Source organism: Mytilus californianus, unplaced genomic scaffold (genome assembly GCF_021869535.1).
Source record: "Mytilus californianus isolate M0D057914Y unplaced genomic scaffold, xbMytCali1.0.p SCAF_4, whole genome shotgun sequence".
Taxonomy (NCBI): Eukaryota; Metazoa; Mollusca; class Bivalvia; order Mytilida; family Mytilidae; genus Mytilus; species Mytilus californianus.
The window spans coordinates 96,010,193-96,068,546 of record NW_026262690.1 but is presented as its reverse complement, the minus strand read 5'-3'; the positions used below and the strand labels follow the sequence as shown (position 1 = coordinate 96,068,546).

The following is a 58,354-nucleotide window of genomic DNA, read 5'->3' as shown; positions in this document are numbered from 1 at the left end:
CTGTGCACATATTGGTGAACAACAAGTGGCGTAGATCATTAAGAGATGTACGAGTACTCAGTGGTGCAGACGTAAATAGTGATCACCATCTACTGAAAGTAAATTTCAAATAATCTTCGCTAGCCAAGGGTTACGATTCAGTCCCCTCCTCTCCAGGGGGACTGGATCGTAACCCTTGGCTAACAAAGACGCCTTCAAATCAAACCTTAGAAAGGCACCAACTGAAAATCAGAACAGAAAGAGACTAGACACAGCAAGGCTGAAGTCACCAACTGTCAAGAAAGCATGTTGCTTAGAATTGAAAAATCGGTTTAGTGTGCTAGATAACTCTAATGATGGAGAAGACAGTATTCAAGAGAAGTATAACATCAAGGATATTTATGTAAAGACTGCAGAAAAGACAGTTGATCACACGACAAAAAAAGAACAAAGATTGGCTAACACAGGAAACCTGGCAAAAAATTGAAGAAAGAAAAACTATATAACAGAAAATAGTAAATGCAAAATCCGAAAGGTTACAAGATCAACTACAGGTAACATACAGAACAAAAGACAAAGAAGTGCTAGAAAAGATAATAGACAATGTATGGAGGACCGACCAAAGAGACAGAAAAGGCATCCATTCTGGGAGAGTTAAGTACAGTTTACAATATCACCAAACAACTTTGTGGAAAATTAAATGTCCAGACAGCCCATGTAAACGACACAAATGGCAATTCATTGCGAACAGAACGGGGACAAGCAGAAAGGTGGGTCCAACATTTCAAAGAGGTATTAAACTGCCCTAAGCCTGATGACATAGCTAATCCTGAACCATCAGAAGATGATTTAAACATCAAAACAGAACCACCAACTACAGAAGAAGTAAGAAATGGCATTAAATCATTGAAAACAGACAAAGCACCAGGCATTGATTCCATCCATGCAGAGATGTTAAAGGAAGATTTAAATACATCGTCCAAGGTACTTCACAATCTTTTCCTTGTCATCTGGAAAGAAGGGGACATACCATTGTAAAATTACCAAAGAATGGTAATCTACGCAACTGTGACAACTGGAGAAGGATTACATTACTTTCTGTCTCTAGTAAAATGTTCTGCAAAATTCTTCTAAAAAGAATTGATAAAATCGTATACGAGGAAGATTAGAAAAGAACAAGCAGGCTTTAGAAGAGGGAGAGGATGCATTGATCAAATGTTCACGCTCAGGAACATAATTGAGCAATGCATAGAATGGAACACACCACTTTTCATTATTATTTTTTTTTACTTCAAAAAGGCTTTTGACGCTATACACAGAGAAACTCTTTGAAGAATTGTAAAATCATATGGAATTCCACCTAAAACTTTGATGCTAATAAAAGCCTTCTACAACAGCTTTGAATGCAGTGTCATCCTTGGTAGCTCCAACTCGGACCCATTTGAAGTTAAATCTGGTGTAAGACAGGGATGTATTATGTCATCCATCCTGTTTTAATTGGCCAATGACTGGATGCAAAGGCATAAAACATCAGACAAGAGAAAGTGTATCTAGTGGACCATGTTTAATCAGCTAGATGACATAGCCATACAATCAACAACCAGCAAACACCTCCAAGAGAAGACCAACATACTAAACAACTTTGTCAAGCAAACTGGTCTGAATGTAAATGACAAGAAAACCAAGGAAATGTCAATAAACACCAGGAATACAACACCAATTACTATCAATGATCTGCCAGTAGACAGTGTTGAAGACTTCTCTTACCTTGGAAGCATCATAAGTTAAGATAATGGGACAGGAAAGGATATAAAGGCAAGACTATCTAAGGCACGTTTGCAAGACTTCATACAATCTGGAAGTCCAACCAGTACAGTTTAAGGACCAAACAATGAATCTACAACAGCAATGTAAAATCTGTCCTACTGTATGATTCAGAAACTTGGCGTGTTTTAGTAAGTGACCTTCAAAAAGTAGATGCATTCCATACTAGCTGCCTAAGAAAGATCAATAGAATATTCTGGCCAAATAAGATCAGCAACAAGAGCCTTTTGGAAAAATGTAATTTTAAGAGCATAACAGCAGAAATTCAAAAACGAAGATTTAGATGGTTAGGTCATGTGCTGAGAATGCCACAACACCACACACCTTAAACAGCTCTATATTGGACACCACCAGGAAAAACGAAACCAAGGAGACCAAGAATCACCTGGCGAAGAACTGTTACAGCAGAATTGGAAGCAATGGCAATGGATTACACATGGGACCAAGCCCAATACATGGCAAAGGACAGAAAGAAGAAGAGGAAGTTTGTTGTGGCCTTATGTTCCACTGGGGATGAAGAGGATAAGTAATTGCCACTGGATGTCGAACAGCCATATATCTATTATGACCAATGCACAGACAGAGATAACTGGTTAAATGACACCCTTTTGGATGTTTCTTGTGAAATAGTTGTTGGTATGAAATAAATACAAATGATAAATTTTTAACTTTAATAATTTTACAATTTAATATAGAATCACTTTCACAAAATACACAACATTTGTAGAAATATACAAAATATACAAGAAAAAAAATTATATAAATATATAAGAAACTTGCTTAACTGTAAGTTCTAGGTATCTACTATACATATGTATAATATGGATGGATTTAATCTTCACTTATCTATTCATAAAGATCCTTTAATTTCAAGTACACAAATTACAGCATAAGATTGACTTTCATAGTGTAAAAATGCCCTGCTGTTAATAAATGCTGTTTTCAGCACTTTATTAATTGAAAACCAAGAAATGCTACTTATAAAGAGGCAATATTCATTTATGCATGCTCAATCATTAAGTTGAAGTTCATTATGTGATACCAATATTAGAACAAAAAAACTTTATAAAATTGATTTCAGATCAAGGCACATATCAGATCTTACAAAAAAAAAATTCAACATCAGTCTGAACAAAATATGAAAAGGTCAAAACCTTTATTGGTAAAAAAAAAAGTGAAAAAAATTACTATTTCTTCACACCAGTATCTTGCATTTTTCATCCTTATAGTACCATTATATATAGCATAAAGCATATCATATAACACACACACATAAATTTGATCTCGACAATACACTAAACTAATTATCGATGCCTCGAGGGAAACCACTGCACTGAGAATAGTTAGGTTTTATATCGTGTGTAATTGATGACCTTATGATTATTCTGTTGCCAGGCAACTAGATTATTTCTATTACTTACATGATTTTGCAAAAATAATGTATTGCACTAATTTACATTGAACATGTTTAACTAAAGAATTTGGTGAAAGTACTTTTGTAAAATGGATTTCTGTACTTGTTGCAAATAGTTACAAACTGATATGTAGATGTAATTTTCTATCAAGTTTTAGAACAAAACACCTACTATAAGTCTAATTGGTTTTAAATTTTCACTCATTATATAAGGAAAATTTTCTCTTTTAATTTTCTGTATACAGGCACAATTTCCTGGTGGTGAGTTATATTGGTGAGTATCCAGTAAATCTAAGAAAACACTTTTGGTGAGTAACAAACAAACTTATTATTATATTAAATGTGCAACTTGTAACTTACTGTCAGTAAATACAAGATAACACGATAATGTTCTGTAAATCATGTGCTCAGAATAAAATTGCCTTTTAAATGCACTACACACATATACAGCACCATACACTGTGAAATTCCCTGCATATAAGCTAATATACATGGGCTAATCCAGATATCTAAGATGGGGAGAAGTTTTGGTATTTTCTGTTTAAGAAAGGAGCTATTCTTATAATTTTTCCAGGATAATCTTATATCCCTGTCAATGCTAAATGGAAGACAAAAGCACAAAGAAGAAGTTTTTACCCATTTCTCCCTCTAGATTAGGCCCTTATATAATTTTGAACCTCTTATAAAGTGAATCAGTCGAAATCAATAGGAACCACATATTCCATCTACATACACAAGTGAAATTATAAAAAAAAACATACAGATTTAGCATAACAATCAAACTTAACAAAAAATTCAATAAACATTAATAAACGGAATGATTTTTTTCAGCACATTATAACCACAAAGACATGTCATTACAATAAGCAATAAACAATAAACATTTTTTTAAGTCACGCTTATCTTACCTCTTAGAAAGATTCTTGTTAAAAAAAAAAAGGGAGTTTAAGGAAGTTGAAACTTTTTCAATAAAGTAAAACTAATTTTTTTTTATGTTTCAAATGGCTTTTAACTTTCTTCTGCAGTGAAAAGGCCATATAATCTAATTTGAATCTTTTTTAATAACCACTTAACAAGTTCAAATGAATAAAAAAAACATTCAAAGTGGCCTTTTCTAAAAATAAATATTTAAATAATATGTGTTTTTAATGAGATATAAGTATGAACAATCTGTTCATTAATATTTAAATCAAAGAACATCAGGAATATTTAAATAAGAGTTATTTGATGCAAGTTTTACAAACCAAATATAAAGTGGCACATATATCAAGACTCAATACTAGAAAATAACTTTTTAATATTAAACCTATAAAAAATTAGATTGAAATAAATCAATGTATTTAAAGTGAGGTGTCTTGGCAAGGAATATTTGTCACAGATAAAAATGAGACATGTAATGGCAAGACATAGCACCAACATTTCAAGTTTGCTTTGTTAATAGACATGTCTTTATAACAGAATTTACTATTCTGTATGAGTGTTCAAGAATAGTATATAAAACATAGCTACAGTTGAGTTTCTATCATAATAGAAGGGATTATGTTTCCCATATGAATTAAGAGGTACCTGTAAGTTTAAATGAGTTATAGACTTCTGAGTTATTTCCCTTTTCCATATCAATATAATATAATATGTAAAAGACTCTATTAGAAAATCATGAAATCTTAGTAAACAAAAATATTTTCACATTTTTCTGGTGACATTTATGTACACAAATTTATTTGTATTGTAATTTTAGAAAATATACAACAATTGGACACCAATAAAATGAACATAATAAACAAAGTTGCTGCCTGTGTTAAAAACAGCATGCACTAACAGTACCATAAGTTACAACTGATTTCTAAGAGCCAGAAATAAGCACCTTCATACTAGTAGATACTATGCTCCCATTCACAATGATTCTAACAACCTACAACCAGTGTAAATCTTGCATTAAATATACAAGTCACAACAATTGTTAGTTGTATGAACTTTGTGAAATGGGGAAATAGAAAGTGGTAGCACTAATTCAAATATTGATACTAATTTAATAAGTCAATCAGTCAAATTTCAACTGCAACGTCATGACTACATCGTAGTATAGGAGTATAAATTGTAATATTATTTTCATAACTTTTTAGAATAGTTTTAATTACCAATATATGTAGTTAAATATAGTTAAAAATTCTGGCAGACTAGGATTTACTATTGGCACCTTTGATAAGGGGAGACAATTTAAATGCTAAAAAATGCATAATTTACTGGATTTTAATATTTGTTTTTTTCACCAATGAGAAAATTAATACAAATGAAAAATTGCATACAAAAGATTCTCATGAACTTTAAATCGGTTTACTTTCAAGTGACAATGAACAGTTAAAATTTTGTTACCAGGCATCCCTAGATAGAAAATCACTGCTAATAAAGGGTAACCTCTTTATGAAGGGCAACTCCATAGAAAGGGTAGCCCTGTATGAAGGGCACTTCCTTATAAAGGGTACATAAATTGCACCCCTGTGTTCATTTATTTTAAAACGTGATTGTTTTTTATAGTAATTAAACGTATATTTCAGAAATTTATTATGAGTAAACATTAATAAAGAAATCAGAATTTGCTAAAGTAAATAATCAAACTTTTCAGAAAGGTCAAACCCGTTTATGGAAACAAAAATAATCATTATAAAAAAAAATACTTAAAGGCTGTCTGAAGCTGCTTACTTCATGTATTTTTTTTACAATGAATAGCTGCGTAATGCTTTTATCTACAAGTATAACAATGTATCCCTACAAATGTACAGGAAATGGATTTTATAAATACAATGGAGAAAATGGCGGTGGTTAAACAAGTGAACATGGTAAATGACTATATAAATAACAATGAGGATATTGCAGTATTTAGTCAGAACTACTTGACGATGGTGTTTCTAACTCCTTTAAAATTAACAACAAATTGTCAAGTCCAAATGAATATCCGTCTTCATGATTGCCATCTACCCATGGGGTTCTATGGTTTGTGGTTATACCTGAAGGTAGGGGTTCTGTCTTGCCAAAGTCTATCATCCATACATCTGCATTGTTAGTTTTGTCATGTACAAACAACAGGGAACTTCCAATCAGCTGTAAACAAAAAGTTCAAAATTTTAAACATTTATTTTGACATTTCTGCATTGTGTGACAAGGTTCCAACACTTTAAGTGGAGTAGGAACTGCTTTATACCCTTCTGGAGCCCCTGGATTTATCCCCGTTTTTGTTTTGATATGTGTTACTTGATCATTAGTTTTCTGTGTAGTATTTTTTAAGAATGTTGTTAGTCTTTTCTTTGTTTTTTTTTTTGGCCATGGTGTTTGGGTTTTTCTTTTGACTTTTGTTTGATTGGCAGGATTTTAACTCAATGTCACCCAAGTTATATCACAGCAAACAAGAATGTGTCCATAGTACACGGATGCCCCACTCGCACTATCATTTTCTATGTTCAGTGGATTGTGAAATTGGGGTTAAAACTCTAATTTGGCATTAAAATTAGAAAGATCATATCACAGGGAACATGTGTACTAAGTTTCAAGTTGATTGGACTTCAACTTCATAAAAAACTATCTTGACCAAAAATTTTAACCTGAAGCGGGACAGACAGATGAACGGATGGACAGACGGACGGACGGACAAACAAACGGACGCACAGACCGAAAAACATAATGCCCCTCTACTATCGTAGGTGGGGCATTAAAATCTAAATGAATTTACAGTATCTTTAATATCTACTGTAAAACAATATTTTGAAATCTTACCTCATGGCTCTTGAAAAAGTCTGATGATTCTTGAGTTGCCAAAATAGCTTTTAATCTCCTGATGTAAACTCCCTGTAACAAATAAAGTACAAATCTAATTTCTTAATTCTTTAGGTGATATAAATTGGTTTAAAAAGCTTACTGGTAATCCTTATTTTGATTTTGTATTTGTATAAGATTAAAGGATACAGGAATTAAAGTCTATACACTTACATCTTTAAGTATTAGAAGGTTCATTTTTTTTAAATGTGAAGATTGTTTACATTTTATAAGAGTTAAAATTAAATATGAAAGAATCAATCAATGCTGTGCTTGAAGCATTTCTCTGGATATATGGTAAGCATAAAAGATCAGAGAAAAAAGTTTGGAAAGCCAACTTGGCAAGGATACATAGACATGTTGGTTGCTTTATAACCAAAGACTAAACAAAATAGTCAAAATTTCTATGGTATATCCAAATGAAAAAAAAAACCAAACGGTCAAAATTTTCCATTGCCAACTTTGACTGGCAAAGTTGGAACCATTATTTTTGTTTAATTATCAAATCTATCACCTGATGTTAATAACTAGGTTAGGGTCAAGACAGACAATGAAATGTCTATGTTATTAGATGGTCTAGGATCAAAAGGACTAATGTGCTTCAAAGAATAATAGTTCATTTTCCAATAACATAAATAAAAAAAAATATGTTCACCTTGCACTTTCTTTTTGAATTTATTTGTCATTATGTTTTAAGTCATTTAAATAATTTTACCCTCATGAATTATTGAAATGTGGAATGGTGCTTTAGTAGGCATTTATAGTTCCCTGACATGTTTATGGTCTCAAAATATGAACAGTTTCAAATTAAAAAGTATATCACCTTACACAGTAACTTAAATAATCACTATACAAAATTAATGAACTAAATCAATAATTTAAATAATCACCTTACAAAATTAACGAACTAAATCAATAATTTAAATACATAAATTTTAAAATGTATCTTAAATTTCACAAAACATATGTACCTTGGTACTTTCTTAACATTATTTCTCTCATTGATAACAGGAAATAATAATAAGTACTGAACGGATTAGGCAACATGTTACATTTTTAAGATTAAGAAATTAAATAAACTGTTATCCCAGAGATATGTCTCGGCTTTTTGTAACTTTGATAACGCAAATGTTGAAAATAAAATAGCAATACTTTTTAACATGTAAGTTATGCAAATATTGAAAGTTGATGAACCATGACTGAAGGTACATGGCTAAACAATCTCCATGGAAATGAGATGTGTCAATGCTAATACAACTGCATACCAAATACCATTGACTTATTATAAGTCGTTCCCTTTAAACAAACCTAAACACAAACATTGACTTGTAAACTATGTAAAAGTTTCAAAGTCAATGAACCATGATGAGGTGGTGGGGCTATTTAATCTCCATGGAAACGATACTTGCAAATGGCAATAAATTTGCATACCAAATATCATTGACTTAACATTAGCAGTTCATCTTAAACTGATCTAATCACAAACTAATACATGTAAACTAAGCAAAAGTTTCAAAGTCAATAGACCATGACTGAGGGCGATTGATTGAAAACAAATTTATATATTATGTCGAGTTTTTACTTCATTCTATCAGTAAATTCAAATAAAAATTTGTGTATTTGGTTGTGTAAATGTTGACAATGAAAAATTAAATACTACTTTGACATTTCTAAACGGTAAAATCAATTAAAAGGTTAGCTTATAAACACATATGAACAACTAAGAAAAGATAACTCTCATCTTACCAAAACAATCTGATTGTTACCAATAAACAAAGATAATGCATCTTTCACTTCATTCCGTGTTTTTGTTTTCTTAAAATTTTTACTGGATGCACCATCCATTCTCTGAAAAAATAATAATACAAAAATAAATATTATGCTTTGTGCAAAAAGTAAAACATAGAAAAAACACCTAAATACTTGGTTTATAGAAAAAAAAAGTTCATGGGGAATTTACTTGTCATGTTGCTTTTCTGTGACAGCAGAATATGTGTATTTTTTAGAGAAGAGTGTATATCACTACAGATTTGCAGTGAAACCATTGACATTAGCAAAGATTAAAGGTCAAGGTCAGATGAACCTGCAAGACAGACATGAACACCTAACAATCATTCTCAGTATAAGTTAGGAATTCATGTGGTAAATAAAATGCTCCGCTGGGGCGCAGCTTGATACCACCGCAGAGGTCGAACCCTGAACAGTTGGGGCAAGTATGGACACAACATTCAAGCTTGATACAGCACTGAATTTGGATTGTAATTAAATATTTGACACAGCATAGGTTTCTGACACAGAATGAAAGTGGTCTAAGAACTAAAAAAATTTTAATTTACCTATTCAAACCATATCATTATTATTTGCTTTTATATATAAATCAGAAATAACCAATTTAAAATGGAAAATTTTAAGAAAAAAAAGGAAAAAAAAATCCCCCCCCCCCCCCCCCAAATTTTTTGAACCCCCTTATGATTCATCACCGCCAAACTCAATCCCAGCCTTCCCTTTGTGGTATGGTACCTTGCAGTACAATTTCAGAGAGATCCATACACTTGAACACAAGTTATTGTCTGGAAACTAGAAAAATGCTTGTTTTTTGGCCCCTTTTTGGCCCCAAATTCCTAAACGTTTAGGGCAATTACCCCAAAACTCAAACCCAGCTTTCCCTTTGTGATATGGAACCTTGCAGTACAATATCATAAAGATCCATACACTTACACACAATTTATTGTCCTGAAACTAGAAAAATGCTTGTTTTTTTGCCCTTTTATGGCCCCTAATTCCTAAAATTTTGAGGGAATTACCCCCAAAATCAATCCCAGCCTTTCCTTTGTGGTATGGTACCTTGCAGTACAATTTCAGAGAGATCCATGCACTTGAACACAAGTTATTGTCTGGAAACTAGAAAAATGCTTATTTTTGGTCCCTTTTTGGCCCCTTATTCCTAAACTTTTTGGGCAATTACCCAAAACTCAATTCCAGCTTCCCCTTTGTGATATGGAACCTTGTAGTACAATTTCATAAAGATCCATACACTTATACACAAGTTATTGTCATGAAACAAGAAAATTGCTTGTTTTTTGCCCCTTTTTGGCCCCTTATTCCAAAAATTTGGAGGCAATTACCCCCAAAATCAATCCCAGCATTCCCTTTGTGATATGGAACCTTGTGATACAATGTCAGAGAGATCCATACACTTACACACAAGTTATTGTCATGAAACTAGAAAAATGCTTGTTTTTTGCCCCTTTTTGGCCCCTAATTCCTAAAATTTGGAGGCAATTACCCCCAAAATCAATCCCAGCATTCCCTTTGTGATATGGAAACTTGTGGTACAATGTCAGAGAGATCCATACACTAACACACAAATTATGTCTGGAAGTTACAAAAATGCTTATTTTTGGCCCCTTTTTGGCCCCTAATTCCTTAACTGTTGGTACCATAACCCCCAAAATCAATCCCCACCTTCCTTTTGTGGTATTGAACCTTATGGTAAAATTTCATAAAGATCCATTCACTTAAACTAAAGTTAGAGTGCGAAAACTAATGTGTCTTCGGACGACGATGACGACGACGCCAACGTCATACCAATATACGACCACAAAATTTTTTTTGCGGTCGTATAAAAATAACTATACAAAATTTTATCCAGTCACTGAATCATGATTTTTATGCTGTCGCCTGAATTGTTAGCATTCCTGTCTTTCCCATTCTGAAACTTTGTTGCAGGTGAGACAAAAACATACAAGTGTAAGTCTGAGTAGTTTAGATTGTGATTTGGATGGAACTGTGTAATCTCAGAGACAACATATAAATTGTAAAACCAATTATTTCTATCCCACACAAAAAGTACTTTTTATAAAATGCTGCCCTGTTTGAATAATATTACTATATAGAGTTCCCAAACATCACACATCTTGATCCAACTCACTATATAGACTGTCAAAATCTTGTTTTAAACATATACTATTGCATAAACTGGTATATTTCAAATCTTTCTCCTCTTACCTTAATTCCTTCAATTCTAAATCCTAGATCTACAGATGAACTCATTTCATCTCTCCATTGCATATATCTTGGTTTTATAATTGACTTCTGTTTATGTTCCTCTGGTGTTGGAGCACTAGGATCAACTTCTACCATCTTTTGGTACATATCCTGAGTAAAAAATATAATAAAAGTACATAAATATATTTGAAATTCATTAGAGTCATACCCAACTACCAATATCAAATATATTTAATATATTGTAAATGGACTAGTCAATATCTTCTACTGAAAATTTATCATAAAAAATGTAAAAATTCTATTTGTATTAGAATAACAGCTAAATGACTACTGTAGATGTCATAGTGTTGTCTGTTTTTCTGTGACCTCTATATGGCATTGGTATCTTCTGCCGTTTTTTTATATAAAAACCAAAGTAAATAAAGACTACTATTGTTTCTCACATTACATCCTTCACACTTACCTTTCTGGGTTTTGGTTTTTCTTTGGCTTTTACTAGTTCTTCCTCTAAATACGTCCTGGTTCCCATCTTAATATCCATGACAAAAGGAGTATCAAAGTCACATAGCAAATCTTGTAACTCCAAGTATTCTGATGCAAGTTAAGGAACTATTATGGTTATCTCATGGCAAATACAAAAACCCTTGCTTCAATGTAGTCATTGCATTCTTAAACTGTACCATTCACCCATAAGATGAAAATAATTCAATTGTAATTGTTTTATACTTTTTCATCATTTTTTTCGCTTATGGAATTAAATTGCTGGCATGCAGATCTTGACATGGAATACTACCTTTGGTAAATTTTCACTAATAATGAATCAAGTAAATGTAGGACCAATTATCGACCCTTGAAGCCATTTAAAGAGAATTAAATTGCAACTTTTGGTTTACAAGTTGTGTGCAGTTGTACCCCTGTTTGATATCATTTACTTCATATGTTCTGAAAAATATTGAAATCAGGATGTAATTTCTCACTTGGTTTCAATGTAAACTATAACCCTTTATTGGCAGCCATTTTGGTTTTCCAGTTGACACCAAAGCAACAAACTTGTCAAAGTTTGGTTTTATTTATATTTTGTGATTCTGTGAACAGACGAACGCCGACATCAGATGATGGAGGACAAAATCAAGTAATATGACACATATTTCCTGTTAATGTCTAAATTTCATAAATAAACATACTGTGCTATCTTTTACTATTAAAACAATTGTATTTGTTAAGTTACTAAAGGATACGGTCAGTTTTTTTTTCTACAACTCCTCTGTATTCAGGAACATAGGGTCTTAAAATGTCCTTCATTAACTTTAAAAATGCTTTCTGTTCTCTATTGTCATACTTTTTCAAAACAGATCCTTTCTCTCCTGCTTGGAAATTTCCTGCAAAAAACAAAACAACTGTCAATATAATGACAAAATATCATTAGCAACTTTCACAGCATACAGCTGACCTTTAACAAAGAAAACTAAAGAGGAGGAATGGCTATATCTATCTAATTTAATTCTCTATCTATTTAGATAAAATGACCATCAGCTTAAAGCTAATTGTTTACTCTACAACCATAAATGAATTTATTACCCCACCCTTAGCACAAACCCCACCTAATTAAATAAGGTTGCACATTTGATATCACATAGCACTCTCTTCACAATTAGGCCAGTAAGCATACAGGGTACATAAACCCTTTAATGGTATTGCCTTACAGTTCAGTGTAGTATATCATCCTTTGTTCCTAAGACATTCACCTTTCAATTTAATAGAAAATCTGAGTATAAAAAGGACATATCAAATTTTGCAAACTATAACCAAATACTTTTTGGAATCCACACCAACTGTTTATGTCAAACAATTATAAGGCGAGTTCCGGAATAGTTTTTGTTTCAATGTGGAAACTGAAAAAGTTGTATCAAGTGACATTTATCTATGCACATGCCTGGATTTTTACACAAGCGAATTCATCAAATGTAATGATTTGGACTTGAAAGTCAACCACGTTGTTCTAGTTTGACCCCCTCACCCTGATGAAAACCTACCATGAAGTGACATCGCCCATATGTTGATGTTTTCATGCAGATGATTTTTTTTTGATTCCAACAGTGCAAAGATTTCTGACGTTATCATGTTACTATAGTGTGTGTATTAAATAAAATCTGACACGGTAAAACGAACTATCTCCGAACAGAAGTATTCCCCCTTTATAAACATTACACTCTTCCTAATTGTACATAAAGGACAAGGTGATCTTAATGACAATTGTTCTTTATAATTTAGTAGAGTATACTCAGTTATACCTTGAAAAGGCTAAGCAAATCTACCAGCAAAACTTATCCAAAATCAATCAACTATTAAATGTGGATTAGTGTTTACCTACAGTTTAACAACTGTTGTATTGTGTCTATACACCATTACATTGTATGATAATTAAGAAGTTGTCCTCAATGAAAAAATTTTCTTACAATACCAAGCAAAAAGTGTAAGCCATGTTGATTCAATTGTTATAGAAGATACTAAATTATGTAAAATTAGTTAAATTCTCAGGTTATATGCCTAAATTAAAGGTGTCCCATAACTGGTTTTGGTGTCAATTTGGGGTTATTGCTCTTCAAATTTAGGTACTTTCAGATTTCCAAAATAAGGGAACAACTGACAAGATATAAATTTTCTAAATGAACATATGGTGCATCAAATTAAACTTTGGTATTTTGTGAAAAGAGCACCAACATGGTTACCTGTCTGACTATCAATCAGAAACTTCAAAAGTACAACTAACTTTTAAACAGAATTTATTTTCTGATTCATATATATGTTAATCAATTGAAATCATCACATTTATTTATGACTTTTTTAGACCAATAAATCTTTCACATATGCACAGATTGTGTACCATAATTCATGGATTAACTGTAAAAGGGATATTCCCAAAATTGCATCATTTATATATAGCCTTTAAAAGCGAAAAACAGTGCACAAATTTTTGATCTGTAGTGAAAAGTTAATTTGCTCTAAAAAGAAAAAAAAACCTATTTGATTTATCAAAGGAGTAAGAATTAAGTAATTTTAATCCTTTTCAATCCCTGAATATATTCTAAATATTTTATGACCAATTAACTTAAATTGTTTGCTACAAACAAGAAAATAAACACTTCAACTAGAGGAACTATCTCAAGATATCAAAGCAGCAGGTAAAAGGATTTAAAAATTAAAATTTCATCTTGTACTAATATAAACTTATACAAAGGGTTACTATCATGGAAGAGACCAATAAAAATCTATTGAAATTCTAATTTGAATTTTGGCCAGATCCTGACTTAAGATTTATGATCCTCTAAGAAAGCCAATTTTAATCAAACTTCTTGACATCACAAGGATACTTAAACAAACCAATAAAACATTCTGACCTAATATCATAGACAGTTGGGACTAGCCTTTATACACAAATAATAAAAGGTTGAATCTTAAAATTTTAAACACCGAAATCTGGCACATGTATATGCTCAACGCAAGATTTGAAGCTTGTCAAGGGCTGTGGCTCTCTTTGCATTTGTTCTTGGCTACTTAGAAATTCATGTTTGTGTAAAATCTTTGCTTAAATACTTTAGACTTAATAACAACAAAAGTTGGAACTATCTTTCAAAACATAATTTACAATGAAATCTTAATAAAATAAAGCACTGAGAAAAAAAACAATGTTAACGTACTTCAACATCAGATTGTGTACCTATCTTTAGTGAGAAAAGCTGTCAATATATGCAACTTTCTAATTAAATTTTTGTTTTTGCCAATTAAGAATTTTGTGTTGAAGTCCAATGAATCTATTTACAACTTTTTTGGATTCAAGGTTATATAAAGCTTGCAATGCTGTGGCAGACATCTACAATGTAGGTTTTTATTTTTTGAAGAACTGGGTTATGTCCCCTTGTTTTTTAACCTTCATTTTGTATTCAATATATATGTAATGATTAGACAATGTTTTGGTTGGTTTTTTAGTGAATGCAGTCCTTTTTTGTCAAACTAATAACATGAATTGATTGGTTACATCTAGTGGCAAATATAAGGTACATATTCAAGACCTCAAATTACACAATAAGTTAACAAGGTAGGTTCTGAAAAGTTCAAACAAAATGAGGTATGATGGTGAATGTAAGTCTGATTAACAAAAACATCCTCTTGTTGCTTTAAGGCTCAATCTTATTCTATATAAAATGTTACCTTGGTGACCAGCTAATTGTATCCATGGATATCGATGTTTCTTAAACTGTTGTATAAATGGAGACCAAATGACTATATTTTTCATCTTCTTCCAATAAACTGAACTTTGCTGTAAATAGAATAATAGCAATTATTAAAAACATTTTTATCTTCCTCAAATAAGTTGAAAAGCAGTCATTTACAAAATTTTCATCTTCTCCAAACAAATTGAACTTAGTTTGTCAGGAGAAAAAGCAATGTTAGATCGAAAACATATCTATAATTAAATGAAATATAAATATGCCATTGATAGATTGTTGCTTGCTTAACATCAAAATACGCCATTGAAACGATATCATACACTTTTAAAAAAGATCAGTACACATGGTTGTAGTCTTGCTAGGATTTATTATTGACCTGCTATTTTCCATTACAGAATAACAGAAATAGATATTCTATTGACCTTGATTTCATAGGAACAGATGTAACATCTGGCAATAACAAAAAAATTAAAATTTCATGACTTACAATAGACATTCTAATGAGTTACAAAGTAGTTGTGTTGATCTTTAATGAGATAATCAACTTTCAATGCTATTTTTTAACAGAGTGTAATGGCCTTTTCTATTTGTTCATTGTTTCAACCTCAATGAACAGTAGAAAATTTGTAATTGAGCTCCTACATGTATCAACCAATTTGTGAGGACAATTTCAGAACTTGTCAGTGAAAATTAAGTCAACCTTCCTTCTGCTTGGAGAGAGTAGATAATTCTAAGTTAAGTTTAGTGTTCTCCCCAGGACTTTATATTATCATGGTACCACAGTGCTATATTTTTTTACCATGGTGCTATCTGAATAAATTTTATGATAGAATGTATTATGATGGTGATGCCATAATTTTAAGGATACAGTGCTATTTCAAATCCCATGGCGCTATTTGAAAATGCTGGGGAGAACACTAAAGATATGTTTAAGAAGAGATTAAGAGTATACATCAATGAACCAACAACCCATACATTTATATCAGCATTGTAGGAGGGAGTTTAAATGACAACTTTAGTTTTTTGCCACAATTACATAACTGACAAAGTTATTACCATCAAATAAGGTCCTGTTTTCCTCAAACATCCTTTTACCTGTAACATTTTCATGAACTTATCCATTAGAAATCATTTATGAACATACAAGTACTTGTACAATATGTACCTAATGATACCTTTGACAATTCATATAAACCACATCTTAAACATATAGCTTCAAAACATGACAAATATAAAAAAAAATCAGTAATTATATTGATATAAAAAAACCACCATGAATTTTCTATCGTATGACACTAGACCTTTTCTAAATATTGACACATCTTTACACCTATTAGGCATACTACAAATATAAACAGTTTGTCCCCAGAATAAACACGTTTTTTGCCTAGTAAAAACACTGTCACCAATGTTGACAATTTACAGGTATATAAAAAGTAAATAATGAGGGTTTTATCGTGTTTTCATGTACAGCCCACAATCTTGGTAGATCATCAATCATTGATATTTTATATTCTGTTCCTATATCAACTTTCTTGTGGTTAGCTACAAATATGTAGGATCTATTTTTAAAACATCCCAATTGGGAAGTTCAAATTATTCAAAAAAACAAAAACATTGTTTCTCTCTCGTTTCAAGTGCAAGAAAGATATAATAAAATGGCTTTATCTGGTGACTGCTTATTATCCCAAGGCATGTACTATATATTCAGGACATCTTTATTTATTTTTTTAATCATGAAGCATGATACAAAATAATGCTGGTTGGTTCAAGAAACTTTTTAAACAAGATGCTAGTACCCTTATTTGGTTATTTCATATGAGCTTCTAATAATTTATTCTATTTGCAGCAGATTAAAAACTCTTTAATTATCAATCCTGACATTTAAAGTCACCATCAGCTACATGTATTTGCTATGACTAACGGTATATATTAAATATAGAGATATCAGAAATAGCTTAAAATGTTACACAGCTTAACATATATAACAAGTTCAAATTCATATATCATCATTTCAAGCAATTATTTCTTATATGTTTCACAATGTCAAAATAGAACAAAAATTCATCTTTAAGACTATGTTTTTCTAGTTAAGGAGTCCATCTGATAATATTTCTTTTAAATTTCATAAAACAATGCAATAACATGAATGATCTGTACCATCCATATTAAAATGTTTGTTTTTTTTTAACTCTAACAAAATTTGTGAAACTGTGCCGTATCTGACTTCTAGAAAGCAGTGCTTACTTGTAATTGTATAGATTGCCATTAGCAGCCAAGGTTCATTGAAAGTAAGTGACTTCAAAGAACCAAAGTTTGTCAAAAGTGAGATTTAATCCAAATTTATTTTGTATTTTTACAACTCTCATTGACAGGGAGGGACATAGATGGTAAATTAGACATTTACAGAAATTCTTAGACAGAATGATTCAATTTTTCTTTGATACAGTGCACAACCCAATAATGGCATGTTAAAAGGATTGAAATGGGTTTTTTTTTCTATTCTAGGTGACATACTTTTGTTTATTTATCAAATGTCAATGTACGTCATACATTCATTTCAAATTAAGGGTATGCAAATGATAACACCACACCCTTCATGTTTCTAAAATACATAATAGTAATTTACATCTATATTTGTGGTAAAATAATTTATATATGTGACGTGAATTTAGAATTTTCTAAATCCACAGGTATGTCTCAGTTGACTTTGATTATTATTTAGGTAACTGAAGACCTCTTTTATCAAATTCTCATCTATAATTCATGACAATAAATAAATAAATCCCTTTAAAAAGAATTATGTTATAGAGCCTTTTGAAATCTAGTATTAGTTAAATAGATAGCTCTTCGATCAAACCTATACATAGAAAATATCCTAAACTGAATTGAAGTGGTTAAATAGCATATCATGCAGACAGCTGTCTTCATAGTTTAAAATTTCAAAAATACAGGCCATCCATCCTGATATTGAAAACGTTATGTTAGAAATCCAAAACTTTACCAACATATATAATATCACAAACATTTTGTATTAAATGCATATATCACACTCATCTACACACTTACATAAAAATGTACATGTATCTCCTTACAACGTATTGGTATTGTACAAATGTAAAAAAATGAAACAAGTTTTAACAAGTGTATGACTGACTAGAAATATTCTATTGGAATATTTGTGGATATGACATTAAAAAAAAAAATTAGAAAAAAAATTTCAAAGAAAATTGATACACATAAAATCTCATACATGTGATACAATATTTCTTCAACTATTGATGTGACTTTAACCCCCTACCACCCCTTTGCTACAAAACACCTTCCCTTCCTCTGTAATAATACTGGATTCCTAAATAAGCCAATGGTAAATAAGAATTCCTACAGCAAGATTCATGCGACCTGTAAATTGTTGAAGTGTGCATAAAACATTTTACTTGTCACATCATACATAATCACTATTAAATATTGCTTTCCTAGTTGGAGGAGGTATATTTAATTAATATACTTCATTTAATAATCAGTTCAACACCAAAGACAGAAACTGACAAGAACAAGGAAGTGACCTGACCTTGACATTTATAGACATGATCATTTATTTTAAGATTTTTTTAGTTTGTTTTTTTACTAAATATAAATGTCAAATTGAAGTATACATAACATGTTGACAAAAAAGAAGACTTTGGAATTGACTTTCAAAAGTATACACTTGATAAATCTCTAGGAAATTACTCTTAAGTACTTCCATATCGATACAAACCCTGAATTTTACACAGAAATACACTATCATTATTCTACTTTTCTAAGTACTAAGGCTCCTCTATGAAACAAATCAATGTTAAAAAAGCACAATAAAATATCCCTTAAAATAAACCGCCATATAAAGATCACCTCCTCATCGCCAAAGACCCCCTTAATTGTCTCATAAATACAGGTTTGACAGTATATGCAAAATAATAAAATCCCCATATTCTTTGTAAAAATAATCCTATAAGTGCATGTATAACAATTAGGTATGTATACAGCATACAAGTATTTTGTTTAAATATCTTTTTATTAACTTGTTTACATATGATGCTTCTTCCTCATAAAAATTACCCAAAATAGTTATACATGTTTTAGCTATGGAACAGTAGCTTTTATGTGTTGTTCTTTTTTTGCTGCAGACCACAAACAATAAAAAGAAAACCACAATAAACGAAAGCAATGATAGGATAAATACATTGTTTACAAAGATATAAAGAAGCCAATGAATGATATATATGTATATCACCACTAGATCTCTATTGCTGTTCTTCATCTTAAAAGTTGCTCGGATTTTAACACAAATGATGAGTCACAGTCTTTAAGGTTCTTACTTGTTTACACAGACAAAACACCGTAATTCTTTACATACATTGATATTCTAAAAATACGTAACTGAAGATAATGAAATTGCATAAATTATGTGTCAGTAGCATATACTACGAACAAAAAGTTATGAATACCAAAAAATTTAACAAATTAAAACATATAAACTACGCTACCTTATCAAAATCATCTGCATCAGGAACAACCTTAAAATTTTCTTGATATACGAGTCGCCTCATGTTCTGTCTAACTCTTGTTGAGGACATGTTTTACAAAAACCATACGACTCTTGTCCTCCTACATCAAGTCTTTGACAATAACTACTAAACTTTATATTTTGGGCTTACATGTCATCAATCTATGTTGTCAAGATTGACAGTAAATATGACAGGCCAAATAAGTATATAGACCTGTACAATACACAATACAATGGAACCATAAATTACAACTGTTACTTATCACGTTTTTTTAATCGTAATAACCAAAAGTGTTATTATGACGTAGTATTAACTTTCAGAGTGACGAAACAGAGCTGTTGGACCTTATTTTTTACTGTACTTGTGCTGTTTGCAATTTCTAAATCCTTATTTGTCTATCTAGAGGTAATAAATAAATCATACAACTGCAATAATTATACATAAAGAAGAAGGGTAACACTGTGAGAAATCCATACATGTTTTAGAAAAAAATACCTGGTAAAACAATGAAGGTTTTGATGAGAATATGTAAAGGACATGGATTTACATATCTGCATATAAAGTTAACATTGTGTCAAGGGTATGAAGACAGAGGTCTTTATGTGGTACAAAAGTGATCTAAGGACGTAATACCCCACCTAATAAGTGACAATAAATAAATTATATTCTAATAAACCCAGCAATTGTATTTATTGCTTGCTTAATATTGCAGATAATTTTGAAGTTTACAAATATTCTAGTCTTTCATATGAATAAACAGAGAATTGATCTATACTTGTACATCAATTAGACAGCAATGAAGCAACACATAAACCAGAGAGAATTAATCTATACTTGTACATCAATTAGACAGCAATGAAGCAACACAAAAACCACAGAGAATTGATCTTTACTTGTACATCAATTAGACAGCAATGAAGCAACACAAAAACCACAGAGAATTGATCTATACTTGTACATCAATTAGACAGCAATGAAGCAACACAAAAACCACAACAGGTCAGCATACAGTCTTCAACAATAGACATAAGTCTACTCTGTATGACACACTATAATTGCAAACAAATAGGCCATATATGACACATCATAATTGTAATCAAAAAGACAAATGTTAACTCTAACTTTATATGGCAAGCTCTTTGTTAGCCATGAGTCAAGAAAAATATATACAAAACTCTGTAATAAGGGACATCAGATATGCTGCTTTAATAATTTTAGTTATGTGTTTTTGAGAAAGCAACCAAACAATAATATGAAAGCAAAAAAAGAGAGTGTAGATGTCAGGGTCTATTTTTATTCTAGAAAACACTGGCAGAATAAATAAAAAGACTAAAGAAAGAAGCATATGATACAATTGCCACAAATTATAATGTTGTTACACACACACATACATTGTTTTCTTATTGAAATTGTCCAAACTGAAAGGCCTAACTTAGTTAAAATTAAGATTTCCATCATCAAAAAAGCATGATTATGTAGTCATGGTGATAATGTGCCTTAACAATGTTGACCTTGTATTTATCAGGTATTCTTATCAATTTGGTACTTGATTGATTATTTCGTAACTATATTTTTTCATGGCACTTTAGGGCAAATATAACCCTGCATGCACCTATCTGTTATAAACATTTACTAATACAATGTACCGGTAACTAAGATTTTTGAATTAAAACTTTAACCCAGCTCTTAATTAATAACATTCTTACAAATTTTCAATCTTTTTTGTAGAAACAGTACAATCTACAAGTCTGTTTTTCTTTTGACTGGTCTGAATTTATGAACAGAATTTAATGTCCTTTAAACATTGGATGATTGATATATCAGACAATCTGTAGTCAATTTAATATATTTTTGAAGTCTCTGTAGTGGGCTGTGTGGCTCCAATGAGATGTGGGCTGTATAAACATCAATGAAACAGCAATCGAATAAAACAAAGAACACAAAAAAAATAAAACATTTTTCTCAATGTCAACAACAGCTGTCAGTGTGCCAGTACTTTGATAGTCATTATTTACATACAAATTAGCCAAACACTTTTAATAGTCATAATTTACATTATGTTAAATAGTCGACATAAGTCTGTTTTAAAGGTCGTCTGCATTGTTTTTCCATGTTAAAGTATCTTTAATACCAGTAGTTAAAAAGCTGCATAAATTAAAAAAAACAATTTTACATTTACCAGCATTCGTTGCACAATTCAGTCATTTACACTGTAAAATGAGAAGAGATTTTGTTATGACTTATCTCCAATTTAACTTATCCTTATGTTAAATAATGGTTTAATGCTTTTGTGGCTTTCTCATTGATGCCTCACGTCTCCTTTTACTCTGATGACATTTACAATTAAATAATTTAACTTTTTATGGTAATAAATTCACTTACAATTTTTTTTAATGAAGATAATTTATTTACTTTCCGTAAGGAGATTTTCAACAAAGTTAAATGACTTTTTTTCCTAAATGAAGTATTTTGCCAGTGGTATAAATGACATCATTCAAGCCCAAATTCACGAAGACACGCTAATGCGGTCTTGTGTGTGTCATTAATCTTATACTAGTAAAAACAATGAAATTGTTAAAGGAAAAACTAATGAATTTTGATTTGCTAAACAAAATGCCCTAAAATATGTTCTCGGAATAGTTTCAAATTGTTTTTTTTGTTTTGCCCCTTTTATTACAACATAGCACATGCGATCAAAAACATCTTCAAATCGTCATTGTCTAGAGTAATGTTTTATTTACCCAAGTTTCCCCCATTTTTTATAATTTTGTGTAAAATGTTTGTACTATGACGTCACTTTACTGGTAATTTGTCAAAAAAGATATGCCAACAGCATCGTAATCATTTAACAAAGTTGAATGTTTCTATTTCAAATTTTTATAAGACTTTAAATTTTTTTAAGTTGTTTACATTTAACACATGCAGATATCAATTTTTTTTTAAGTTGCAAATTTATTCCTTATAAAAATACTGTTTTTGTTCCATTTATCTATGTACAGTCATAGCTGAATTAATTAAAAATTTGTCTTCTTAACTCTGACAATGCCTTGTGGATTTTTTTTAACATTCCTCAGTGACCTTTTCCCAATGACAATGTTATTTCAGAATCACAATAAGGTTGTCAAAACTATGAACTTGCTGCACTAATTTTGATTCATCTAGTCAAAAATGACAAAAAAAGGTTCATTTCCGTAAAACTAAACATATTATCAATCAGTGACAGCTATATATATGGTGACTGCTTGATATTCTTTGTTCATAACTGCAAGTTTCTGGGTGAAAAAATGTTAACTAGCATAACCTCACATATATATGCACAATGAAGGACATATACAATTACCAAATGTACATTAAGATCTGACCTAATAAGGAAACATCAATTTTTACGACAAAGGATATGATCTATTACATACATCTATGATATTCTGTATGTCATCTTGCTCTGACACCCACAATACATGCCAATCTTGGATTTACAAATGTTATGTCTATAACACACTTGTTTAGGTTCAATTTTCAAATTCATAACATTCTACTTTAAAAGGTCACATTCATTTCGGCATGTACAAGTCATCTACGATGTTATAGCTACATGGGTCCTTAGGTTTTATAGATTCTGGTAGACCTAGGTAAATGTTAGATATTTATTATTATACCATTAGGTTTGTTAAAAGGCCACGAGATTTGCAAAACCAGAAAACTGTAAAAACAGTTGAAGAAATATGGAGAGGATCAGATCAGTCATACCAAGTTGTTCTGAAATTTAACTGATCCTCATCTTATTCAGGATGTGAATATCTATAGCCAGTAAAAATAATGGAAGGAAATAAAATATGGGAAGAAAATTTCACATGAATATATCTGTCAAAACAGAAAATGGATATTTAAGGAAGCAACCTAAAACAGGAAAAGCAATCAATAATTTGGGAGAATTCTGTAACTTCCCTGAGAATATGAGAGATTCAAAATAATTCTAAACTCTTTTAACAATATGAAATAAAGAACATCTCAATAATTGTGTATACGTATGCAAACATTTGAACCTTTCAAAATAAGTTTACAATAAGATTACAAAAATTCAAACAAATTGATTCCAATACTAAGCTAAGTATGTCTGGTCTGTTTTAGACCTAATGCTGCCCTGTTATCTTATCAAAGATGAATTTTTTTTTAGGATATTCTAGTTTTTATTTTATTCTAAAAACTTTAAGAAAATGTAAATATCAGCTTTAAATCTTGTTAAAGGCAGACTAAAATTCAATTCAAATAACATCATTACGTAGGTTTTCAAGATTTAACCAATAAACTGCTTCGCTGAGCGCAGCTAGATACGCCCGCAGAGGTCCAACCCTGAACAGTTGGGGCAAAAATGGACACAATATTCAAGCTTGGTTCAGGTCTGAATTTGGATTGTAATTAAATATTTGACATATTATAGGTTTCTGAATAAATGTAGTCAAAGAACTTGAAATTGTTGATTATATGAATTGAATTTATATTCAATTAAAGATTTCTTGCTGTTGTGCAATACTTAGTATATCTGTTGTAAGCCTATAAACAAATAAAGTTCAATTAATTCTCAATGTCATATTAGAAATTTATGAAAATAAAAAGGGAGCTTACATCAATAGATATAAACAATTCACCAAAGTTTCATGAGAATTGGTGACAGCATTTTTGAGTTATTGTCCGAAAACTGGAAAATCCCCCCTTTTTTTAATGAATAAAACCCCATAACTTAGAAATGTAAAATTTAAAATTTATAAAATTTTAAAGAGAGCTTACATCAATACATACAAACAATTCACCAAAGTTTCATAAGAATTGATGAAAGCATTTTTGAGTTTTTGTCCGAAAACTGGAAAATCCCCCCTTTTTTTATGAATAAAACCCTGTAACTCGGAAACGTAAAATCTAAAATTTATAAAAATCGAAAGGGAGCTCATGTCAATAGATATAAACAATTCACCACAATTTCTTGCAAGTTGGTGAAAGCATTCTTGACTTATTGTCCGAAAACTGGAAAATCCCCCTTTTTTTTATGAATAAAACCCCATAACTCGGAAACGTAAAATCTAAATTTTATAAAAAAACGAAAGGGAGCTCACGTCAATAGATATAAACAATTCACCAAAGTTTTATACAAATTGGTGAAAGCATTTTTGAGTTAATGTCCAACATGTTGACGACGGACAGACGGACAACAGACGGACGGATGGACAGACGGACAAAGGTATACCATAATACGTCCCGTAAACAGGCGTATAAAAATGCAAAATGGCTTTAAATTGCCGAAACAATAACAATAATAGTGTAATGCTCGGTATTGTATTTTAGAACAAAATCTCAACATTTAATTCTGTATATTGAATACGTTTTATTTTAAGGCAAATTGATTCTAAGTTAAGACAAGGGCATTTCTGTACCTGTACCATTCCAAATTTTACAGAAACTGCATTAATTTTAACCTATAACAATTTAATGGTATATAAAATTGCCTTATGTAAATTAAGCTGCAGTGCAAACGAATCAAATACTTTTATTTGCCCCAAAATTTACATACGTGTCAACAAAGTTTAGAAATGAAGCATCTGAAATTATATATTTGTAAATTTTTTCCATATTTTTATTGCTTGATTTGAGGGTAATAATTGAGAAAATATAACTTGTGTAGGTGTTTCAATTTGCAATAAAAGGTTTATTAAAATCAACCTTATGAAGGTGTATGAACTGCAATACAAGACATGCACTGAATTTAAACATGCATGTCACCAAGAAAATACAAAAAAAAAACCAAAGTAATAGATCAGCTTAATACCACATTATATATTTCCAACATTTTGAATATTTTGCATGATTATATATAAATTTCCGGCTTGTAGCCAGGATGGATGTCTCTCAGTTTAATAGTCTATAATAGTATTCTATTGTTTTCAGGGGGACCCTATACCCCCTGGCTACTGTTGTGAATTAACATGTGCATATAGTATACACAATGTGTCTACAAGCAATATGACTGAAGACACTATACTTTTTCTTTACTTGATTTTTAAATATTTTGAATCCTAAACATTTATTTTTAGATACATGTATTAATATTAGGGCATTACTGTATTGCAGGGTTGACATTAATGGAGACTGAAATATTTCAGTCCTACAAAATGTACATGGCCTTGTATGTAGTAATGACAATTCATATAGGGTAGTCTTTCAGGAGGCACTAGTGAGGTGAAGTAATTGGGTCAAACCATGCATAAATCAAATTGCCTAAAGAGAAAATCCTAAACAAATCATCACATCTGCATAATGAAGCCATTATTATCCATACATCTATACTTTAATCTTTAGTATACAATGTAATATCTATTTCCTTAGGTTAAAGTTTGAGCAATCAGATTTCATCTCCACAAAAATATACAACCCTTTATGTACAGAATCGTGTTTACATTTTGATAAATTGAAAATTTGCGATTTATCTTTACAATACATCTATTGACAATAATAAAACTCTTCAAAAAGGTGACAGCGCTTTATTCATATCATCAGGAGTTTATTGGTATTATCAAATTCTTCCCCGATAAAAATATGCATGTGTGATTACCTATAGTTGCTTACTTAATCTGAAAAATTGTCTCATTGGCAATCATACCACATCTTCTTATTTCTATTTAAGTAAAATTTGATTGAGCCATTTGTCAACAGAAGAAGAATTTAGTGAGATACATGTAGAATCCCTTTATAAAACTAAATACATGTAATAAAGGCCTTGCACTCCATGGAGCATGAATAGGAAAGGTGAAGTGAGATGACATGTAGGATGTCTATCAGAAACATTATAATTATAAGGGCCTTGCACACTGTGGGGCATTAATAGAATAGGCAAGGTGAGATGACATGTAGGATGTCTATCAGAAACATTATAATCATAAGGGCCTTGCACACTGTGGGGCATTAATAGAATAGGCAAGGTGAGATGACATGTAGGATGTCTATCAGAAACATTATAATTATAAGGGCCTTGCACACTGTGGGGCATTAATAGAATAGGCAAGGTGAGATGACATGTAAGACGTCTATCAGAAGCATTATAATTATTAGGCCTTGCACACTATGGGGCATTAATAGAATAGGCAAGGTGAGATGACATGTAGAATCCCTATAAGAAACCTAAAAACAGATCTTCATAGAAACAAATTGTGAACTATAGGAAGGGTGGCCATGGTGGTGGTGGTGGCGTGAAGGGGGTGTATAAACTAATGATTAGAATCTATCCATCTCTGCAGAAAATGACTGAGTTAATTAAATTTCATGTACAAGTACATCATAGTAAAATGGTTAGAAAATGTCTTGAGTGTCATGAAGCCAAAATATACTAGTACTGTTTGTATAATATTTGCATCAGCCTTCCAGTGACCATAATTTGTGACTAATATCACAGTTTAAATAGAATAGTATAAGTTATGATATCTTGTAATTTTGCCGTGCATGGACTGAAACCTCTAGTACATATACGTATAACTACAAATCCTTCATATTCAAATATATTATATATTAGTGCATACTCCTTTTTCTGAAAGCTGAATTTTCTTCTTTTTTAGATATTTTTGTTAATCTGGGAGGGAGGTTGATACGTAGAATTTATGATGGCCTCTTAGCATACTTCATAAAAAAACTTGGTTTAGGTCCAATTTTCTGTTTGGTAAACAAATATAAAAGGCATATAATATAAACAAAATTTACACAGCTTTTGAAAAAGTTTAAAAACTTATTTATTTTCATTTTAATCATAAAGAAAGGCAATCAACTGTTACAATAATGGATTTGTTAAAAGCCAAAGGCCAAAAACCTTAAAATTTTAATCAAAACAATTTTTAGCTTTGGTTATTATATCTATAATTTTTGTAAGATGTGTTCATTTACAAAATTTAAATGTATATCTATAAAATGCAGGTATATCCAGGTAAAAATCTGTGTGCAGGTGGTAAAAACTCTTTAAGAATTTTATGGGTGATCAAAAACCTAAAAATATCAAAGTTTTTACTGTCAAAAAAATGTTCACATGAGTTTTTTAGGTACACATGCATTATGTAAATTAAAATTTCAGTAACACCACACATATTCTACATATATATACATGTACTTTTAACAAGACAATGCATTGTACAAAAATATAAACAAATAGATTTGTGTGTACTTGGTAATAAATCCTTCATCTATGAAATAATACAATGTATGACCAATTGATTTTAAATCATTTGTATATATGCAATAATATAATATAATATCTGTATTAAAAACCATTTATGAATCATAATGTTTACAATAAAATTGTAGATAATACTTCTATAAAATTTATCATAAATATTTCCTGTTTAAAAAATTTTGAACAAAGAATGACGTGTGTGTGTGTGTAGTTGATTAGGATTTATAAACATAACCCATAACGGAACAAAAACAAGATAATTACCCGAGATATAGCTGGTTTTGGCTGAATTTCCGTATTCTCCAGCATACAATCATCACATTCACAAGGAGGGGGGTCTGAAGAAGTGTACAGTTCCTCATCACCATTAAAAGTTTGTGTAGGGTTGTTATTGTTAAATGTAACTTCCACTCTATCACTTAAACTTTTTTCCGAACTGTTGTGATTAATATCTGATAATTTATCCATGTTATCCTCTGTCATTTGTGGATTAACAAAAGCTGAATTATTACTGTGAGATAGTACAGCTTTACCTTCCATAGTTGACCCACATATGTTGGTGGTGTGGGAGTGAGTTTTACCTGAACTGCTAATCGTTTGTTGATTGACTTGATCCCTCAGGTTATTTGTACTTCTCAATTCAGATACCTGGTTAAAATTAGCAATGATACGCCTTCCTACTCCTGGTTGCCTCCAAGGAGAATTGTGATAACAGTTTGATGGGTGAACAGTATTAAACATATGTCTTCCTTCATTCACATTATTTTTGTCACTTTTAACTATTCTCACTGGACATTTCACACAACTGTCCAATGAATGGTCAGCTGATTGTAATATTTTGTTTATACTACTGGAACTATGAACATCAGACTCTATCTCATCTAGATCTGGTTCAATGACTTTACCATGTGCCTTGACATCCAACTTGTCACCTATGGGATGTATGTCCTCAGTCATTTCAATGATAGGCATGAAATCTCCTAGATCTGGTTCCACATCACTGACCAATGAAATGGCTTTCGATGTTGACCCTGGTGACATTAACCAGATTGACCGCTTCAAACCATCAATATCTTCAAATATCTTATGTACTAAATGCTCCTGCAGAGTTTCCTGTCCTTTATCTAGATGACTATTCTTTATATTTTGACCAGGTAGCGTTTGTGCGTGACAGCACTTGCAAAGATCATATCTTTCATTCATCGTTTAAAAATAATTACACATTGTTACAAAGTTTTAACAAAGGCTCTTGAGTCTACCTTGTGCGATTAAATTAGTTTGTAGCTTCTTAAATAGTTTTAAACCCCTATGGATCAAATAACACTAAAATAAATTTGTACAAAAGCAAAAGAAATTTTCTATTTAAGGCTTCAATTAATGTATTGTTTTCTTTCAACAGATTATGTGTTAAAATATTCAGTACACATCCTTTCTATAATAAAAACTCGTACATGTGCATAGCATGACAAAATCATATTGTAATTTATATAGTTTGAGGAACTCCCACACTTCCTTGGTGTGAACATCTTAACATCAAATTACATAAGTGAAGTATGAACAAAAAAATTAGGCTAAAGTTGTGTAGCATGTGAAACAAAAGTGTTTCCACAAAGCATTTAAAGAAGGGGTAAAGATCATGTCTTATTTTCCTTTAGCAGCATGCTTTCCCATTATCTCCAATAAAGCCATGCCTTTTTCTTGGTCAATTTGTTTTAAAAATGTTCACTTGCTCAAGATGCTGCATTTATTATCTTGATTTAAAATGATGAAAGTAAATTTTTGGTCTTAATAAATTACCGGTACATATAAATTAATGGAGGGAGGATTAAACAATGATTTTGTTTATCCTCAAATATTCTTACTTAAAATGCTATTCCATGTACCTTTTAATGGTACCGGTAATTGTAATAATAAGATCAAAAGTAGGTCAACAATAACAAATATTCAGTTATAAACCAAATACAACAACAGGCATCGGCTCTTTGGAACACAGGCTGAAAAAAGACATAAACGTTAACTTAATAATAATAAAATGCTCCGCAGGGCGCAGCTTGATACGACCGCAGAGGTTGAACCCTGAACAGTTGGGGCTAGTATGGACACAACATTCAAGCTTGATACAGCTTTGCATTTGGATTGTGATTAAATATTTGACACAGCATAGGTTTCTGACACAGAATGAATGTGGTCTAAGAACTTAAAAATTTTAAATTGGACATTCACCTATTATGTTCCAATATCCAAAATCTAAATACATGGTTAGATTCAGCATATCAAAGAACCCCAAGAATTCAATTTTTGATGAAATCAAACAAAGTTTAATTTTGGACCCTTTTGACCTCAATGTGGACAAAGTTGATAATGGGGCCCAAAAATCAAAAATCTAAATACATGGTTAGATTCAGCATATCAAAGAACCCCATATATTCAATTTTTGTTGAAATCAAACATAGTTTAATTTTGGACCCCGATTTGGACCAACTTGAAAACTGGGCCCATAATCAAAAATCTATATACATGTTTAGATTCAGCATATTAAAGAACCCTAAGAATTCAATTTTTGTTAAAATCAAACTAAGTTTAATTTTGGACCCTTTGGACCTTAATGTAGACCAATTTGAAAACGGAACCAAAAATTAAGAATCTAAATACACGGTTAGATTCGGCATATCAAAGAACCCCAACAATTCAATTTTTGATGAAATCAAACAAAGTTTAATTTTGGACCCTTTGGACCTCAATGTGGACCAATTTAAAAACGGGGCCCAAAATCCAAAAACTTAATACACGGTATGATTCAGCATATTAAAAAACCCCAAGAATTCAAGAATAAAACCCCATTGAAATTGGTCAAGAAATAAGCAATTTATACGAAGTATCTTCTTTTGCACAATACTGTGCAATTAAATATTTCTTGCTATTGCGCAATACTGTACTATTGACAATTTCTTGCTATTGCGCAATATTGTGCTATTGGATATTTCTTGCTATTGCGCAATACTGTGCAATTGAAGATTTCTTGCTATTGCGCAATACTGTGCAATTGAAGATTTCTTGCTATTGTGCAATACTGTGCAACTGAAAATTTCTTACTATTGCACAATACTTATTATATAATAATTTACACATCCTGTTTGGTGTGTATCTCCTACCATATCATTATTATTTGCTTTTAAATATAAATCAGAAATAACCAACTTAAAATGGTAAAATTTTAAAAGAAAAAAAAAAGGAAACCCCCCCCCCCCCCCCAAATTTTTTGAACCCCCTTATGATTCATCACCCCCAAACTCAATCCCAGCCTTCCCTTTGTGGTATGGTACCTTTCAGAGAGATCCATACACTTGAACACAAGTTATTGTCTGGAAACTAGAAAAATGTGTTTTTTGGCCCCTTTTTGGCCCCAAATTCCTAAACGTTTCGGACAATTACCCCCAAACTCAAACCCAGCTTTCCCTTTGTGATATGGAACCTTGAAGTACAATTTCAGAAAGATCCATACACTTACGTATACACACAAGTTATTGTCCTGAAACTAGAAAAATGCTTGTTTTTTGCCCCTTTTTGGCCCCTAATTCCTAAAATATTGAGGCAATTACCCCCATCATCAATCCCAGCCTTCCCTTTGTGGTATGGTACCTTGCAGTACAATTTCAGAGAGATCCATACACTTGAACACAAGTTATTGTCTAGAAACTAGAAACATGTGTTTTTTGGCCCCTTTTTGGCCCCCAATTCCTAAACGTTTAGGACAATTACCCCCAAACTCATACCCAGCTTTCCCTTTGTGATATGGAACCTTGTATAACAATTTCAGAAAGATCCATACACTTACACACAAGTTATTGTCATGAAACTAGAAAAATGCTTGTTTTTTGCCCCTTTTTAGGCCCCTAATTCCTAAAATTTTGAGGCAATTACCCCCAAAATCAATACTAGCATTCCTTTTGTGATATGGAACCTTGTGGTACAATGTCAGAGAGATCCATACACTTACACACAAGTTATGTCTGGAAGTTACAAAAATGCTAATTTTTGGCCCCTTTTTGGCCCCTAATTCCTTTACTGTTGGTACCATAACCCCCAAAATCAATCCCAACCTTCCTTTTGTGGTATTGAACCTTGTGGTAAAATTTCATAGAGATCCATTCACTTAAACTAAAGTTAGAGTGCGAAAACCAATGTGTCTTCGGACGACGCCGGACAACGCCAGTCGACGACGACGACGACAACGACGCCAACGTCATACCAATATACGACCTCAAAAATTTTTTTGCGGTCGTATAAAAATCAAATTTTCTTAGTCCAAGGAAGGTCATCATCAAGGCAAAAGTAGGCCAATTACAACGATATTTACAGTTTATCTTTAAAGTCATAAGAAACTTCAAATTAAAAAGAAAGTATGCAGTGACCTTATAAACCGTGAGACCTCTCGTTAGAACTTCAGCAACCCCACAGTGCAAGTGTGAGGGAAAAACGTGAAAAAGGTAAACACATGTGGAGTGAAGATAGTGTTAATAGATTCAGTGAAAATAAAAATAAAACACCACATCATTTAACAACTGTTATATGACAAAGTTTATGTAACAAATGGAAAGACATGGAAATTATATTGAAAAAAAAACAAAACAAATAAACGTTGCTATATCACCTCACTTATATTTTAACATGCTCCATGATTCTGTGTAGATCATTTATCAAGGCCACAATTGTTTAACTTCTGCATCTAAGCCTGAAAGTTAATTAGCAGCAAAAGTTTTTGATGACAATGAAAAAATGAAATATTTTTTGTCGTTTATATGTTATGGTTGCATAATAAATGTTAAAAAAAAATATTCACAAAGGACCTCATTCAGTATATATATGCATGAATTGGTTCAATAATTTTTTAACATTAAAATTACAAGAAACTTGTTTTATATGACTTTACATGTACTTCATAATTATTTATTACACAAACTGAAAATTAGACAAAATTATTTCTATAAGGAAAGCAATAAAAAACTTCCAGTTTGTTTAAGACTCTTGTTTAAATTTTTACTGTTGTGTGCCTTTTTTAGTAACAATGGGCATGTTGGTTCATCAGCTGGAAAGTCAGAAACAAATATGCTAAGTACATGTATGACTATGACAAACTTTTGTTTTATTAGCTTAATGGTTCAGCATGTTCAGGGGAAAAGAGTTTTACAAATTCTTACAAATGGACAATAATGAAATAAACTGTTATCACAGAGATATGTCTCGCCTTTTTGTAATTTTGATAATGCAAATGTTGAAATTAAAATAGCAATACTTTAACATGTAAGTTATGCAAATATTCAAAGTCGATGAACCATGACTGAAGGTATATATATATATATATATATATATATATGGCTAAACAATCTCCATGGACTGTATACCAAATACCATTGACTTATTAAAAGTCGTTCCCTTTAAACAAACCTAAACACAAACATTAACTTGTAAACTGTGCAAAAGTTTCAAAGTCAATGAACCATGATGGGGGGATGCATATGGGGCTATATAATCTCCATGGTTCAATACTTGCAAATGCCAATAAATTTGCATACCAAATATCATTGACTTAACATTAGCAGTTCATCTTAAACTGATCTAATCACAAACTAATACATGTAAACTAAGCAACATTTTCAAAGTCAATAGACCATGACTAAGGGGGCAGGGCCAAATATTCTCCATGGAAATGAGAATTAGCCTCAGATGTGCTAATGCTTATACAACTGAATACCAATTAACATTGGCTTACCGCTAATGGTTCCCCTTGAACTGACCTAATCACAAACTAATACATGTAAACTAAGCAAAATTTTCAAAGTCAATAGACCATGACTAAGGGGGCGGAGCCAAATAATCTCCATGGAAATGAGATATGCCAATGCTTATACAACTGCATACCACATGTATATCATTGACCTACCACAAATTAAATGTTCCCCATAAACTGACCTAATCACAAACTAATACATGTAAACTAAGCAAAAGTTTCAGTCAATAGACCATGACTGAGGGGGCAGGGCCAAAAAATCTCCATGGAAATGAGATGCACCATGCAATGCTAATACAACTGCATACCAAATATCATTGCCCTACCACTTGTGGTTCACCATAAACTAGACCTAATCACAAACTAATACATTGTTGACACCGCCGCCAACGCCGGAAACAGCATACCTATGTCTTGCTTTTTGACTCCGTCAATCATATATACACAGGATGAAATTTTGCTGTAGCACAAAGAGTAGACAATGTTACCAGGCCAAACAAGAGTATATAACTGGTTATGATTCCTCCTTAGAAATAATACGGTACAGTGGGCAGATATGTTTTTTCCATGTTTTCTTTTTTTTTTAACTTAAGTACTGTATGTATATACATTTTTTTGTACGTGGGGATCTGCAATTTTGTAAAAATTCTCTACCAAAGTGGAAATAAACTGAAGCATAAAAAATAGGGTCAGCATAAAACCATAAACACAATTTATTTTTTTTAAATTTTGGCCTTAATTAGTATTCATTCGATATCTCTTACAATAATTTATAGACTTGATAATATTAAAATATAAATCTTCAGTACAAACATTATTCATGTCAAAAATATACATGTACATGCAATATACATGTAACTGTTCAGAATATGTGGTTTTTTAGTTACCGGGTAAATCTAGCTACATGTACATGTATGAAAAAAGTTAAATTTTCACCGTTGACCCAAATGTGAATGCATCCATTAGTTAAAGGTACATGTACATGTATAGCATGTACATATTTTCATTTGGATTCAGATGACAAGCAAACAGTTCAAATATAATCAGAAAAGACAGTTGACATTGAAGCTTAACTACAAATCATATATACTACAATGTAAAAACAACATATGCAACAAAGTTTATTAAAGGGATATCTAAAAAATAAGGAAAATAACAACAAAATAAATTTTACGAGAAATTATCTATCTAAATTATGAATAATGCACATGAAGAAAGTACCACTATTCAAATGGGCCCAAAATGAACATAGGTATATCTACATGTAACTAGAGTATATGTATTGTACAATGTGTATGTGGACAAATGTACAGACATATGTATGCATACATTGTACATGTTTGTGTGTACATACTTACGTTCTCAAGATGTCTGTCCTTTAAAGGACTTTTAAATGTGATCTGTAGATCTGTTTCAAAATGTAGATAAATAAACTGTATAAAAAAAAAATAAGAAGATGTGGCATGGTATGACTGCTAAAGAGATATAACTCTCCATCAGAAACCAAATGGTGTAGAAGTTATACATGTAGGTCACCTTCAAATAAACTGTATCCATATTGTGGCCATTATATCACAACTTATATAGTAATTAATAAATTATATATATATGAAACTTACTCTTTTAACAGGTTTAAGGTCTGGAATATCTTCTGTTGGCTCATCAAAATCTGTCAGATCTGTTAATGAAGTACTAGAATTTGACCTACTTCCAGAAATTATACTGGAATTGGAATATGGCCGGGAATCATCTGAGTCTACAGAAAGCTGCCGATCTAAGTTTAAATGGCTTTCATTTGTTTGTTCACTAATAAGATCCTTAATGTTACAACGCACTTCATCTTTTTCACTTGGTCCACTATGGTCACTCACAACAACTGCTGGAACATCCACATTTTTGCAAAATGTCTGAAAGTCTATGCCACTTTCTGTTGATAATTGCTGATGCGGCTTTCTATAATTGTCTTTAAACCAGTCCACACATTGTGATGAGTTTGTATCATGATAATCTGACTGAGGTTCTTCGTCTGGAGTAAGTAAATCAACAGCTGAGTCTGCATTACTTGATCGATTACTACAAATACTTCCATTGCTGTTCCGAGGACTAAGTAATAAATGTGAAATTGGTTTTAGTTCTGAGTCAAAGTTCAACCACACAGGATCTGTATTGTCCTCTTCTCTCAAATAAAACATATTGTCCTTTGGTCGACTATGTTCCGAGGTCATGCAAGTTTCACCTTGTCTATTTTGTTTATTGTTATCATCATCATCCTCATCAACACATTGACATGAACTGATGGTTTCTGTGGGATTGTGAAATATTGCACGATGTTTGAATGAATTTAATGTTTCCAACTCTTTACTTGATCCTGATGCAGATTCAGTCTTTACTGAATCTTCTGTCGGCCATTTTCTCTGCTTCTCTGGGATGATTTGACTGTCATTAACATTACACTGGAAGGGATGTTTTGGCATATTTGATAAATGAGGACTATTAACGTCTGTAAAAAGATGGCTTCTATCAAGTAAATATTGACCAGATTTCTCGGTTCGCTGATCAGAAATGGTACAGATCTTTAAGTCCATTGGTGGACTTGTCTCTCTCTTCTTTTCCTCCATTTTGACAGCACAATCTCCATGTCTTATCTGTAAAACAGGAAAATTTTTAAATACATCACAGCTAAAGGAAGTGTCAATATATATAAGTATTATAGATATCCTTGTATATATCATATGTATATAAATATATCATTTTTATTGTAGCATCTGAAATGACATTTGAATTTGTGACATTCTTTAATATATATATATATACATAATATAAAATGTAATATAATCAGGACATATTGGCTTCTGCGGGACAGTTTTACAACTTGATATTTCTTGCAAGAATCAATGCAAGTTCATGTACCAGGGTCTTATCTAGACCAATAAATGGACGGAAACAGTTTTTTTTTTTTAATTTGTAGCAGCTTCACTCAATTTCCAGAAGTAGGGAATGTTTACATTGAATTATATAATCAAAACTGTTAAAATTGTTTTACATTAACAAAAATGATCAAAACTTCTTACTGACTCATGTTTTAACATTTACCCTCTATACATCATTAGTACATTCCATTCTTACAAATTAGGGAAAACAACTATTGAAAAAGATTATTCCTATTAGTCAAATTTTGCCAGTTTTACAAGCAAAGTAAAATGATACGGACAACATAACTTATCTTCCTTGTTTTCATTTTCATCTTTGAATTAGATATTTTCTCATAGACTAAATAATCTACAGGAAATAAAATTTAAAAATTATATCCACTTCCTGCTGTTGTGTATTTGGTGAAATGACGTTTTTTTCTATTCATACTGTACATGTATCTGTGCATGTACCGTAATAATAAAGAACCTTTAGTGAGCAAGCTCACATACCACCACCCACATGCCATTCCTAAAAATAAAGGGAAAAGCACATGTGACCTGATCATATGGCATTGTTTTATTTTCTTCTGTTTACTTTAAGGTATTATTCATTTTTGTTATGATTTAACAAGTATTATAAATATTGTCATGCAGGAATCTGTTTTGAGTATTTTTTTACTATAGACTGTAGATCAAATAACCCCAATATATTTTTAGTAACCTTGACCTTGACCTTTGAGGTACTGACCTCAAAATCAATACGGAATGTACATGTCCTCTCATTTTATGTGACCAGATATCCAAGCAAGGTTGCAACCCCATATGAAGTATTTGATTTAGCAGCCAGAAACCACTTTTCTGTACATTTTTTATCTATTGTCAGTAATTGCAATGTTTGCATAATGAATACTACCCTGAGGACATGGTGACCTCAAAATCAATAGGGATATAAAGTAATCGAGATAGCATCTGAAAATGAAAATGACTAAAGGATGGTTCAAACACAACCCTTTAGGCCCCATATCATTTCTCCACATCCTTTAGGCCCCAAAACATTTATGCATCCACTTATAACTCCCCAGTTCTCTTCTCTCAATTCTTATACATAAAGTATTTTTTATTTCTCAAATAAATTTTTCCTCCCTTATTCTCAATCTACAATCGATTAGCCTTTCCATCTCACAACTATCATTTCTCATCCCTTTAGGCTTTATCTCTCTATCTACCTCATATTAAAACAAAATATTTAATAAAGTGAAGAAAAAAATCAGAATGATCAAAACAGAATACTTTAGAAAACTAAGAAAACTAAAAACTTTCAATTTAAATAAACCTTACCATGCTAGGAATGTTTCAGTCCAAAACATCAGACAACTTTACACAATATATGATATATATATGTCAAACAACCATCAAATTAAAACACCAAATACATTTGTAGTGTCACTGATTAAATATAGGTACTAATGATGAAAAACATGATCTTGTATATATATAAAAAGCATAATATTCTAATAAAATAAGTGTAAAATTATTCAACGAGGGGATTTTTCTCTCAACAATTATCATAAGTTCATCGTTCCATAAGTTTGTGACCATGACTTTTGAGTATCCTACAACACATCAAATTACAAGTGTTTTTTAAAAAGAATATTACATTGAAAAAATTATTCAAATTCAACAACTAATTTTTATCTCCACAAGAGCTCTTCCTAACTAATTACTATCAGAGGTAAAGTACCTGTTGTTGTATAGCAATTCAAGGTTTTCACGGTCAAAATATTTGATCAGTCGGCATAAAGTTCAATGTACACATAAAGTAAATATCAATTCAGCAAGAGTACTGCAGATGCAATCTAATTAAAATTAAATCTCCGCACTTGCTCCTCGTTGTTTATATGTCGCGCGTGGGAGCTCCCACGCGCGACATATAAACAACGAGGAGCAAGTGCGGAGATTTAATTTTAATTAGATTGCTGCAGATGCAACATCCCCCCATCTTCATATTTGCTACAGGGTAGCATTTATTATGCAAACAATAAACAATTAGATTAAATGAAGATATATCTATACATCAATGAGATAGCAACACAATATAAGCTGAAAAAATGTCGACAAACTTCATGTCTTCAACAATAGTCAAGCTTCTATACCATTTGTCAAATTCGAAATTGCCTTACGCGAACACAAGTTGTGACTAAATTTAACAGATGCTTGTACTACCAAATATCTGACATCCATCCTATGCAACATCAGAACCCCCGCTATAGAAGAGATGCATAATATTGCAAATTCAGAAATTTTTGCATGCATTTATTATTGCGATTTTTGAACAATGGATAAAAAAGCATAATTCATTATTTGGATTTCAGGCAAAGCAGCATACAAATAATGCTATTGAAATTCAAATACAAATTTTTATTTTGGTGAAACCTTTAACATCCATTAAGATTCTTAGAAAGTTCAATAAACTCTATTAAGGGGTATAGAAAGACTTGCAGATACAAAACATGAATTTGCATGAACGCCAGGATAGAGCAAATTTCATAAAAATAGGAGCCATTTTAAGTTTCATTAAATTCAAAGGGTTCAGAAGAAGCAGATGAAATGGACATTGCAGTGTTTGGATATGAAATAGTCTATTTCCTCAAAAGAAATTTTGGATACAAAAATAAAATAGGTGCAAAAGTAAATCATGCAAGTAAGATTTTGTAAAAGTTTTATACAATCCTATCATATGCAGTTCCAAAGCAGGAGCAGCTCTACAAAATTGGGACAGAAGTATGAGTAGACAAACAAACACCTCCATTTGACACTATATAGTAAACACTGCCTGTTCAATTAGTTGGGATATAAATTTCAGCTTTTTAAAATCATTTGTGGTTTTGACAATAGACTGTTTACTAGTGTTGTTCAAAAGTAAAAAAAAAACTGCAATTGATGATAAGTTATAATTGGTTAAAGCCAATCTAACTTCCTATTGGTTGTGTTTCAAAGAGAAGACAGGAACATGAAAGTTATTGTAATGCTAAAGCTAAAGCATTACAAAAAGAAAAGTAATGCTTAAAAGTTCAAATTCTGTGTAAGCACCAGAAGTTCCAAAAAATGTAGTGTTTTGTTGACTCGGTGTCTTTTCGTCGTCTTTTGTCATTGCCATGCTGTTGTCAGTTTCCTTTTGACATATGAGTTTTGAATGTCCACACGGAATCTTCCAACTTTTTTTTCACAACGTATATGATTACTAGTATTGTTATTTACAATCAATGTGGTAAATGAAAAAAAATTTCGATGTTAACATAGAAACTGTTTACAAAAAATATACTGAACACATTAAAAAACCGAAAAGTAACAGAAAAGACTTTTAGAATTTCATATCAATATATATCTTACTTGTTAAAGCAAACTTACCAACAGATCCTTTTTATAATTAGTAAATTTGACAGCACACCCTTAGATGTAAATTCAATGTTTTCTAAAATTTATTCAATAAATATTTGTGAATTTATGCTAAAAATGTTTTTTTGTATTATGTTTGTTACTTATAATTATTAAGTCTTATATTCTTTATTTTTATCCAAATACATGTAGGAAAAAATTTCCATTAAAAATTTCTGATTTCACTTACCAGAGAAACTTGGAACATCAACATGCAATCTTTGTATTTGTAACATGTTAATAGAAAAGTTCTGAAAGAATTTTATCACGTTTATATAAACAACAAAGAAACGTCAGAGCACAATGGTGTTAATTTCCTTGATGTCAATATGACGTAAACTTTATGACGTAAACTTACAGAGCTAAACCCCATTATTACCAACTGAAAATTTATTTGATCTTCTCTTCTTTTACAATTTTAAAGGTTAAAATATATGATTTCAATATTTAACAAAAAGAGAGTATGTAAAAGTTGCAAGGTGTTATCAATAATATTAGTTTAACTGTCAGGGTTATAACATTTAATTAATCCATGATGATTCACGATGCCAAGACATGATACAATGTACATGTAGTATATAAAAATAAGGAGATGTCGTTTGATTGCCAATGAGACAACTATCCACCGAAGTTCAAATGAAGTAGATGTAAGCAATTATAGGCAACTGTGCTGCCTTCAACAATGAGAAAAACCCGTACCGTAAAGTCGGCTATAAAATACCCAGACATGAAAAAACTAAACAATTCAATTGAGAAAACTAACGTCCTTATTTATCACAAAACAATATTTAAAAAACAAATATGACAGTCATGAACCAACGACAATGTTCTGAATTCAACAATTTGTACATGACTGAAATATTTTAAATACTGTGACTTTGTAATGAAGAAAAGCAATGTAATCTCTGCTCCTTTTCTTTTGGGTTTTGTCAAGGTCATGAAGGGATTTTGTGACATGAATTAATACACCAACACCATATCCTTTATTTATATTCAAATACATTTTCTACATATATCAAGCTAAACTCCCATCAATTGCAACTCTCACACCCACCCTACCCCAAGCAACATAAATGTAATAGCTGTTTTTGAATAAAAAAAAATTGCCTTGTGAACAGTGTTCTTTTGTTATCACTTTTACTGTTTTCAAATCATTTTATTTTCTCCTATAGCTATTCTTAGAACTTTTATTTTCACACCTTCAATTTTATTAACAAATGAGTAAAGGGGTATAACTCTAACATCTTTCACAACTTCTCTGACTATAGCTTATTATTTGATTCTGAGTTTTGCCAAAGTGTGCTTACAAGTCTTTAGGTCATTTTTATTTCATTGAACATATACATTTGTGGTTTGCCTACATATATACATGTACTAATGAAATTTACAATAATTGGTATCCCAGGAATATGAATGAATCCACAGTATATAAAAAAAATTGTTTTGAGCTACTTTCATAAGTGACTTGTCTAAATTTGGTGGACTATTTTTTATGAACAAGTATGTTACAAAATCTTTCCTAGATTGTCTTTTAAAAAGATACTGACAATTTTCTTATCTCTCTTTTCTCCCTAAGATAGGACTTATATAGTTTACTAAATAAAGCTTAGGCAAAAACTTGAAAATAATTAAATAATTGTCATTTTAAAAAGGGCAATAACTCATATATGTATATAGAATCATCAAATGGATTTGGTCAAAATGGCATATTTGTAGATCTGCAGCTAGCTTCTATCAATTTGCTGATCATTTTAGCTGTTTTCAGTTTTTAACTACAATGTACATGTGTATCTATCATAATTTCTAGATAAACGGCAAAAAACTCAAAAATTAGTAAACATTTTGTAAATGTTCTGTAGAACCCTGTGTCTTTCTTGCCTGTGGTTGCTGCTGTCAGTGTAAGGTGTTATGAATTTCACCAATAGCTAAGTCCATTTATTAGTGTAATACAGGGGAAATGAAAGAACCTTAGTGAGCGCGCTCACATACCCCACGTCCCCACATTGTCATTGGAGAAATAAAATAAGTGTAAGAAAAAAAAATTGTATCAGAAAAAAAAATTGAATCATTATTTCCTGTCAATATGCACATCTACATAGTATGTCCTTATTATCTACACAGTTTCATGAAATTCTGTTGTGTGGTTTGAGAGGAGTTGCAATGACAAAAGGTTGCAGTAGTATATTAATGGGCAAATAAGTTCAAAGGGGCGTAACTCCTGGGAAAAAAATTGAATCGTAATTTCCTGTCGATATGCACATCTACGTAGTATGTCCTTATTATCTGAAAAGGTTTCATGAAATTCTGTTGTGTGGTTTGAGAGGAGTTGCGATGACAAAAGGTTGCAGTAGTATATTGGGCAAATAAGTTCAAAGGGGCGTAATTCCTGGAAAAAAATTGAAACGTAATTTCCTGTCGATATGCACATCTACGTAGTATGTTCTTATTATCTGAAAAGGTTTCATGAAATTCTGTTGTGTGGTTTGAGAGGAGTTGCGATGACAAAAGGTTGCAGTAGTATATTGGGCAAATAAGTTCAAAGGGGCGTAACTCCTGGAAAAAAAATTGAATCGTAATTTCCTGTCGATATGCACATCTACATAGTATGTCCTTATTATTTGGAAAGGTTTCATGAAATTCTGTTGTGTGGTTTGAGAGGAGTTGCGATGACAAACTGTTGCAGTAGTACATTAAAGTAAATAAGTTCAAAGGGGCGCAACTCCTAGAAAAAAAATTGAATCGTAATTTCCTGTCGATATGCACAACTACATAGTATGTCCTTATTATCTATTTCGTGAAATTCTGTTGTGTGGTTTGAGAGGAGTTGCGATGACAAGAAATAGGACTGACGGACTGACGGACGGACGGACGGACAGACGGACGGGTCAAAAACATTATACCCTCTGCAACTCGTTGCATGGGGTATAAAAATAGAACTCTTTTATTCAGATGCTATTTCTTGATCTTGAAGAAGCATATTTCCAAGACTCCATGAAGGTTTAAAAAATTTATAGAGGTCTAAAAATTGCATTTCCTAGACTGGAATATAGAATGGAAAAGGGGAATTTGTCAAAGAGACAACAACCCAACCAAAGATAAGAAAACAGCCCAAAGGACTGTATGTAAATTATAATTGCAAAGAAAAACAGGGTCCACTTATCAATAAAATATGGAAAAATGAAAAATATATTTTCAAAATTTGGATTTAGACATTATCTCTTGATCAAATAAATGGGGAATGGGGAAACAGATGATGCCCTGCTTACATATATATTGTTATTAAGGGACTCGTTTCTCGTTTTTATATACATGATATAGATTAGACCGTTGGTTTTCCCGTTTGAATGGTTTTACACTAGTAATTTTTGGGGCCCTTTATAGCTTGCTGTTCGGTGTGAGCCAATGCTCTGTGTTGAAGGCTGTACCTTGATCTATAATGGTTTACTTTTATAAATTGTTACTTGGATGGAGAGTTGTCTCATTGGCACTCATACCACATCTTCCTATATCTAATAACTCAAGAACGATAAAAGTGACACTACCCAAATTTAGTACTTGATCTGAGTTTTGTGGTAATAAGCATTGTGAATAAGTTTCATTGCATTTGGTTGAGGCAAACTTAAGTAAGAGTAAGGAAACGAAAAATTCAGCAATTTTTCCATTTGTAAAAGGGCATAACTCTAGAACAGTAAAAGTGACACCACCCAAATTCCAACTTGATCTGTGTTTTGTGGTAAATAAGCATTGTGTATAAGTTTCATAACATTTGGTTGAGGCAAACTAATGATAGAAAACGGAAACCAATTTTGGGACGTACGGACGTACAAGGGTAAAACTTAATGCCCCCACCGCTAAGACGGAGGCATAAAAAATGTGTCTGCCAAAGTTTAAAATTTTGCTGTCGATACTGCCTTCTGAATAAAAAAGCTTCTTTCCAAGTTTTATAAAATTACATGTCTGAAAAACTTTAACCCCAGATTGTTTCTTGATGTTATTAACTGCAAAAAAAAAAACAATATTAGTTCATTAATCAGTGATATGTGAAATAAATTGCTTTGCTGAGCGCAGCTGGATACGACCGCAGATGTCCAACCCTGAAAAGTTGGGGCCAAAATGGACACAATATTCACGCTTGATACAGGTCTGAATTTGGACTGTAATTAAATTTTTGACACATAATAGGTTTCTGACACAGATTAACTAGTCAAAGAACTTCAAATTGGTTATATGATTTGAATTTATATTCAATTTTTTGCTTTTGTGCAATACACTATGCTGTTGAATATTAACCCCCAAAAAAAACATTTGAAGAAATTTTCTTTTAATTTCTGAAATCTGAAATGAGAAAAATTGTCCCCCTCCAATTTTTTTCACCTCCCCCCTTTCCCTTATTCCAAAAAATAATTCTTTCCCTCAAGTTATGGTCAGTATCTCAGACAATCATCATTTCTTAATACATAATTTACAAGCAGTGTAAGGGAGGTAATCAAACATTGTTATTTAAATTGATTTTGGATTACCTCCCTTACACTGCTTTTAAATTGTCTCAATTGTCCTTTAACCAGAAAAACCCTTGTTTTCCCCTTTTTTTGCCCATAATTCCTAAATGGTTTGAGCCATAACCCCCCAAAGTCAATCCTAACCATCCCTTTGTAGTATGGAAAATTGTGGTATAATTTCAGAGAGATTCATACACTTAAACACAAGTTATTGTCTGGAAACTACAAAAATGCTTATTTGGGCACCTTTTTTGGCCCCTAATTCCTAAACAGTTGGGACCATAACCCCCAAAATCAATCTCAACCTTCCTTTAGTGGTTATAAACCTTGTGTTAAAATTTTATTGATTTCTATTTACTTATCCTAAAGTTATTATCTGGAAACCATCTGTCTTCGGACGACGCTGACGACAACAACGACAACGTGATACCAATAAACGACCAAAAAATCTTTAATTTTTGCGGTCTTATAAAAAGGAAAAAAAATGTTTTTAAATTTTGCTCTGAATACTGTCTTATGATCATAAAAAAGCTTCTGTCCAAGATGAAGATATGACATAGTTATTGCTGTCTGAAAAACTTGAACCTTAGACTGTACAATGTATCTTAATGTACACTGCAAAAAAAAAACTAAGTCTATATATTTATCAGTAAATACGGAAAAATAAAAAAATAAAATGTTAAAATTTTGCTCGGGATACTGTCTTTTGATCATAAAAAGCTTCTGTCTAAATTTCATAAAATTCCATGAAGGTTTGATAAAGATATTGATGTCTAAAAAAACTTTAACCACAGACTGAAAATTTTTAAATAACAGATTTAGTGACCTTGTGCAATGCATGTTCTAATTTATCAAAAACAAAATCAATGTTAGTACACATAAAAAACATACCAGTAATTCAAAGATCTTTCTACGGTGTTCAATTGATAAGATTTAAGAATAAGGTTATTCAATTGCAAAGGATCAATGAGTTGTCCATATTGCCTTTAATTTTAATTTAGTTACTTTTACTTACATTATTTGTATATATACATGCTCTAAATTTGTAAAGACAAAATGTACATTAATCTAACAAATCCAATTATCATAATTATCCAGAAAAAATATCTGCTTTATTGTATGGCACAGTAAAACACTTGGTTCAAACTGGTGTCAGTTTCTTGTTTTTGAAAACAAAGGCATAGCAGGTGAAAAAATAGGTAAATTGCATTGAATGGAGCATAAATGGTATAAAGATTTATTTGGGTCTCTATACCTGTACTATGGCCCTATAAAACCTTCAACATGGCAAATTTGTATCAGATTATACCTAAAAAGGAGAATATCATTTCATGCAAATTTGCAACTTATATAGCACCTCACATATTCAGTAACTTATATATCCTTGGCTTTAAAATTTTTGTGTTTTAAATTAAACTTTTAATGTTCTTAATGAAGGTACATTGTAGATCCAGAGAGCGTTTTGGACGCACAAGACTTATTAAGTGTTAATTTCAATCCTTGCGGAAATATAATGGCAAGTAATGATAAAATTTATAACCAATATACATGTGTAACCTTCAGGAGATCATCAAATGGCACCTGCTACATATGATAAAATAATGAATAACAAGGTCGGAAAAAGAAGGGTCAAGTGGCTAACATTTACATTGTACGTCATTTGGTCTTTAAAGGATATTTGTCTTATTGCAATCATACCATATCTCCTTACTTTATATCGATACTAGTAGTGGACAAATACAGATCAATAGAAATTTAGATAGGACATTACTGTTAAATTTAGTCCCTACCTGATCAATTTCTGACAGTTTACACTGTAAAAAAGGCAGATAAAAAACCCATTTTGACAGCATTTAAACATTTTCAAGCCCAAGACTGGCCAAGTTTGGTCAAGATGTACAAACATCATCTATGCACGTGTCTTAACGCAAATTTCCATAATGACTTAACTTCTTTATTTTGATGAGATCACCATTCAGTATTCTAAGGAAACTGAAGACTGTTCACTCTTCAATATTTGTATTTAACTCATACCGTAGTGTCTGGTAATTTTGTTTGTTTTGTAAGTTTGATCATTTGGTTAACAGAACGTTAAATGAACAGGCTTACCAGACGGACTAAATGTCTGACAAGCATAGTATGCCTTAAGCTCTTAGTGGGGTTACATCATGCAAAGTCTACTCGATTAATTTGCCCTATATTTATATAGGTTATTTCCTGCCAAGTTATTTAAAATATATCTCGATGTGCCCTGTGGTTTTCTAAATGTTTGTATTGTTTTGGCACGCTTCAGTGTGGTTGTTGGGCTAAATTATGACAGTAAATGTTTGGTTTCATTGCAAATTCATTTTATTGATATTACTCCATGGTTTTATTCTTCAATTCACAGTTGTCCCGTGAAAATCAGTTTGTAAAGAATTCCACTCAAACTGGTGCTAGGGCTGCCTTAAACTTGCAGTGGGGTGAGAGTTTTTGCTCACTGTGATTTAAGATGCAAAACAGCAATAAAAGCACTGTTCCTTTGCTTTTTGTGTTTTTGCTATGCATGACTGTTTATGATGTCTTTTCACTAAATCCAATTGATGTTGGATATGTACTAATTGATATTTTGTTATTGGCTTGAACATTGTTGAACTAGCTACGAGTAACTGTGAGTACTCTCAGATCTGTACTTAGTGTCGTTTTTGTTGTGGGGATGTATAAATACCCTGCCACATCCCGAATGTGTTTTGTTACTTGTTTTTCAGCTTTGTATCATTCTGATTTTATAATTTGTTCATATGTGCTGTTACACCACTGTCAAGGGTAAGGGAAGGGTTGGGCACTGGCAAACATGTTTAACTCTGCCACATTCTGTATGTGCCAGTCCCAAGTCAGGAGCCTGTAATTCAGTGGTTGTTGTTTGTTGCTCTATATCATATTTGTTTTTCGTTTATTGTTTTGTTCATAAATCTGGCCGTTAGTTTTCTCGTTTGAATTGTTTTACATTTGTCATTTGGTGTCTGGTGGAGTGTTGTCTCATTGGCAATTATACCATATCTTCTAATTTTATTTTTTTTTATTCAACAATATATTGCACGCTGTTAACAATTTACTTCTCATTTTTATATGTACTTATTTTGTGACATACCAGTAGATGTATATCCCATACCCTTTCTTTTCTATCAATTCTTTTATTTTAGGCCATTGGCTCCATATTTTGCACATTTTTGGTGACTTAACTGTTATGGTTCAATCATTTTATACTTATTATTGACAGGTATATTAGAATATAGTTTATTACAGTGTTTGAAGCAGGTTTCCTCTAAAAAAAATATATATATTAAAAAGGTAGAATAAATTCAATGTTCAGCATGTTGATACAGCGAAATTTCAAAATTATAATCACATGCACAGATTTATTTTTTTATTTTGAAATCTTCTTACAATTGCAGATTATAAAACTGTCAAATAAGCAAAATGTATAACCTAGGGCAAAATAATGTAATTCTTACACTTATTTAGACATAATTGAAATAAAAACAAAGTCTGATTGTCATTAATTAATTTAAACTATTACAAAAGGCAGACAATACAACCATTTTGACAACATTAAAACTTTTTCAAGCCAGAAGTTTGGTCTATGTGATTGTTTGAAATTTCAAGATAGTGTCAAGAAGTACTAAAATGTATATATTGTATACATGTGAGAAAACTAACGTCCTAATTTATAACAAAACAATTTACCAAAAACAAATATGACAGACATGATCCAATGACAAGCACTGAACTACAGGCTCCTGACTTGGGGACAGGCACATTCCGGTAAAGAATGTGGCAGGGTTAATATAAATAAGATGTGGTATGAGTGCCAATGAGACAACTCCATCCAAGTCACAATGTGTAAAAAGTAAACAATTATAGGTCAAAGTATGACTTCAACAAAGAGCCTTGGCTCACACCAAACAGCAAGCTATAAAGGGCCCCAAAATGACAAGTGTAAAACAATTCAAACAGGAAAACCGATGGTCTAAATCGATATATATATCTATATAAAATAAAATGCTCTGCTGGGCGCAGCTTGATATGACCGCAGAGGTCGAACCCTGAACAGTTGGGGCAAGTATGGACACAACATTCAAGCTTGATACAGCTCTGAATTTGGATTGTGATTAAATATTTGACACAGCATAGGTTTCTGACACAGAATGAATGTGGTCTAAGAACTTAAAAAAGGTTTAATTTACCTATTCAAACCATATCATTATTATTTGCTTTTATATATAAATCAGAAATAACCAATTTAAAATGGAAAATTTTAAAGAAAAAAAAAGGAAAAAAAATCCCCCCCAATTTTTTGAACCCCCTTATGAAACATTACCCCCAAACTCAATCCCAGCCTTCCCTTTGTGGTAAGGTACCTTGCAGTACAATTTCAGAGAGATCCATACACTTGAACACAAGTTATTGTCTGGAAACTAGAAAAATGCTTGTTTTTTGGCCCCAAATTCCTAAACATTTAGGGCAATTACCCCCAAACTCAAACCCAGCTTTCCCTTTGTGATATGGAACCTTGTAGTACAATTTCATAAAGATCCATACACTTACACACAAGTTATTGTCCTGAAACTAGAAAAATGCTTGTTTTTTGCCCCTTTTTTGCCAGTAATTCCTAAAATTTTGAGGCAATTACCCCCAAAATCAATCCCAGCTTTCCCTCTGTGGTATGGTACCTTGCAGTACAATTTCAGAGAGATCCATACACTTGAACACAAGTTATTGTCTGGAAACTAGAAGAATGCTTATTTTTGGCCCCTTTTTGGCCCCTTATTCCTAAACGTTTTGGGCAATTACCCCCAAACTCAATTCCAGCTTTCCCATTGTGATATGGAACCTTGTAGTACAATTTCATAAAGATCCATACACTTACACACAAGTTATTGTCATGAAACTAGAAAAATGCTTGTTTTTTGCCCCTTTTTGGCCCCTAATTCCTAAAATTTGGAGGCAATTACCCCAAAAATCAATCCTAGCATTCCCTTTGTGATATGGAACCTTGTGGTACAATGTCAGAGAGATCCATACACTAACACACAAGTTATGTCTGGAAGTTACAAAAATGCTGATTTTTGGCCCCTAATTCCTTAAATTAATTACACTTAAACTAGAGTGCGAAAACTAATGTGTCTTCGGACGATGACGACCACGCCAACGCCATACCAATATATGACCGCAAAATTTTTTTGCGGTCGTATAAAAATGCTTATTTTTGGCCCTTTTTTGGCCCCTAATTCCTTAACTGTTGGTACCATAACCCCCAAAATCAATCCCAACCGTCCTTTTGTGGTATTGAACCGTTTGGTAAAATTTCATAGAGATCCATTCACTTAAAATAAAGTTAGAGTGCGAAAACCAATGTGTCTTCAGACAACGATGACGACGATGCCAACGTCATACCAATATACGACCGCAAAATTAACTAGAGGCTCTAAAGAGCCTGTGTCACTCACCTTGGTCTATGTGCATATTAAACAAAGGACACAGATGGATTCATGACAAAATTGTGTTTTGGTGATGGTGATGTGTTTGTAGATCTTACTTTACTGAACATTCTTGCTGCTTACAATTATCTCTATCTATAATGAACTTGGTCCAGTAGTTACAGTGGAAAATATTTTGTAAAAATTTACAAAAATTTACAAAATTTATGAAAATTGTTAAAAATTGACTATAAAGAGCAATAACTCCTTAAGAGGTCAATTGATAATTTTTGTCATGTTGACTTATTTGTAGATCTTACTTTGCTGTACATTATTGCTGTTTACAGTTTATCTCTATCTATAATAATATTCAAGATAATAACCAAAAGCTGCAAAATTTTCTTAAAATTACCAATTCAGGGGCAGCAACCCAACAACGTGTTGCCTGATTGGTCTGAAAATTTCAGGGCAGATAGATCTTGACCTAATGAACAATTTTATCCTTTTCAGATTTGCTCTAAAGGCTTTGGTTTCAGAGATATGAGCCAAAAACTGCCTTTTTCCCTATGTACTATTTTTAGCCATGTCAGCCATCTTGTTTCGTGGGCGGGGTCATCAGACACATTTTTTAAACTAGATACCCTAATGATGATTGTGGACAAGTTTGGTTAAATTTGTCTTAGTAGTTTCAGAGGAGAAGATTTTTGTAATAGATTACAAAAATTTAAGAAAAATTGTTAAAAATTGACTATAAAGGGCAATAACTCCTTAAGGGGTCAACTGGCCATTTTGGTCAAGTTGACTTATTTGTAGATCTTACTTTGCTGAACATTATTGCTGTTTACAGTTTATCTCTATCTATAATAATATTCAAGATAATAACCAAAAACGGTAAAATTTCCTTAAAATTACCAATTCAGGGGCAGCAACCCAACAACGGGTTGTCAGATTCATTTGAAATTTCAGGGCCGATAGATCTTGACCTGATAAACAATTTAACCCCATGTCAGATTTGCTCTAAATGCTTTGGTTTCAGAGATATAAGCCAAAATCTACATTTTACCCCTATGTTCTATTTTTAGCCATGGCGGCCATCTTGGTTGGTTGGCCGGGTCACCGGACACATTTTTTAAACTAGATACCCCAATGATGATTGTGGCCAAGTTTGGTTTAATTTGGCCTAGTAGTTTCAGAGGAGAAGATTTTTGTAAAAGTTAACGACGGACGACGACGACGGACGCCAAGTGATGAGAAAAGCTCACTTGGCCCTTTGAGCCAGGTGAGCTAAAAACGAGAAACGAGAAACACTTATGAACCACACCAACAAAGGACAACCACTGAACAACAGGCTCCTGACTTAGGACAGGTGCATACAAATGCAGAGTTAAACATGTTTGTGGGCCCTCAACCCTCCCTCTAACATGGGACAGTGGTGTAACAGCACAACATAAGAACAAACTATAATAAAATGCTTCGCTGAGCGCAGCCTGATACGACCGCAGAGGTCGAACCCTGAACAGTTGGGGCAAGTTTGGACACAATATTCAAGCTTGATACTGTCTGAATTTGGATTGTGATCAAATTTTTTGACATAATACAGGTTTCTGACACAAAATAAATGTGGTCAAAGATCTTAAAAATTTGAAATGGGACATTTAATTTACCTAGAATGGTCTATCATCTAAAATTTAACAACATGGTAAGATTCAGCATATAAAAAACCCAAAAATTTAATTTTAGTTGAAATCAAACAAAGTTTGTAAGGGAGGTAACTCTAATGCTAAAAAAAAAACCCAAACAAAGAATAACCAATTTGGAGTATAAAAATTTATTACCACTGAATCCTTTGATATACACTATTATAATATTATATGTATTTAAATCGCAGTATTTGATGTTTCTAGAAACAGCTAAAAAATATTTCATACTAGAACTAGCAAACAAATAGCAAAAAGTACCAACATAAAGAAACAAAGCTAAAGTAATTGTCCATTAACCAGGAAACCCTTGTTTTTTTCCCCCTTTTTTGCCCCTAAATCCTAAACAGACTGAGCCATAACCCCCCAAAGCCAATCCTAACCATCCCTTTGTGGTGTGGAAACTTGTGATATAATTTCAGACAATTCCATACACTGTTCCACAAATTATTGTCTGGAAACTAGAAAAATGCTTATTTGGGCCCTTTTTGGCCCCTAATTCCTATACTGTTGGGACCATAACCCCCAAAATCAATCCCAACCTTCCTTTTGTGGTCATAAACCTTGTGTTTAAATTTCATAGATTTATATTTACTTATACTAAAGTTATTGTCCGGAAACCAAATGTCTTCGGACGACGCTGACGACGACGTGATACCAATATACAACCGCAAAAATTTTGCGGCCGTATAAAAGTCAGTTGAAAAAGGCTTAACTCATCAGATCAATACAAAGAAAAACTTCAAATAAAAACACAGACAAGACACAGCAGTATACAGTCAGAGCTCAGACATAGATAAGTCGTTTTTTGTTTTTGACTTATAGAAGTAAAAATAATGTTTTTATTATAAAAATGTGTTTTCATTTTCAGACTTAATTAAGTCAGAAAATGATAGACTTGTTTAGGTCTATTTATGTTTATAAAAAGACTTAATTTTAATTATTTTCCTCATTTTGTGTGGTTACCGATGGTTGCATTGTAAAGTAAATAAACATTATCTCTGTTTTTTAGGCTCTCATGCATATTTTTCTTTAGAAGACAAAGCATTGTCTTTCAATGTTGTCATAATTTCATGTTGATGCTTGACCTTTTTATAAATGTGCTTGGGTCTTGAAGTTGACCAATTTTGGTAACTTATTGACTTGTAGGAGTCAATATTTGCAACTTTTTAATTCAGGTCAAATATTTCTTGCTTAACACTAATTGACTTATTGAAGTCATAATTTGTCTTAAATTAAAGGGAGACAAATCTTGAAACCTACAAATTTTGACCTCTATGAGTCAAAAGCAGATTTAGACTTATTTATGTCTGAGCTCTGACTGGTATATATCCATCCCTCATCCCTAACAAAAAAGACAATAAGTACAGATCTGAGAGTACTCGCAGTTATTGACAGCTACATGTAGTTCAAAGCCAATAACAACTTATAAAAGAAATAATAAAATATGCTTGTTTCCTGCCTCCAAGCTGAAAAAATAGGGTATGTAGGTAACAAATTTTTTAAAATTTGTTTTAACTAAGATACAGGTAAATTTTAGAACATAGCTAAACAATACTCAAAGCTAAACCAAATGAGCATTACTTCACATTTTATGAGAGAAGAAAGCTAGATATATCATTTTTATTTTGTAAGTGTCTAATTGATTGTTGGTTGCTTAATGTCCAGTGACAAATAAGTCTGATTGACATTCTGTTTATATTTACACCATTCCACAAATGCTCTGTAAAAAATAAGGGTAGGAGCAAGGTTGGGCGATAAATACCTCCCCCGGTATTTACCAGTGGTATTTCCCGGTGTTCACCGCCCTGGACAAAACTCCTCAAGTGGTCAATACTGGCAAATACTTGTCGATTGAAATTTTCATGGTGGTTTTTTACATTTTATTGAAGTAAAAACTTGATAAAAAGTAAGAAATATTTAAACTTTTATCTATTTCCATGTTTCAGCTTAAATAAATGAATGAATTTGATATGTATTATTCATATTAAACACTTATACTTATTAATTTAGTCCCAATAAGTTATGATATTGCATTCTTTAGATATATATAAAAAATTTACATATCAATTATTGCAACATTTATAAATCAAGATATTTTTTATTGAAAATGTATGATTTTTACAGGTAAATAAAACTACAGGTAAATGAAGTTACAGGTGTCTTATTACCTTTCACCTGGCATTTCTAGGTGTGAAAATTTAATTACTAAAACAACAGCCCCCAAAAAATGTTGACAAAACTTGGGTTGAAAGTAATAAAAGTGATATTTGAAGGGTGTCTTCCTCCTATTCCCACTTTTTAAAAATCACTATTCCTTCTATTCCCACATGCAAATAACAATAGATGTTTTGAAAGGAAAGAAAGGAAAAAAAATGGCCATCAAAATCCAAAAAAGATTTCATCTTTCTGAAACACAAATTGCATTTAACTTTTATATATCTAGTGAATGCCAGGCCTTAAAACTTTCCAAACTGGACAGGTAAGTCTGTACACAGAGTAGTTTTTGAGGTGTAAATACAGCCATGTTTGGATCTCCTGTAGTTGGTGATCGCAATACTGGTATACCAGTATTGTCCACAATACTGGTATAAAAATTTTGTACCAGTATTGTAACTTTTTTTTTTAAAACAGCAATACTGGTACATTACTGATATACCAGTATTGTAGTTGTATTTTTTCACTATACTTTAAGGTGTATAATGAAAAAGATATTGAAGATCAAAGGGAGATTAAATGAACTCAAAAAGATTATAGAGGATAATTGTGAAATCAATTAACAACCAGTTAAAAATAATTACTATACTTGTACAAATAAACAAAAGATTATTGTAATTAAATCATCTTATTCAAACAATTGTTAATTATATAAATATTTGCTAAAATTTTTATCATATTTCTATATTTTATTTAATTCAATTTAGATAAAATAAAATAAAAGCTTTATTTGAGTTATTATTTAATAAATTCAAGCAAATTATTACACTATAACACTGTAAATTCAGCATTTACATGTACATGTAGGCCATCGTATTTTTTACAGATATTTTAATACATGTATACTAAGATTCTAAGCATTTGTTTGTCTTTATTTTCTTATCAATCTTTCACAATAAACATGATAAAAGATATCAATATCCATTAAACATAATAAGTTGCTTAATAGGGGAATCTGATTATAATCAAATTAACTACTTTTACTAGTTTGTCTATATGAATGTTAAGGGTAGTTAAAGCAGTTGATTCAGAACCATGGGCAATACAATTTGTAGCAGATATATCTACTGGTACAAATACTCAAATACTAATACTAGACAAGCACTCCTACAGTAAGAGAGCCGTACAGGTGCTATCTAAACAAGCTTGTAATCTAGTAAGCGTAAGAGAAAGTCCACAGACTGAATAAATAAATATCAATATAGGAATTGAGGATTGCAGAAATGCCATCTGAAGAAGAAATAAACAATACCAATGCTGATGATACAGAAGCTATAACAGCATTAATGTCAATATAAAATTCACTAAAATATACTATTGAGACTTGGAAAGAGAGAGCTGGAAGAAAACATAGAAGAAAGTAAAGAGTTTGTTAAAATGCTGAGACAGTACGGTTCCCTCAAGAAAAAAACATCAGAAGATTTAAAACTTTCTTTGATTACAATCATAGTGTACCATCAATGGCATCATCAGTTAAACATACAATCATTCCATATAAAATTGTCATGTCATATGTTAATATCATTATGCATATATATGTGACACCTTTAATAAAAGATTAATTACCTATATGTATTGTTTATTTTAAAAAAACACAATACTGGTACAATACTGGTACAAAATTTGTATACCAGTATAATTTGTGGACAATACTAGTATACCAGTATAATTGCGATCACCAACTACAGGAGATCCTATAAGAAGATTACCAAGATCAGAATCAGTGGAGTCTGTTCTCCTGTAACACACACATTAACGTGCAGACATACTTAAAGCAAATGTTTACATTCTTTCTGAGGTGTACGAGGGTTTTCTCTTCCGGAAGTAAGCAACTGAAAGCGGAAGTAAATTTACGGTAGGTCTTTTCACCGCCGAACACCACCGCACACCACCGAACACCGCAAAACACCGCCGAACACCCCAAAATAATCTAAAACTATGAAAAAGACAATATTTTAATATGTTATCTTTTCTATTTCACGTATTTTTAGTAAAAAGGTGAACAAATAAAAAGGAAACGAGACCAATTAATAACACCCAAAAAGTAGAAGAGTCATCAACACTGCAATACCGCCGAACACCCATATATAATTATACTTTTTTATCATTTTTTTTTTTATTTATTTATTTTAACTTATGTTGTAATTAAGTAAAAAGATTAACAAATAAAAGGAAATGAGACCGAATTTTAACATCGTACAGAATAGGAGAGTAACTGCGGGACCTAATACATTCTATTATTGAATTCGGTTCCTTACCTGGAAGAAGAAGAAGAAGAAAAACAGGGGCGTGTTTTATTGGTCTCTTCTGCACATCTCCAGAATGTCTTCTGGTGAAGAGTCCAAAAAAATGAATCTGGGCCTCTTCTGGAGATATACTACGGAAGATCAATAAAACAAAAATTTAAATTGCCGTCGAATATAGCAGATTTTTGTTATGTTGGATGACATATTAAATGAAGTTTACGATGATTTTATAGAAAATTAAGATACGTCCGGTAGACATGACTGTAAAAGTGTGCTTTGTTCGTGACATTTTTCTTTGTTCTTTCCTCTAACTCAATTTTGCTAGACAAATCAGGCGTAAACCCCCACTATTTGATTTTTAAGAATAACCTTAAACTGCACAACAATTCGTCAATGTTTGTCTCGAATGATCAAAAAGGTCATATTGTCTATCCAATTTTTTTTAAGTAAACAAACTGGATTATTTTTGTATAAAGCAAAGATATCGGAAAGTTCTCAAAATCATTTTTCTCTGGTGGTCCTTGAAGAAAATTTTCTGGTCCTAACTATTATTTCAATTGCATAATTTCGATGGTCAAAACCTTCGGACCACCACTTTTCAAAAATTTTCATTGTATATGGATCTATATGCAAGTATACAATGTATACCAGACATTTCTTAGACTGTTTTTTCTTCTTTTTTTTTAATAAATCCGTTGGTTGTGTACTGATTGATACTTCAGTCTGGGAGAACAAGATTTATTTCAGTACTATAGTTGTAATTAGCTTTGAACAAACTTTCAGTAATTGCAAATACTCTTATTTCGGTGCTTTGTGTCTATTGTCTTAATGTAAGTTTTTTTTTGTGTGTCTCGTACCGATCTTTTGAGTTAATCTAATTGCAATTGATTTGTGCAGGTTGTTCTTATATTGTACTGTTACACCACTATCACAGCTTCGGGGAGGGTTGAGCGCTCACAAACATGTTATTGTTCTGTTACACCACTGTCCCAGGTTAGGGGGCTGGTTGGGCCGGATCCCGCTAACATGTTTAACCCCGCCACATTCTGTATGTATGTGCCTGTCCCAAGTCAAGAGCCTGTAATTCAAGGCCGTAACTACCATTGAGGTAAGTGACTCTGAGGCAATTGCCTCACTAAAATTTCGACACTGAATTTTTTTGTTGGTGTATTTGTTTATGGTAATTAAATACGAAATATAGTCATTTGTTTTTTCTGTCCCAACCTTAATTTCTTCTATAACTTGAGTCACATCGTTCCTTTTAAATTGTTCTTCCCGGATATAACTCAGCATCTCACCGGGTTTCTCGATTACATTAACCTAGTAACGGTAATCATCATGGATCTCTCAGACTGGTTAAAACAGGCTCTTGCAGAAAAAGGAAAAGCGATACTGAAGGTGAGGAAGGAATAGTTCTAGTAAACTAACTGATGTTGTTTGTGATCACAACAGGTGTTAAGAGTTCGAGTAATGAATATATTTTCATTGGAACTAATCCAAAAACTATAATTAGACTGACAAATCAAGTATTGCGGCACCCGCACGGGAGCAGTCCTATCTGCGTATTCATTTCCCCGTTTTCCCCAACTTTATTCGTTCTCTTTACAGATAAACAAAATATAAATAATATGAAACCTGCATGGATTAGTTTTTATCCATGTTTCTTTTACCTTAATTTTTTTAAGAACATCCCGTAATCCAATTTTGACATTATTGAGGGACGGTGTTTTCTAATTCGGGACTACGGAATTTCGTTTCTTTTCATTCGGGATTTCGGGATCGGACCCCCTCCTCCCCCTCATTATTCGATTCTCGATCTAAAATATCAGTGACGAGTGTTTGTTGTGAACGTTCTGTTTCTGCCCTGAGACGACTGAAAACTTGGGAAAGAGCATGCATGATTGGCGAGAGACTGTGCGGTCTTGCCATGCTCCATGTTCATCGCGATAAGGATGTCAGCAGACCAAATATTCTGAAACGATTTGACGAAACCGGTCATAGAAAAATTGGCAAACTCCAATTTGAATAACAATTGCTACTGAGTCGATGTTTGTTCTGTGTTCTGGCGGCAGACTCAAATTGATATTTGG

General features: G+C 31.9%; 1 protein-coding gene across 5 annotated transcripts; it reads right to left on the bottom strand.

The window, feature by feature from the left end:
- Positions 1-2,460: 2,460 nt before the first annotated feature.
- On the bottom strand, positions 2,461-55,848 carry LOC127698943 (inositol-trisphosphate 3-kinase B-like). Of its 5 annotated transcripts, none has more exons than XM_052202716.1 (9): positions 55,728-55,848; positions 35,419-36,444; positions 15,242-15,350; positions 12,271-12,411; positions 11,496-11,623; positions 11,033-11,182; positions 8,771-8,872; positions 6,986-7,057; positions 2,461-6,316 (listed from the first exon to the last, which is right to left on the bottom strand). In XM_052202716.1, the coding sequence occupies exons 2-9, from the start codon at positions 36,415-36,417 to the stop codon at positions 6,095-6,097; spliced, it is 1,923 nt and encodes a 640-aa protein (XP_052058676.1). In that variant the 5' UTR covers positions 36,418-36,444; positions 55,728-55,848; the 3' UTR covers positions 2,461-6,094. The 5 variants fall into 5 exon arrangements, with proteins under 5 accessions (XP_052058676.1, XP_052058677.1, XP_052058675.1 ...); XM_052202717.1 differs by having other exon boundaries at positions 55,788-55,848; XM_052202715.1 differs by lacking the exon at positions 55,728-55,848 and adding an exon at positions 38,050-38,104.
- Positions 55,849-58,354: the final 2,506 nt, after the last annotated feature.

What these genes read in the sequence shown, in the direction of transcription:
- LOC127698943 (XM_052202714.1), bottom strand. Translation starts at nt 37,043, where the DNA reads ATGAAAATGAAAACAAGGAAGATAAGTTATGTT. An exon ending in ACCTTAAACCTGTTAAAAGA is followed by an intron (nt 15,351 to 35,418) that starts GTAAGTTTCATA and finishes TTCTATTTACAG; the next exon opens with CAAAGTTCAGTTTATTGGAA. An exon ending in GTAACAATCAGATTGTTTTG is followed by an intron (nt 7,058 to 8,770) that starts GTAAGATGAGAG and finishes TATTTGTTACAG; the next exon opens with GGAGTTTACATCAGGAGATT.